We start from the raw sequence: 72,089 nt of genomic DNA on the forward strand, positions 1-72,089 counted from the left end.
CCTCTAGAACACTAGCCTGACGAGAGGAAGAAAGAGGGCAGAAGTCCACAAGGCCTTCTAGGGGCTGACCTTGGAACTACAATTCTTTCGCTTCCATTACTCTTATTGACTAAAGCAAGTCACTGACAGCCACTTTCAAGGACCCTGGAAAAAGACTTCATTTCTTAGAAGATGTGAACAGATTTATTGTAAAAGGCAACGTTACTATAAACCACTGATCTGTGCTAAAATTGCTCAAGTTGTTCTTTTGTGTTCTGGACACCTTTACAATTGTCTTTTATTTAGATATTGAAATTATTTTTCATTACTCAACTTGACTTTGATGGTGACTTTCAAGAAGGGAACTTACAAATCCCCAGAGCTCTGTTTGTTAGACCCCAGAGTGAGGCATCCTGATGCAAGATACAGATTATGCACAATCAATCAGACTGCTGGGGCCATGAGAGAGAGGACTTCTAAACCAAAGCGACAGCTTCTAGCCTTCAACTCCCGCATCTGAGCAAGAGTGCTCACAGTGATTGACATAAATGGGACAAGCTAACTTGGACCTTTCTCTGTTCTTGGTCTTCTCTTTCAATCTTCTATATGACATATATATTTATAATAAGTATGTTTTATATATATATATAAATCTGAAGGGTTGGCTATAGTATAAATGGGTATAGGGTGTTTGTGGGAGACTTCCTCCCATTTCTGATCTGGTTGAGACCAACTGTAGAAATATTGTTTGTGAGTTGTAAAATTTATAAAAACTATGGAAATGTTCATATTAGACATCTTATTTATAAATATACACATATATGTATGTTTACATGTGTGTTTATATTTATATTTGCATATGTATATATGTATGTGTGTATATAACATGTATTTGCATGTATCATAAATTCGTCTCTGCAAATTATGATGTCAAATATATTCGTAAGATTAAACAAGACAGCATGAATGTGTACTCCAAGGCCAGACAAGGTGATCAGGAAAGCCCCCTAGGTAAATAAGGCAAATCTGACCCTAACCTAAGTCTAACATGTGGTATAGGTATTCAGGTCTTATCACTAAGACTTAGGCTAATCACTTTATCATCGCACCCGTTCCCAATTGAGTGGGTTAAAAAATCAAATAAGCCGACAAGATGAATAACATGTATGTGTCCCTGCACCTTGAAATTCTGTAGGAACACCCTTATTCTCGACTCATCTATCAGCCTGAGGGCTGCTTGGACCTACCTCGTCCTGGCAGGACGAAGGGCCTCCATCTGAAAGCTGCAAGTGGAGGAGTTCACAGGAGGGTATGAATAACAACCACCTCTAAAGAAGCCCGTGCTCCTGTCTTTGTTCCCCACTGTCTCTAATAGCCCTGGGGCACAGTTGTCCAGTGAAAACAAAAAGTAAATTTGTAAACAGGCAGCTATACAAGGATATATTATATGTGTTTCTATACATTATGAAATGATTTATTATGAACATGCACTATATATAAGAAAGACCAAAATCTTATTTCCTGCTGACTTGTTTGTTGGTAAAGCTGAGCTTTTTGCAAATTTAAAGAGCAAAATAATTTGCAAAATAGAAAGCAAGGGCCTGCATGTGATTCTCAAGTTTAATTTTCAATTTACAAGTCTTTCATCTGTCCTTACTTTTCCTCCGCCTTCTTCCCTTCAACATTATTTGAACCACAGCATTTCCATTAACATGAAGATTCCGAAGATTGCTTGAAGCTTCCCTAAGGAGTACTGAACCATCTATTTAGATATTTTAAGGGACTCTTAATCATAGGACAGTGGTCTCTGGGTACCTGCCATATGTCATATGAATTAGTGAGATTCAATCAGCTCAGTATTACCCTCTGAGATGATAATAATGATAATAACAGCAGTAATAGTAACTATAATGCTAGTAGTAATACTAGTAGTAAGCATACTAGCTCCTGTGTTGGTTAATTTTTTTTAATCTTATTTTTATTAATTTTAATGCAGTGATATATGGCCAGCAGCCAAGGCCACTATCACAGCAGCCTGGCCCATGCAGGTTCACATTGGATTCGGACAGTCGGCAAAGAAACAGCAGAGCCAAAAGCTGATGGGCCAACATCTTTAATCCTAGCTTGCACCCAGCGGGCAAGTAAAAACACACACTAGGCTCCAAAACCCACTCACATTCAGTGCTCACAAAGCTACTGACTTATCTGAGTTTCCTAGAATCAAAGGTTTCTAGCTCACTAGACTTATTCACCTCTGTTCCCCATCTCCTTCCTTCTCCCTGCACAAACTGCACAAACTGGCCTCTCACTCAACAATCTGCCATCTTGGCAGCTTCTCCTGGCCTCCTCCACATGGCCTCCTTCTGCTCTCTGCTCTGCTCTCTCCTCTAATGATAATCTCAGGAACCAAGAGCAAGCTCCCATTCTGCCTCTATTTTATAGTGTAGATTCATAACCCTTAATCCAATATACAAAACAGGGAAGTCTCTAATACAAAGTCACTTCTCTGAGGCATGATGGGATTGTACCACCCCACATCAAAAAGGGTGGGAAAGGCTTAGTCTTAAAACCAAGCCCCAGGCTACAAGGATTCTGCCTGCCCACAGAGAGACACATTAATATCACCTGGGCAACGGCCTCCACGTGGGCAGTGCCATCTTTAACAAAGTGAGCATAATACATTTTATCTGCCCAACAAGTGACATTGATAAATCAGGGTACATATGTTCCGAGAAAACATCTCCAGATTATTTTGACCTTTGATTATGCTGCATACCCCTCACTCAAAGTCAAATCGTCCTCCATCACCTTCTATCTGGTTTTCTTTGTGCCCATACCCTCCCCCCACTCCCTCCCTCTCCATCCTCACCCCTTCCCCACCCCTCCACCCCACTCCCTGTTACCATCATATTCTTGTCCATGTCTCTGAGTCTCATTTTTATGTCCCATCTATGCATTGGTTCATATAGTTCTTAGTTTTTTTTTCTGATTTACTTATTTCACTCCATATAATATTATCAAGGTCCATCCATGTTATTGTAAATGATCCGATGTCATCATTTCTTATGGCTGAGTAGTATTCCATAGTATATATGTACCAAAGCTTTTTAATCCACTCATCCTCTGATGGACACTTGGGCTGTTTCCAGATCTTTGCTATTGTGAATAATGCTGCTATAAACATGGGGATGCATTTCTCCTTCTGGAACCATTCCATGGTGTCCTTGGGGTATATTCCTAAAAGTGGGATGGCTGGGTCAAAAGGCAGTTCGATTTTCAATTTTTTGAGGAATCTCCATACTGTTTTCCACAGTGGCTGCACCAGTCTGCATTCCCACCAGCAATGCAGGAGGGTTTCCTTTTCTCCACATCCTCGCCAGCACTTATTCTGTGTTTTGTTGATGAGCGCCATTCTAACCGGTGTGAGGTGATATCTCATTGTGGTTTTAATTTGCATTTCTCTAATGATTAATGATGTTGAGCATTTTTTCATATGCCTATTGGTCATCTGTATATCCTTTTTGGAGAAGTGTCTATTCATTTCTTTTGCCCATTTTTTGATTGGATTGTTTATCTTTCTGGTGTTGAGATTTACAAGTTCTTTATAAATTTTGGTTATTAACCCCTTATCAGACATACTGTCAAATATGTTCTCCCATTGTGTAGTTTGTCTTTTTATTCTGTTCTTATTGTATTTGGCCGTGCAAAAGCTGTTTAGTTTGATATAGTCCCATTTGTTTATCCTGTCTTTTATTTCTCTTGCCCGTGGAGATAAATCAGCATATATATCACTGCGAGAGAAGTCAGAGAGCTTACTGCCTATGTTTTCTTCTAAGATGTTTATGGTTTCACACCTTACATTTAAGTCTTTTATCCATTTTGAGTTTATTTTTGTAAATGGTGTAAGTTGGTGATCTAGTTGCATTTTTTTGCAGGTTGCTGTCCAATTTTCCCAACACCATTTATTGAAGAGGCTGTCTTTACTCCATTGTATTTCCTTACCTCCTTTGTCAAACATCAGTAGTCCATAGAGCTGTGGGTTTATTTCCGGGTTCTCTGTTCTGTTCCATTGATCTATGTGCCTGTTCTTATGCCAGTACCAGGTTGTTTTGAGTACAATGGCCTTGTAGTATAGCTTGATATCAGGTGTATGATTTTTCCCATATATTGTTGGATCTGGTTTGCTAATATTTTGTTGAGGATTTTTAGCATCTATATTCATCAGGGATATTGGCCTATAATTTTCTTTCTTTGTGTTGTCTTTGCCTGGTTTTGGAATCAGAATTATGCTCGCCTCATAAAAGGAGCTTGGAAGTCTTCCTTCTTCTTGAATTTTTTGAAATAGCTTGAGAAGGATAGGAGTTAGTTCTTCTTTGAATATTTGATAGAATTCACTTGTGAAGCCATCTGGCCCAGGACTTTTCTTTGTTGGGAGTTTTTTGATAACTGTTTCAATCTCATTTGTTGTAATTGGTCTGTTTAGGTTTTCTGATTCTTCCAGATTGATTTTTGGAAGATTGTATGTTTCAAGGAATTTGTCCATTTCATCTAGGTTGTCTAGTTTTTTGGCATACAGTTCTTCATAGTATTTTCTTACAATCCTTTGTATTTCTGTTGTGTCAGTTGTTATTTCTCCTCTCTCATTTCTGATTTTATTTATTTGAGTCCTCTCTTTTTCTTGGTGAGTCTAGTTAAAGGTTCATCAATCTTGTTTACCTTTTCAAAAAACCAGCTCCTAGTTTCATTGATCCTCTGTATTGTTTCTTTAGTTTCTATGTCATTTATTTCTGCTCTGAGCTTTATTATTTCCTTCCTTCTACTACATTTAGGCTTTACTTGCTGTTCTTTTTCTAGTTCTTTTAGATGCAGGGTTAAGTTGTTTATTTGAGCTTTTTCTAGCTTCTTAAAGTGTGCCTGTAGTGCTATGAACTTCCCTCTCAGTACTGCTTTTGCTGTGTCCCATAAATTTTGAGTTGTTATATGCTCATTGTCATTCGTTTCTAGGAATTTTTTTATTTCTTCTTTGATCTCATTCTTAATCCATTCATTATTTAACAACCTGCTATTTAGTTTCCATGTGTTTGAGAATTTTTTAGCTTTTCTGGTGTGGTTGATTTCTAGTTTCATGCCATTGTGATCAGAGAAAGTGTTTGATATGATTTCAATCTTCTTAAATTTGTTGAGACCACTTTTGTGCCCTAACATGTGGTCTATCCTAGAGAATGTACCATGAGCACTTGAAAAGAATGTATATTCTGCTGCTTTAGGGTGAAAGGTTCTGTAGATATCTATTAAATCGAGTTGATCTACTGTGTCCTTTAAGTCTGCTGTTTCTTTGTTAATTTTCTTTCTTGAGGATCTATCTAGTGATGTTAGTGGGGTATTAAAATTCCCTACTATTATAGTGTTGCTGTTGATCTCGCTCTTTATCTCCATCAAAGTCTGCTTTATATATTTAGGTGCTCCTATATTAGGTGCGTAGATATTTATAATAGTTATATCTTCCTGTTGGATTACTCCCTTTATCATTATGTAATGGCCTTCTTTATCTCTTACTATATTCTTTGTTTTAAAGTCCATTTTGTCTGATATAAGTATTGCTACCCCAGCTTTTTTTTTCATTTCCGTTTGCATGAAATGTTTTTTTCCATCCTTTTACCTTCAACCTATGTGCATCTTTTGTTTTAAGGTGTGTCTCTTGTAGACAGCATACGTACAGGTCCTGTTTTCTTATCCATGCAGCTACCCTATGCCTTTTGATTGGATCATTTAATCCATTTAGATTTAGGGTTATTATTGACATGTAGTTGTTTATCGCCATTTTATTCTTTAAAGCTGTATTCCTCTTTTGCTATATTCTTTTTCCACTTTGATCTGTTTACATCATACCCCTTAACATTTCCTGCAGCATTGGTTTGGTTGTAATGAATTCCTTGAGTTTCTTTTTGTCTGGGAAACTTTTTATTTCTCCTTCAATTTTAAATGATAGCCTTGCTGGATAAAGTAGTCTTGGTTGTAGGTTCTTGTTCTGCATTACTTTTAATATTTCTTGCCATTCCCTTCTGGCTTCAAGTGTTTCTGTTGAGAAGTCTGATGTCATCCTTATGGGGGCTTCTTTGTAGGTAATAGCCTTTTTTTCTCTCACAGCTTTTAATATTTTCTCTTTATCACTTAGCTTTGGTATTTTAATTATGATATGTCTTGGTGTAGGTTTCTTTGTTTTTTTTTTGTTTGTTTTTTAGTGGAGTTCTCTGTGCTTCTTGAATTTGTGAGAGTTTCTCCTGCATTAATTTAGGGAAGTTTTCAGCTATGATATGATTGAACAAAGCCTCTATCCCTTGTTCTTTCTCTTCTTCTTCAGAAACCCCTATGATGCAGATGTTATTTCTCTTTATGTTGTCACAGAGCTCTCTAAGAGTTTCCTCAGACTTTTTGAGTCTCTTTTCTTTTTTTTTCTGCTTTCATGCCTTCATTCCAGTTGTCCTCCAACTCGCTGATTAGATCCTCAGCTGTATCCATCCTGTTTTTAATTCCTTCCAATGTCGTCTTCATTTCTGATATTGTATTTGTCATCTCCGACTGATTCTTTTTTAATATTTCAATATCCTTTTTTATACTTGCTATTTCTTTATTTAGGTGTTTGTGATGACCATCCATTGTTGTTCTAAGATCCCTAAGCATCCTTACAATCATTATTTTAAACTCCGCATCCAGAAGTTTGATTATTTCCATATCACTCAGTTCATCTCCTGAAGGTCTCTCTTGTGGTTTCAATTGGATTGCACTTCTTTGTCTTCTCATTGTGCCTACCCAGGGTGTTTTCTTTGTAGAGCTGGTTGAGTCTAGGCTTGGTGTTGTCTGCCTCTAGTTTTTACTTGTGTTGTTTCTAAGTCTTCTTGGGTTGGCATCAGCTATTATTTGTAATCCACTTTAGGATTTGGGCCACTTTGAAGTCTTGATTTGTTTGTTTTCTTAACAGGTGATTGTCTTGTTTGCTGATCTCAGCAGGGTGCTTATTTGAAACTGTATCCAGGAATGCGGTGGATGTGACCTGAGGCTCTGAAGTCCTCTTCTGCCAGTTAATATCTGGGGCGGGTTGCTTTCTCAGTTTCAGCAGGGGGAGGTGTGTCTCAGATCTCCATGGAGACCTGAGTTACTACCCCTCCTCCCCACTTCTTGTTTTCAGCTGTGTCTTGTTGTGCTGATTGGAGCTGGAGAGATGTCTGTATCTCTGTGACCTGGAAGTACTTTTGTATTTTGCTTTGTGGAAAGATCAGCCCCTCCCCCAGTTATGGCCTCCTCCAGCATTGAATGAGTCAGCTTTTTATATCATCACCTATATTCCTCTCCCCCTCACATCTGTCTCTCTCTTTCTCTTTTTGGAAGACAAGCGGGCCCTTTCAACACACCTTGTTCCCTGGTCACCAGGTAAGTGGCTGTGAGCAGTATTTATTGCTCTTTTTCTTGGAATTGAGAGCCCAGCCTCACCACCCCACCCCCCGTTCCTGTAAGCAGGGGAGATTCAGGCGCTCTCTACCAGGTTTGCTGTGGCTTCTTCTTTGCTCCTTGATTTTTGAAAGCTGTTCTTGTAGTCCAGATTTGGTTTTTCACGCTGATTGTTCACAAATTAGTTTATAATCCAGTTCGGTGGTGTGAGCTGGGAGTCTGTGCGTCTGCCTACTCCGCTGCCATCTTCAGGTCTCCTATTGTTAAGTTTTTAACTTCACATATTTTGACTTCATTTCTCACTTGTCAACACCTGAATTCTTTTATTTGTCCAGTTATCAGTCATTTACTTGTCATCCACCAAGTCATTTGCAAGGCCCGCTCTGTGCTGGGTACTGTGTTAGGCACACAAAAACTAGTCATTCCACTCTGTAGGATAACTCCAGGTGTGATTTCAGAACCTCCAATGTGATCGGTGAGGGGATCATCTGATGACTTTCCTACCTCCAAGGCAGGACTGTACTTAAACTATCTCAGACAGATGGCTAACTGTCCTATTTTAAAAGATCTCCAGGGAGGACAATTCACTATTCCCTGTGGCTGTCTGTGCTAGTATTTAATCATCTTCATTTCCAGCAAACTCTTTATGCCGCGTCTAACCCTCTCTGCTTTGTGTGTTGGTTAATTTATATACATTGTTTTACTGCATCCCTTTGACAGCCTATAAGATAGTTCTTTAAAAAATATGAAGAAACGGCTCATATATATATATTTTAGATTTTATTTATTCATTTTGGATAGGAGAGAGAGAGAGGTGGGGGAGGAGCAAAAGCATCAACTCCCATTTGTGCCTTGACCAAGCAAGCCCAGGGTTTTGGACTGGTGACCTCGTGTTCCAGGTCAATGCTTTATCCACTGCGCCACCTCAGGTCAGGCCCTGCCTCATATTTTTCTAAACCATACAGCTAACATATGGCAGAGGCAGAATTGAACCAAGTCCATCTGACTCCAAAGTTCATGTTCCTAACTACTTCTCTATGTTGTTGCTAGAGAGACTAAAATCATGTTGTTTAGTTGCTAAGCTGAAACCACTGGCCCAAGATTATTGGTGGTTTTACCTACAGATGTTCAAGCCGTGGCTCTTAGGGAACCAACAGCACACTGGTCGCAGAGAACTTGAAGCAGCTTAGATCCCGCTTGGCAGAAAGACACCTTGAGTGGAGTCTGTGACAACTTGACACGGGCTGACTCAGAGCAGAAAGTACTGGACAACTACTAGGGCAAAGGAGCAGAACAAAGTAACAGGGAACAGTGGGTGTAGCTTGTTAGCAAGAATGTGGCAAAGAGAGGTCAGGTGCTACATTCATGTCATTATCAGCAAGCAGATAATTGTAGTAATAACACCCTGAAGTGTCATCTTCTGGTTGATTTCATACTTATTTTACATGCATTTGCCATAGTGCATATTTGCTGTTCACAGGACAGGTGGCTGTGTAGAACACAGAATAGCCATTCTTTTAAAATTATTTTAATTAAATAATTTCTGCATGTTTTATGTTAGATCCAAGCTGTTTTAGCCACTAGCTTCTGACTTTGGAGACTATAGAATTGAGTGGGGAGATAGGTACGTAAATAGTCATTGAAATCTACTTAAAAACATGTTTTTACTTCTTTAATTAGAATAATATTAGAAGTATTATATTGGACTTAAGAAACAATACTTTATTGGGTTTTGATGAACATACAAATAGCTGGCCAGCCATGTAACTAACCGTCACCAAAATCTAGCCAAAAACCTATTTGGAACCTTTAAAACTTTTCCAAAGACTTGTAATATCAGGCCCCTATTGATAGATTGAGAACTATAAACATCTTTATTATTTTGGAGCACAAGGTACCAACCACAGTCCATGGTAGACTTACATTTATTCATTTATTCAGCCAATGTTTCTCAATGCCTCTACTAAATGTCAGATACCCTGTCAATCACTGGCATATAGTTATGGTCAATATAAAGTGGTAGGAACAAACATTTTAAACTACAGAAATCTATGTTTAATTATAAATGTGGTTCGTGCTACAAAGAAGTTCAGAATGCTGTGGGAGTCCAATATAGGAGGCCTAAAGCAGGCCCCATTGTGTATCATTTAAATCAAGACTTGAATGAGAACGCGGACCTTATTCTATTAGAAAGAAGGTAGAAAGCTTCCAGGCAGAGGAATAGAATTTGCAAAATCTCTGAGGAAGAAAGCTGGGACTTCTGATGAACGGAAATGTGGTGGTAGGGAGAACGGAGGGAAAGAGAGCGGTGGCAGAGGAGGCTGGGGAGATATGTCACTTAAGACACTGTCAGGCAGAGTTTGTATTTCAGACTTTATTCTAAGGACATGGAGAAGTCGCATGAAAGATTTGAAGCTGGAGTGTGGCATAATGATGACCAGTCAGGAATTCTAAGCACTCAATCTATGTTAACTTGTCTGCCCTACCAGCTGCATAATTGAGGAAGCTCAGCCTTAGAAAATGTCAGTCACTGATGCCAGGCAACCAGAAGAAGGCTGAGCTGGCCCCAGAAGCCAGAGGTCACGTGGCCTCTCATGATGAGCTTTGTGACTCAGAGAAAAGGAGATGGGTGAATGTGTCCCATACACCAGTCACGTCCGTTCACGTTCTAACATATTGTTCGTGTGAGGGACTAAGGGTGGGCTAAGCTTTCAAGAAGAAATCACTGGTCATCTATCTTCCTTGGGCACATGCAGCTGGAGGGGGCCTTTTGACAAATGTGGACATTGCTGGCAGAAGTACTTTCTGTACCTCTAAGACATCGTGCTTTTAAGAGGCACTCCAAAAATGGGGGTGGTGGTCCATAGCCACTTCCATTAAGCAGTCATGCACCTTTCCTGTATCTCCTGCCTTACAGCAAGGCTTGAGTTAATCGTAAGATCTTGACTTAGAGTTTTCCCCTCTCACCTGCCCACCCATCCCGCATTCTGCCCCTGGTATCACAGTCTAATGATTTTCATGTGAGATGCATAAGGTCAGACCCAGACCTTGGGCCCTTGGGTGGTTGTGAATCATTTAGCAACTACAGCCAACCTTTAATGATAGCCAGAAAGTATGGAAAGAGTTCAGCTTTTCTTTCCCCCAAAGGGTCTGTGCAATAGAGCGGTGATAGTCATGCTCCAATGCAAATATGCCTTTTCTGAAATTCCAGATAAAACTCCATCCCACCCAGTTCCTGAAACAAGGGGAATGTGGTACAAAAGCTAATTATTAAATTTCACTTTATGTAGGCTTGTATATGGGAAATTCAGACTATAGATGTAGAACTCTATAGCTATGTAGGTGTATTTTAATTAAGCATTTTAAGCTGTTGAAAGTGATTGCTCTAGAAAGTTTACTTTTTAATTAATATAGTCACAATACAAACACAATTTTCTAGCCATTCCACTATAATTTTTATACATATTTATACACATACATATGTGTATAGACATATGTACATAAAATTCAAGTTCCCCATTATTTAAGTAGAATAAATTGAGGCATATTCAACGCTAACAAATTTCTCAGGACACTCAGTGTTTTCAGGACATAGCGTGTGTGGGTACATTTACAAGTCGAAAGCTAATGAACCTTGATAATATTTTGACTGTTATTTAACAGCTGGGAAAATTTTCTCTGATGCCCTGTTGCCATCATCCTCACCATTATTATCATTAGCTTTCCCACATGAGGCAAAATTCTCACTGCTCCTCAGGGTAGTGGGTTCAGGAGACAGATTGAAAAAGAACAGCATCAATTTACTTTCTTGGCTTCTAGGCTGCCCACTCCAGGCCCATTTCATCACTTCGTCTTCTGCAACAACTGAGCAACGTTGCCCCCTTGGTGCCAGATAAGGGACTGGAAGGCCCCCTCTTGACCCTCAAGCCATCTTTTATGTTATTCAAATAGCCATGATGAGAATTGAGCCAGGGGAGGCATAGAGAGTGTTAGAGCGTGTGCTTCAGAATGACTCCAACTCGGTTTTGCATCTTAGTGCTATCATACGTTAGCTTTGGGCAAGTCTGTTAAACTCTGAGCTGTTCCCCATCTGTAAGGTGGAGGTTATCATCCATACATCAAGAAGTTTCGCTGAGGGTTAAATAAGGAGAGGTATTTAATTTCTCATCCAGTACCTGCCACCGTGCCAGGCACTATCATCATTGATATTATATCAATAATACATCACTATTGTGATTATCATTTGTAATGAGGGAAAGGTTGGACCCTGTTCTTTCCCTCCAGCAGTCAGTTCAGTATCTCCTGTCTCCTGTCCAAGACTTTGGAAGGGAGATGCCAAGTTCAGGCTGTTATGGTGATTTTAATTATTTAATATTCACTGAGCGTGGGGACAGGGAAGGATTTGTGAGGCACAGAAGGAGGTGGGGGCAGCCTCTCCTGAGCTGGGAGCACGGAGCTGGCAGGGTATATGGCTGAGAACAGCCAACAAAGACCATCTGGACCAGTGCAATCCGGGCTCCCAGGAAACCTGTGGGCCTCCAACTCAACCAAGATATTTGGCTTCTAATCAACTGAACATTAAAATTCTCCAAGCACTCTGCCTAAGATGCTAATTCCTCCTAAAGAAGCTTGTGATGTATAAGAGACCACCTCTATCAGGCTGCTGACTTTTCTTCTGCCTTGTCTCATTCTTGTCAACTGGATCAATCCACTAGAAAACAGAGACTTGCCCCTATAATACAGCAAAACCCAAATTTGATTAAACATCACTGCCAAACCCTTAAGAGCCTCTGCCGCCGCAATAGTACTTCTGGACTAGATGCCAGGTTCTCTTTCTTGTCAAAAGAGTGGGCAAGTTTTTTTGAACCACTTGTATTTTCTAGAATACCCAGTCTTTAACTTTCAACCCTCCTAAAGTTGTCTGAAGGCCAAGCGTGTCCAGAATTCCAACTTAACATTAGTTCCGAAGCTGTCTCCTCCGACATGTCAGTGACAGGACGCTATACTAAGTCACAAAGTGTGTCCTGCTTTCTTGACTTCATTAGGCCTCAGTCAGGTGAGAGGTACTCAGGGAAGTCTAACTGTGTCCACATTTGCACAACAAGTTAAACAGCCCTTTCTATTAAAACCCTGTATTAGAAAGTTGGCTTACAGGGCTGGGGGAAACATGAGATCAGACCCTTTGCCTCCCTTTTTCATTGAATGACCTTGAGTTTCCCAGAAAGTGCCAGGCATATAAAAACTGCTCAGTCCATGTTTGCTAACCTAAACTTAACAGTTACTAGCAGAAGAATTCTTTCTCGGCTTCCATGGATTTGTATTTGCGGCGTCACGGTCAAGTAATCTTACAAGACTTCAATAAGTGATTCTCCACAAGTCAGATGAGCACAGTGTATATGAGTGTGTGTGTCTTAGATATGTTGGAGGTTGGAGAGGAGGGGAAGCTATTTTCCTATGGAAAGAAATAAATCTATATTGTACAATTTCTACAATATAGTGCCAAGCAGTAATATGTGCAGTTAGTAATAATAATACATAATGATGTTATAATCAAAATAATTATATAATGATTTATATAATGGCCAATTACATAATGGTTTACAGTTTCCAAAGCATTCTTTTTTTTTTTTTTTTTACTGGGACAGAGAGAGAGTCAGAGAGAGGGATAGATGGGGACAGACAGACAGGAACGGAGAGAGACGAGAAGCATCAATCATCGGTTTTTCATTGCAACACCTTAGTTGTTCATTGATTGCTTTCTTATATGTGCCTTGACCATGGGCCCTCAGCAGACTGAGTAACCCCTTGCTCGAGCCAGCAACCTTGGGTCCAAGCTGGTGAGCTTTGCTCAAACCAGATGAGCCCACGCTCAAGCTGGCGACATCGGGATCTCAAACCTAAGTCCTCCGCATCCCAGTTCGACGCTCTATCCACTGCACCACCGCCTGGTCAGGCCCAAAGCACTTTTGACTCTGCTGTCCCATTTCATCTTCATAACAATGCGATGGTGGAGGGTCAAGCTTCTTAGTCGCATCTTACTTGTGGGGAGACCGATCTGCAGCATCGGCTGGGACTCGTTTAGGATGATAGAATTGGTCCTGTTGCTGCCAGTCCTGCTACATTTCCTCCCAGCTAATCCCAGTGGCTCCGCTTCTTCAAGGGCTCAACCAGGGATCTATCACATCAATATCTTCAAAGTTGATGTATTCTATAATTATTCAGTCAACAAACCATCCCGTGATGACTTAGATGCTACATAAAAGGACGGGTTCCGAGAGAGGGTAAAAAGCTCAATAAGATAAAGACTACTGCTTTCTAAGGACTCAGAGTCAAACTGGAAAAATATAGATAACTTTTTGTGGAATGTGACAAGTACCTACAAGGCAAAGGAGATGGAGACACTACCTCTTCTGAGGGAGGAAAGCTAGAGAAGCTTAGAGAGTCATTGGAAGGGCCCTGGAGATGGCTAGGAGTTCGTGTTTGTTTCCTTTCAGTGTTCTTGAGATATAATTGTCATAGTGCCTAAGTTTATGGTATATAAATAGCATGGTCATTTGATAAGTTTAGTTAAGATCCGTCATCTTACATAATTACAAATTTCTTTTCTTGTGATGAAAACTTTTAAGAGATACTCTCTTGGCCTGCCCAGGTGGTGGCACAGTGAATAGAGTGTTGGCCTGGGATGCTGAGGACCCAGGTTCGAAATCCCAAGGTCACTGGCTTGAGCGTGGGTTCACCAGCTTGAGTGTGGATCACTGGCTTGAGCATGGGATCATAGACATGACACCATGGTCACTGGCTTGAGGTCCAAGATCACCAGCTTGAACCAAAGGTCACTGGCTTGAGCAAGGGGTCACTGGCTCAGCTGGAGCTTCCCAGTCAAGGCACATATGAGAAAGCAATCAATAAACAACTATGAGTTGCAGCAGCTATGAGTTGATGCTTCTCATTTCTCTTCCTTCCTTCCTGTCTGTTCCTGTCTGTCTCTCTCTCTCTCAGTCACTAAAAAAAATAAAAATAAAAATAAAAAAATAGATATACTATCTTGGCAGCTTTTAAAAATACAATACACTATTTTCAACTATAGTCACTATGCTGTATATTACATCCCTGGGACTAATCTTGTAATTGGAAGTTTGTAGAATGTGAGCTTTTAATGAGGAAGAGAGGGTATTTCATGTAGAAATCAGCTATGGACCAGTACGACCTACTTGTAAACAGATGAGACACTTGGTGTGTTATAAGTATAGGAGACTTAGGGAAGTGATAATAGATGAACCTGGAAAACAAAATCAAATCAGATGACCCAACTGAGAAGTCTAGTTTTTTTCCTGTGTGTTATACATATTTTCAGAATTTAATTTTTAAGAAGGCAACAAGTATTGCAAATAAGCATTGTAACTAAGCACTTGGTTAATAAACTAAAATTTCATCTCTAGGACAAGAATGTTCCAGATCAGGTGTGGACAGGATATGGGCCGTGAAGTCAGTGGTAGGGATTGTCTGGGTACCGTGGCTTTTCCTTGGGGTCCACATGAAAGAAAGGGGCAACCCCTGTAGACCCAGAGGAGGAAGCCATGCCTTAAATGGCAAAAGCAGAAAAGAGGAAGAAGAAGAATAAAAAGAAGAAGAAGGAGAAGAAGAAGAAGAAGAAGAAGAAGAAGAAGAAGAAGAAGAAGAAGAAGAAGAAGAAGAAGAAGAAGAAGAAGAAAGGAAGGAGGGAACGAAGGAAGAAAGGAAAGGAAGAAAGGAAGGCAAGGAGGAAAGGAGGGAAGGAGAAATGAAGGGAATGAGGGATGAAGGGAGGGAGGGAGGGAATAGAATGAGAACCAAGCATGGTTTATTATATTATTTTATTATAATCATATTTAAATGTTGGAGATGTGAGCTGAAAGGCTCCAGAGGAGATCTGCCTCTCAGGAGTGGGGAGATGGGATGACTAGTCCTTTCAATGTCCCACCCCCGCACTACGATTCTCCCGACACGGAAGAATGCTTATTTCTCCAGGTGTCATGCTTTGCTTTGTGTGTGTGTGTCCATGTGTGTGTGTGTATTGAAAAAATAAACATTTCTTTTCAAAGGATTTTGAGGTACTCGATAAACCTTTGATAAACTCATTTGAAAGTGTGTTTTGCCAAAATAATAAAGCCTACACAATTGCAGCTTGCTAAGCGTCTATCCAGCGGAGATCATGCATTTACTCAAAGCCCGCGTCCTTCCCATGGCTGACAGGGCTACACCCACTGCAGCCCAGCGTGTCCGTCTTCCTCAGCCTTGCTCACTAAGCTCAAGGACACCAACTTCTCTTCTTTCCCTTAAACGTGCCAAGTTCTTCTTACTTCGGGCCCAGGCACATGCCTGCCCCGTTTCCTCCACCACTTTGCACCGCTGGCTTCTTCCTGGCATTCGGGCTCAGTCCAAATGTCATCTGCTCATAACTGCCTCCCTGACTCCCACACCTGTCATTACTGTATCATCTGGTTTCATTTTTTTTTACCACTTGCCACTCTCTGAAGATGTCTTCTTTAGGTCTCTATGTGTTTACCTTCCAGGACCTTACTGTCACGAGAAGGTGAGTGTTGTCATCACTCCTGAATCCCCATGTCTACCACAAGACCTGGCACATGTTAGGGTACCAGTAAATGCTCATTTAATAAACAGGTAAATGAAAAAGCAAAGGCAGTTTCAGTATCACTTAAATTCTGACTGACATGTCCATCAGTATTTAAAATATCCCAATTTCTATTTGACTTTGCTAAGATGTCATCTGTTATTACACTTCTGTCATGGTACGTCACTATCCTTCATCCAGGGTATGTGACACATGTGAGTGTTTTACCCTCTTATCCCCAACCTCCTGGCCTTCTCTCTACCCTAGCTCATTCTCCATCCCATGCCATTACTTTCCCAGTTGATTCTATTTCTGTACACAATGGGAAAGGAACTTACACTTATCCCATTACCTGGGATAATGCCCTGTACACCAGACACTATGCTGAGCCTTTTAGATGCACTGTCTTGATGGAGTTTGCTACAAACACTCTCCAGATGTTGTCAGGCTCCACCAGTTTGCATCATAACTGCCCGCTCCATTTTTAAACTACTTTTTCCCTTCTATCTTTTCCACTTTCTATTTATTTCTATCAATTTCTTTAAATAGCTGTATAGTCAATAGAATGGATCTAATTTTTCTTGGCATATTTTGATCCTTTAAGTCTTCAAATAAGTTCATTCATCTTTCTTTCTAAATCAAATATTCGTGCCTTCTGTGGTACCGCCAGTGTGGTACACAAGTTCATGTTTTAAAAGCTGTTTCAGAGACAATGAAACCTTTTATCTTCTTAGTCCATGGTATATGCAAGCCACGGGGCTGAGAGTATCACATTAGTTATTTAATCATTATAATGTCCTTGTGATGTAGACATAATCACCCCCATTTTATTGTGAGAAACTTCAGTCTGCTTTGTAGTGCAGCTAGAAATATGTCTTGGATTAGAACCAGGGTCTGAGTAAATCTGAATTAGAATTAAAAAGAAGTATTGAGTGTTTACGATGAAACATACAGAAGACTTAAAATGCCTCACTATCTTACTAAGAGCTATTAAGGTCTGCTAGACAAGTATATATTACTCCAGATAAGTAATTTATTGAATATTATTCTGTGCTAGTCCATATGCTAGGTGTTGCCGGGCGTGGTGGCGCGCGCCTGTAGTCCCAGCTACTCGGGAGGCTGAGGCGGGAGGATCGCTTGAGCCCAGGAGTTCTGGGCTGTAGTGCGCTATGCCGATCGGGTGTCCGCACTAAGTTCTGCATCAATATGGTGACCTCCCAGGAGCGGGGGACCACCAGGTTGCCTAAAGAGGGGTGAACCGGCCCAGGTCGGAAACGGAGCAGGTCAAAACTCCCGTGCTGATCATATGCTAGGTGTTATTGTTCAAAGGTAAATAAGAAGGGGCATTTATTTTTCTCATGGTTGAATAATATTCCATTGTATATCTATACCACATTTTCTCTATCCATTTATTTGTTGGTGGACATTAAGTTTGCTGTCATGTCTTGGATACTGTGAGTAATGCATCTGTGAATATGGGAGTGCAGATGTCTCTTTGAGAACCTATTTTCATTTCCTTTGGACATATATTTAGAAGTGGGAAAGTTGGATGATATAGTGGTTCTATTTTTAATTCTTTTTTTTTTTTTGTATTTTTCTGAAGCTGGAAACGGGGAGAGACAGTCAGACAGACTCCCGCATGCGCCCGACCGGGATCCACCCGGCACGCCCACCAGGGGCGACGCTCTGCCCCTCCGGGGCGTTGCTCTGCCGCGACCAGAGCCACTCTAGCGCCTGGGGCAGAGGCCAAGGAGCCATCCCCAGCGCCCGGGCCATCTTTGCTCCAATGGAGCCTTGGCTGCGGGAGGGGAAGAGAGAGACAAAGAGGAAAGGGGGGCGGGGGTGGAGAAGCAAATGGGCGCTTCTCCTATGTGCCCTGGCCAGGAATCGAACCCGGGTCCCCCGCACGCCAGGCCGACGCTCTACCGCTGAGCCAACTGGCCAGGGCCCTATTTTTAGTTCTTTGAGGAACCTCCTTCATACTGTTTTTTTATAATGACTCTACCACTTTACATTTCCACCAATAGTATATAAGGATTCCCTTTTCTCCACATCTTTACCAACATTTGCCATCTTTTGTCTTTTGATAATAATCATTTTACAAGGTGTGAGGTGGTTCTCATTTGGTTTTGGTTTGTATTTCCTTGATGATTAGAGAAATTGAATATTCTTTCATATACCTATTGGATATTTGCATGTCTTCTTTTGAGAAATGTCTATTCAGCTCCTTTGCTCATTTTTTAATTGTTATTTGATTTTTTTTCCTTTTTCATTAGCATTAAGTATGATGTAACCGAAGACCCTAAAAAATCTTCTCCATGGTTTTATGTTTATAAATGATAGGAGACTGAAGGGAAAAAAAGATCTACTTTGGGTTTCTTAATTCAGAGCTTACTGAGCCAAGAAAATCTGAACTGTGCTTCCCCTGCCCAAATTCATACAAGGTGCTGAACTGAACAAAAAAGGGGAAACCAGAAAGAGAGGCTTCATCTTTCTGGGCCATTAATTATTCATAGAAAGTACTGCTCTAAGGGAATGTCAATACCGAGTACTCACACTTTTCTGATTGTGGACTTCTGCTATATCAGAAAAATTTTGAAGTGAAAAATGGGACAGTAACAGGAATTCTTGTTAATAAAACCCATATATATGCCACATAAAATGCCCTACTCATCTCTGAGAAACATAGCGGAGCAGATGGAAAACAAACAGGGAATTACTTTATGAAGTTCTACTGATTCTCATTTGGAGAATGCGGCTGGACTTTAAACAAGACTCCGAAGTCAGATCTGACTCTGATTCTATCGTACAAACTAACTCAGCGTGGCTACCAATGTCTTCAGGACAACTGGCGCTGTCTCCTCTTCTGTGACAGCCCAAAACACTTAAACCCTGCAGACCTGGGAAACAACATTTGACAGTAGCATTGGGTTCTGCACATGGTTTTCATGGCTGCAAATGGGACTCTTATGTGTTGTGCAAATGGGCACCGCTTTGAAGAAAGGAAATATAGGGCAATTGCATTGCTACATGGCTCCCAGGGCTTGGCGGACCCACCTGAAAGGGGTGCAGTTCAGTTTGACATTTCTCATCGCTGTTGGCCTTGATGGCTGTCTTTTACAACTGGCAAGGGCTTCCACTGTCTCTGACCACCACCTTCTGCCCCCAGTGGGGTTTCATACCTATAACCAGGATGACTTCAAAAGTGCCTCTGATCCTTCAATCACCTTTGATCTCTCTTGAACCAATCTGCTCCCCCAATGAGTTCTTCCCTCCAGGAAAACCTTGAGAGCAGATTAGAGTAGTCTCATTAAAGTCTTAATTGGTGTCATAAGAAACACTTTCTGTCATCATCTTAGTGGTAAAAAAAAGACAACTCAACCCAAAACCCTGTTTCCTGATTTCGTTTTCAACAACACACTTTAACATTTTAAAATAATTTCAAACAGGTGTCCAGTAACAGAATGACAAACGTTAAGTGTGAAATCTGAAAGTTGGGGAACGAACGACATATGGTTACCTATTTTTTTTTTTAACATCCGCCTGCACTGGACTGCAGAGTGGTTTGATCACTGACATGCCAAACAGGACTTGTAAAACCTGGGAGGTGGGCCTTCGAACGCCACATTTGCTCGCTGCCTTTCATGATCTTTGTAATTAGTCACTTAAACAGATTGCCCGTGATCCAAAACCGGGAATGCAGGGGGATGCGCCGAGAAAGTCATTTCCTGGGGATGCTTTAAAGCTAATTGCAGAAAACGAGGCCTGTGTCTTTGCAGCTTTTCCCGGGCTCTTCCTTCTATGGGTGGGAATAGGCTGAGCAGCACTCTCCGACCAGCTATCAAACGCATATACTCAGGGACCGTTTTACTTATTTATTTGTTTGACCCCCGAGAGCTAAAGGGCTTTGCTGGCTATGCAACATTGTTTAACAGATCAGTAAGTGATACAAATACGTGATGACAATTTAGACTCTGAAGGAGGGGGAACAAGGAAGTGATGTTTCACAGACACGGGGGCAGAATTCCGGAAGCTCGATGGCTCTGCCTTCATTGAACTGGACAGTCACCCTTGGTTAACGCACTTTGAGGAACTAATTCGGCTTTTATTTCAGAGGTAAAAGTAGAATTGGCCGGAGCGTGTCAGAGAGGGACCCGGCTATTTTAATGAAGCCGTGACTCCCTCGCTAGGGAATCCTCTCAGGGATGCCTGCCCCTATCTCAGCAAGCCTCAGCGGCTGCACGTGCCAGAAAGGGCTATTTAATGCTCACCGGTAATTTTCCCACTATTTTTCTGAGAGTTAGGTTGATGACTCAAAACCTTTTAGAAGTTTGGATGCTGTAAGTCTCTGTGTTTGTGCCCACAGACATGCACACTCACCTGGTTTATAATAATAACAAATAGTAGTTAACATTTACCAAGTGCTAACTACTTGTAGTGCGCAAGTCCAACCTCTCTAAGTATCCCTAAGGTATTGAATTCTCATGCCTCCAAAGAGAGAGGTTCCGCTGACAGAAGGACAGAGCATTTAAGGAACTAGCTCAAGGTTGCAGAGCTGAGATTCAAACTCAGGCGATGCAACCGCTGAACTGATGTGCAAAGTACAAGCCTTCTCTCCCTCACGTCCTTCAGTGTTGCCATTCCCATCTGTAACCAAACATATGGAACGCATCAATTTCTTTTATGGGCTCTCACATCACCGCTGAGCCCGAGATAAATGTTGATTGGGGGCTGGATGACAGAGAAGCGTACTGAGGAGGAGGGTGGCGGTGACGTTGGTTGATTTCAGTACTCTGAAGAATAAAGCGTGTTGCTTTGAAAGACATGAAAGAGCATTATATTTTGTTGGCCGGAGAGCATACAATGCCGTGAGGTAAAGAATCCTACTACACTCCTCCGGTGACTTCAGTGGCCTGCAGTTCTGACCCTGCCAAGGAAGGACAACCTTCAAAACTGAAGTCCGGCATCAAAAATCCCCTGAGGGCACCTGTTCTTCCATCTTATATCCGTTTTAACATCCCCATTGCCGATGGCCTCGTGTTCTCTCACAAAAACAACTACCGTCCGGCGTTTTCAGTCCAGCCAGCTACAGAAGTATATAAAATCTCAGGGAAATAGCAGGAACAGAGCTTGGACCAGTTCCTTTGGTTGACGTACAAATCCCCCTTCCTATGGGTACCTGGCATGCCGTGCCTTTCTGACATGAAATCAAAGATAGAGATGATTTCAAAAAGATAGCAGTGAAGAATTACACAAGAACAGGTGTGTTGGCAAGGTCATCTGGCCTTTAGGGCTCTCTGTCCTGCACAAAATATGAAAAAGCAAAACCACTCAGTGGCCCTTGAGACAGGAGAAATGTTTGGTGTGAATTGTCCTTTCGGTTTTGAGCGCCATCTGAAGCAGGAGACATTGGCAATGTGAGAGGCTCTAATTCTGGTCACCTAGTTCCCAGTGTTTACGGAGGTGGTGGATGAGTCTATTTGTCTCCACGGAACTGGGCGAGCTGTCAGCAGATGCCGAGCAGCGATTTCAGCGGCGCTGATTGATTCGCAGAGATGGCACAGATGTGACCTCCTCAGTCAAAGTCAATGTTTTCTTGGTCCTCAGAATTCCAGAAAAATACAAATGCAAATGAAAAATAATGACAAGGCCCACGTATCGTCCCAGAGTCACTGCCTCAACAATTACTAATGCCTGCTGGGCTTCCAGCATGCTGCGAGGTGCTGGCAATGACATGAAAACCATCGAAGACATGACTCTTCTTCTCTTCCATATTAATGACAATAAAGTAGCAAAAGTTATGTAGTTTTAAAGATCACAGAGCTTAAAATTTCTTTTGCCACTTATATTCTGCTTTTTAAATTAAAATCTAACAGACATAAGCGTGCCTTGCACATAATCTTTTTACCTAGCATGCCCTTTTCGTTATCCGCCTGGAGAACCTCTGTATACAGTACAGAGTCGAGCGAGGCTGTCACCTGATGACACGGAGCCTCTCAATGGCCATGCCCACACTGCAGTCCTGTGCAGTCCTGTGCTCCCTTTATGCCCCCATCCACACCGTTGCAACCTAAGATGTGATTGTAAGCACCTGGCTGTGTGTCTGAATCCTTTGTCTATGACCTCCTTTGTTTTATTTTTGTTTTTGTTTTTTTGTATTTCTCTGAAGCTGGAAACGGGGAAAGACAGTCAGACAGACTCCCACATGCGCCCGACCGGGATCCACCTGGCACGCCCACCAGGGGGCGATGCTCTGCCCCTCCGGGGCATAGCTCTGTCACGACCAGAGCCACTCTAGCACCTGGGGCAGAGGCCAAGGAGCCATCCCCAGCGCCCGGGCCATCTTTGCTCCAATGGAGCCTCGGCTGCGGGAGGGGAAGAGAGAGACAGAGAGGAAGGAGAGGGGGAGGGGTGGAGAAGCAGATGGGTGCTTCTCCTGTGTGCCCTGGCCGGGAATCAAACCCAGGACTTCTGCACACCAGGCCGATGCTCTACCACTGAGCCAACCGGCCAGGGCCATGACCTCCTTTGTTTAAGGTTCTTTTAGATTCTGGCTGTTTTTTAGAATCATCTCTCAGGATGTTTTTTTAAAAAAAAACAAAACAGAAGTTCACGTTCCAAACCAGACCCATTGGCTCAGGATTTCCAGGGTATAGACCTGCACATCTTTATTTTATTTTCCTCTCCACAGGTGACGTTGACTTACAGTCAGGACATAGAAGCACTCAGTGGGCCTGATTCCTTTTTATAGCTCCAACACCAGGGGCAGTGGCCAGCACACAGCAGGTGCTCACATCATGCATGTGGACTGAATGAATCACTCACATGTGCCTTATGTCTCTTTGGAGGGGAATATTTAAATTACAAGTGGCACCAGCTTGCCAGGTCAACTCAGATGCTTTTGCAGGCCTATCTTAAAGATCTCTGAAGATCTTGAAGATCTGAGATGGAAATGTGTTCTCTTGAACAGTAATTGTATGAAGTTTTGCAATAAACAAGGTAAGAAATTAAAGGTAGAAGGGATTCATTGCCAAAATGTCACCAGGAAATAAAGATTAGTCGGTTGTAAAAGGACTCTCTGTACATTCATACTCATGTCCAAATTCAGACTAGAAAAAAAAATCCCGAGAAGTTATCTATTCCAAGGTCTATGAGCAAATTTCCAATTGCCCCATGGACATTTACACAGTAGATAACATACTCAAAACGAAACTTATGATGTCCTAACAGCTGCTCCTCCTTATTGGAGGTAAGGACTGAAGTTTAGATGATGATAAGATAGTATGATATGATCAGGCATTCAGAATGAGAGAATCTGGCCTTGCTGCCTGCCCACAGAGAAGAGAAGTCACCATAAAAAGAAAAATATGTAGCAGAATACGAGCTGAAGTATCGCATCACTAATACCTGAGTCAAGATCCAGTGACCCAGGAAACGCTTGGTGGTTTAGACCATATTGCTTGGGCTAGAGGCTGAAGTGAGCCATCCATTTCTCTTCTACTATTTAAATCTAAATCTTATCGCTTCTTGGCCTTTTGGCTAAGATCAAGTGTAAATCTAAATCTTGAGAGCAGGACGTTCAGTCCTCCCTGTGCAGGAGGGAGTCAGAGGAAGAGATGGGGGATGAGTGGTCGGTCGGCTCTGTGGAGAAGGTGGTGGTCAACTGACCCACTCTGCTCTGTGCTCAGAGGAGCTGGAAGAGGAAAGAAGAGAGCGTGCTGGGCCCGGAGCAAGGAGACGCACTACACACTGGCCCACTTATCTCAGGGGCAAGAATGTACTGAGAGCACATGGCCCCGCTGTAAAGCACAGCAACACTGTCTCAGGGGAAAATACAACCCAAACAATGTCCTAGTTTCCGACAAGTCTTATTAATGCCCCTGCCCCCTTGGAAAGTGAGCAAAGGTGGACCTGCAATGAAGGGTGCAGTCTTAATTTCTTTCCCACCCCGCTGGCTTCTTATTGAGAGACGGCCAACTCAAGCCCCAAGTCTTCACACCCCAGCCCTCCACCACAAAGTGACCCGGAACAAAATATCAACAGTGCTGAGGCTGAGAGACCCTGGACTGAAATGAACATTAATTGAGCCCTCGTTTTTATCCCACACAGAAACTGTCCTTGTCCATGTATTATCTCATGCTAGTCTAACAAAGCCCTGGGGGGAAATATCATCCCCATTTTTCCATGGGGAATTTGAAGCTCGGAGAAATTGAGTACCAGCTCCAGGTCCCGGTTCTGGGAGGAAGCAGAAAGGGATAGAAACCATGGTTTCTCCTTCCCTCTCAATCACGTTCTCTCCTCTGACACGGAGTCGCCATTCCTACCATGTCACCCACGCCTGCCTTTCATATCCCCACTGGCACTGGCTCTCTGGGGGCCAGGTCTTCTGGCAGGCCCGCCCACAACCATCTCGGTGGGTCTAGGGCTCCTCTTGCCTTCGCCAGATCCGCGTAGAGATAGTGCATGTTTAGGACCCTAGGATGGGGTCCATTCAGAAGGCACAGTCATTGCTTCACTCAGCAAATTTCTCATTCCATTCTTTTTGAAGAACATGGAAGGGCATAGACTTGTCTTGTACATGCGATTCTGAAATAATTGCTCATTGTCGGTACAGATTACTGAAAAAGATCGTAATAACTCTGTATGGGGCCAGGTGGGTACTTAAAATATTGGGGGGGGACCACTCTGTAATGTACATGATTGTCTAACCACAATACTGTCCATCTGAAACTAAGACAGTGGAATAGTGAATATGTAGACTATAATTGAAAAAGGAAAAAAGAAACAGCCAAATAAATGAAAGTGTTCAAAGGTAAAGCACAGGTAAGATTTTGGATAAAACAGATCTGGGCATCAGCGACTTTCCAACTTGGCCTTGTTTATCTCTCCTGTTTCAGGCCCTTTAATTCACCCCCTCACTTAGTGCCCTCCAGCCACAAGGTCCTCCCTCAGCTGCACAGACTCACCAAGCTCCTTCTCCAGGGTTTCCGGTCATGACCTTGCTTCTTCAGGAGCTAGCTTCCTCCTACGGTTCACTTGTTCGTCGCCTGCTTTTCTGTTCAGCTCTCTGCTTAGAAGCTCTTTCCTCAGAGGGGCTCTCTACTGACCTCCCCAAACGAAAGCAGCCTCTCTTCTCCCGTTTCCTCTCCCTTGTCACTATTTGCATTACACTCCTGGTGGTGTTTATTAGTGTAATGCCTGTTTCCCCCACAAAAGGGAAAGAACTCAATGAAGGCAGAGGCCATATCAGCTGGGTTCACCAATGTTCAGTCCATCGTCTGCCTCAAAAAAAAGATTTTTGAATGAATGAATAAATGACACGCTTAAGTGACTTCACCTGCCTGAGCCTTAGGTCCTTATCTGTACAATGATGGTATGAACCACAACTTCTCAAAGTTATTATTAGAATGAAGTGACGTGATAAAATAGCTCACTACAGTAGCACTTGGACGGTAGTCAGTGCTCCAACAATATTATCAAAGACCTGGGAGTTTTTAACTTAGTTCTCTGACTAAATTCTTTTCCATGGGATTTGGGGTAAATACTCTGCCTCTCTCTGTCACCTCATCCTCTTTTATTGATAGGTCATACCATAAACACTCAGAAAGCAGTAATTTCATGATTTTTTAATTTGTCCAAGGTTTTTATACAGACAAGTAAAATATAATTCAATAGTTTCAGACAACTTACAACATAACTTGTAAGCAAGAAGGAGAGAGGACATTTTTATCCCATTCAGTGAATAGTGATGTTGATTGACAGAGATTCAAAAGAATTACCCTAAATCATATTACGACTTGGTGGGAAAGTCACGTTCTTCTGGGGTGTCTGGCCTCCAGACTCTCTTTTACCTCTGACTTGGCTCTTCTTAGTTTCGCTTCTCAGGTGTGGGGACATTTATGTGACTCTTTTCCTCGCCACAGATTCCTGACCAGACTTTTTTGAGGTTGTCTTTACCCACTCACCCCTGGGCTGTGCTACTGCAGGGCAACAAACTTTGTATTGCTTATAGTTCCAAACAGCTGTCATTTCAGCCCCTGTCAGGAATGACCTAAACATACATTCCTGAAATTGAACACAGCCACCGATGGGTTGATAATCCAATTGATCGGTGACTCTAACTGTGTCTTATTCACAGTGGATGGAGCTAAATAAAGAAGTGTAAATTGTGCAGTGTACTGTATCCTCAATTTCTCAAACTTCTTCCTCTGGTTCCTTTTTTCTTATGTTCCAGAAACTGCAGGGCCTCATGTAGTGACCTATCAAACTCGGTGTAACTAAACTAGTCCCGGGGGTCTTCACAGAAAAGGCAGTCGGGGTCCTGGTCGCCTGGAGATTCCATCTGAATGGTAAGTGAATGCACAGGAAAGCTGCTGCTGAGGGCTTCAGCGATCTGCCTCCGAACGCCCTGACTGTCTCGGCTGGCTGCTGTTAGAAGAAACCACAGTAAGACTGCCATTGATTGCACACACATAGGCAACTATTCAATCTTCAGCTTCAAGTGCTTTGTGAGGTAGGGCACAGGCCAAGCACACAGAAGGAGCCAGGTTGGCTCCAACAATCAGCTGCATCCACACAGACCAGGCAGGGGAGGAATCCTAGCACAGCAAAGTACTCCATCACTCTGGGAGCTCTCTGCCAGTTCTCTCTGGGGTCTAGCACTCCTAGGAGCTGAGTATAGAAGGGCAAATAAGCCAACACAGAACTGTTACTTCTCATACAGCCTTGCTCACCAGTCCCCAGGGACCTCTGGGTTGCAGCCCTTATATCTAATCAGAATCGACATCAAGGCTAGTGACAGGAGGCAGGAAGCATTTAGAGCTCCCCACAGACCTTTCTTAGAACAGCAGCCCTCACTCCATCTTTTCTCTTGTCCCCAAAGGTAACAGGAGGCTGTAAAGTTCCCTCCACAGTAACCTGATTACTAGAGTCTTCCATTTGCAATAAAATGTTGGTGTAGTGGATGCTGTAAATTCCCAGTAGCCATATCTGAGCCTCTCAGCAAAGATAAAGATGTCTGAGAAAGCAAAGTCCTCAAATGACTGTCACCGGTGTCCTTGTACCTTGCCTCTAAGTAACTTTTGAGTTATTTTTTAGCAGCCTAATGTATCATACTTGGCCTGAGCTGTCTCCCGAGGCAGTGAGACGCCTCCCACTGCCCAGTTTCTCAGCCCCAGGACATATCATGGACAAAATCAGCTTCTACTTGAGAAAGTAGTTTTTAGAATAAACCTAACATCCTAAGAATCATCTCACATGGTTACAGAGTTTCTAAAAATCCAGTAAAAAAAATCATTAACTTTTACTAGTGTGTTTTTTAGATTGTTAGAACCTTAAGGATGGAACCTACACAGGTTTTTCATGTTTCTATCTTCAGTGATAGGCAAAGCATCTTATGCTCAGGAAATACTCAATGAAGGTTTATTGTTGAAATAATTCCTATTGTTTAACTAACTGGGTATCAAGTCAAACAGGTGAAGTCTAATTTTCATAGTCTAAGGTCTTGAAGTTTGGATGGCATTTTACTCCTTTATTCTACTTTCTACCCTTCTTGGTCAGCATGAAGGGATGATGGCATCAGATCATTGTTGCCGTGACAACATTGACAAGGGAGATAGTTTTCAAAAGCCCTTGGTCATACAAACCACTTCACAGTTGTTTGACAGGCAACAGACACTAAGGGCAGCTCTACGAAGAGGAGGGAAATTACTGACTTTATAAAACAAGGATTGAGTTTTGTCCCGGGTGTCTATAAAACTTACTGACCTGAAGCCACGTGAGCGGAGAGAATCACCTGGTTCGTTGTTAGAGACCAGATGTGCAGGCTGTGCACAGACACCACCCCGTCCACCGCTAAGATGAGCTCTTTCACTCCGTTGTAGGTCAGGGTCTTTGGCACACCTGATGGAAGGAAAGTGGGGGGGGCTGTTGTTATTCACCTGATTATAGCTCATCGAGATGGCTAATTGGCACTGCGGAGTTCACACCTGAAGATCCACTTGTGCCCTCTCCATTTATGGTTTCTTATCTCAAATGCCTACAAACCAGATTCACCAACTGCAAGGGTTTACCATCACTCAAAGGTTCCCAAAATATATATTTGCAGATTTTACTGTGCAATAATCAACAGCAGTGATCATCATTCATTTGCAAGATGTCTTATTAAACCAATTGTGCTTTGGATACACTCTGGAAGCAAGATGAAATAATGTGGGATTTGGTATCGGATGACCCTGTGTTAGCATTCTGACTACAGCTATTTTGAATTTACCCAAATCTTGGAGCTTCTGTGATTTTTAGCATCAGTTGTAATAAAATAAGGGTGATAAGAACCATAGGTAGTTCACAGAGTTCTGTGAGGAGCATATCAGAAAATAACTGGCCTTTGTAAACTGTATTGCTATACAAATGTAGTTACCCAACAGGTCACTTTAGTGAGCTGTGTTAGTAGGTGATCTTAATGGTATAATAGCTTTTTATTATTCAGTTTGTAAAATTATAATAAACTAACAAACAAAATAGAAACAAACTCATAGAGACAGAGAACAGACTGACAGCTGTTGCGGGGGGTGTGGGGCTCTCAGTGAACAATAGCAAAGGAATTAAGGAATTCAGCAAAAAAGACACGAAACTCATAGACACAGACAAAAGAATGGTGGTTACCACAGGGAAAGGGGGTGGGGAAGGTAGGAGAGGATAAAGAGGGGGTAAACGGAGATGGAAGGAGACGACTTGGAGTGATAAACACAGAACACAATATACAGATAATGTATTATAGAACTGTCCACCTGAAGCCTATGTAATTTTATTAACAAATGGCACCCTAATAAATTCAATTAAAATAATTATAAAACATGATTAATTTTGGCACAATAGTTAGTGTTTAATGTTCAGGTCACAGAATGGAACAGCTTGACGGTCATCCTTGCCTCTAAAGGGACAGCGTGGAGCACACAGGCAGGTGGGGGTCTGGCAGGCAGTCCATCAGCTCCTCTCTGGGGCTGAAGGAAGTGGGTGTCCCTAGCTCAGAGAAGGGCAGGCTAACAGAAGGAGAATTGCTTTTCTGCAAACAATGCAAAGATTGTCACATAGAAGACTGGAGGGTGTGAAAGTGTGAGGTGGCTTGCTTGGGCTTGCTCCCAGGGGAGCCAATGGTTGGTTAGAATTGTAAAAGATGTTAGTTCAATATAAGAGTTTTTAAAAATAAATAAAATAAACAACCAGCACAACAATGGGAAAGGCCATTAGAGGCACTAGGTAAATGCCTGTTAACTGAAGATGATCCGAAGAGAATGCTGTAGAAAAGGTTTCTAAGGCTGACCACCTTGTAGCCTGTCCTTCCGTCATATACACACCACACTAAAACCTGGTGCGTGGGTTACCTGTGTTTTGGTTGCTTTCTTATCCTCTTTAAAGAAAAATTCTATGGATGAGGCTCTGAAATCTACACACTTCTAGAATGGCTCCCAAGCTTAGAGGCACATTCAGTATCACCAGCCGAGATTTAAAAAATCCTGATGACCGCGTTACACCCATCCAAGAACAGTGAAATCGGAGTCTCTGGGGTTAAGAACCAGCGTCAGTATTTTCATAGCTCGTTTGATGACTCTGACACACAGTCAAGGTTGAGAACTGTTGTATGAATATTTATAAGCCACAGGAAAGTGTTTCTACTTTGCAGTAGTTCTCAGTCTTGGCTACATGTTAGAAAACACCAAAGCCAGTCCCCACCCCAGCCATTTAGAGCAGAATCTCTGGGTGTGGGGCCTGGGCATAAGTATTCTTAAAAAGCTTCCCAGCCTGACCAGGTGGTGGCACAGTGGATAGAGTGTCAGACTGGGATGCAGAGGATCCAGGTTCAAAACCCTGAAGTCACCGGCTTGAGCGCAGGCTCACTGGCTTGAGCAAGGGGTCTGCTGTAGCTCCCTGGTCAAGGCACACATGAGAAAGCAATTAATGAATACCTAAGGTGCCACAACAAAGAATTGATGCTTCTCATCTCTCTCCCGTCCTGTCTGTCTGTCCCTATCTGTCCCTCTCTCTGTCTCTCTCTCTGTCTCTGTAACACAAAAAATAAGCTTCCCAGATGGTCATGAAATGTTAGTGAAGAAGCATTCACATTAAAAAAATATATAGGGCATCCTTAAACCCTTCTTTATCAGGATTTAAGAACCTTGCTTATGGGGATTTTCTCCTTAGAGCTATTTTAAAATTCTCTACAGTTTGGAGTTCAGTTTAGTCTACTTCATATGGTTTCTCAGAGGTAACAAAAAGCTGGTCATTATATACTTTTACTGAATGAGCTTCACAAAGCTCAGGATTCAAGAAACAAATTAAAGGAGCTTTTCACTCAGATTAGCCATCGAATGCGTATGGTGTCATAAGTGAAGTTGTTATATTGTAGTAATAACAATTTTAGCATACCTTTATTGAGAACCTACCATAGGTCAAGGTTTGTGTTAAGCACTTCATTTATAGTGATGATTTTATTTTAATATTTACGGGAACTTTGAGAGGTAGCTATCAGTGTTGCAATTCCTAGGTAACAGGAGGAGAGGAAATCGGGAGACAGAGAGGTCAAACACCATTGCTGAGGCCACAGAGATAAGTGGGATGTCAGAGTCTGACGTTAATGCTCCGAAAGTAAACTGTTATGCAAATGCTAGACTCTAGGTATGCCACCCAATGTTGACTATTATGCCTACCTAGTAAGTCATCTCTGGAGTTTCATTTGACTCTTGGAAGACCTGCTATCATTCATCTAGGACCCTTGTGATGAAGTCATGATCCCATTACCCTGTGTCTCTCTTGCCTCATTTATCTCATTGCATTCATAGAGAACACAAGTCCTCTGTGACCTATTTTACACTGTGAAATAATGTTGATGGGCACAAGGATGTGTTACATGCACCATAAATAATAAGCAAGTACATATTAATGACATGATAATAGAACATTATATTAATAATCATGCATAGACCATTCAGTCCAATAAGTCCTGGTGAACAGGTCTATCCCCACCCAATGGTGGTTTCTTTATCTACCTATCTCTGTGAAACCAACAACCCACCAAACAGTTCTACCCTTCTTGCCCTGACCTCAATGCACCATCACATTAAAGAAAACCTTCCTTTTTCCCTGAGGGAGAGCCTCTAAAAATGTTGATGCATCCGGGAAAACATTAAAATTGGTGTCTAAAAAATAATTTCCCAAATTAATAAATATATGCAGAAAAATCACTCAATTAAAGAATTGCATATCAAGTCAATAAGATAAAATATTTCACCTGTGAGATTAGAAAAGAATCAGTCGTTGGATAACACCCAATGATAGCAAATATGTGGGGGGAAAATGGGCACTATCCTATTCTATTGGCCAAAAAGAAGTGGATACAGTATCTCTGGTAGAAATGGCAGTATCTGTCAAGTTTTAAAATGCACAGAACTTTTGAAACACAAATAATATTTCTAGGAACCATGGCATAGATATACAAGTGCTAAAACTATATATGTACAAAGATTGGTAATTATACCATTGTAATGTCCATCAATAAGCAAGTACAGGCATACAGTGGACTACTTTGTAGCTATGTGAAAGAATATGGGGTGTTTCCAAGTATGCACCACTATGAAAAGATCTCCAAGTGAGAACAACAGTCAATCCAGAATCCTATTTGCTTAAAAAAATACATATGTGCACACACTATACATATATTACATATATGGTATATGTATGTGTGTGTATATATATATATATATATATATACACACACATGTTAACAAACCCTCCAAGTTTATATGCACATGAATGCATAGTTATAATTTGAAAGATATATGTCAGCTTAGTAGGCCTTACCCTTGGTGAATGGGACTGAGAATTCAAAGGTAGAACAATGAGAAAACTTTTAAAATTCATTTTCTACCTTTCTATATTATTTAAAAATTTTACCAAAGATAAGTATCCTTTTATGATCACCTAATTTGAAAACCTACTTTAAATATTAAGCATCTATCGGATAGGAGTTATCTGACATTTTCAATAATTAGCTGCCCTGTCTTTAAATAACATAAGAAAGATAATCACCAGAGACGATCTGAACTGAGAGGGAGGGAGAGCGGAATGCAGTCAGCTCAGATTGTGCACCAGTGTGTCCTTTATGCCCCTTTAAGTCAGTATGTTCCAGAAGGGCAACAACAGCTCAGCACTTGGCCCTCAGGAAAGGCACTGGACGCCCTCGGGGCTTGACAAACCAAATACTGTCGCCTCTAGGGAGAGGAAGTCTGCTTGTTACTTAGTGACTTTTGACTCCACTTTGTTTCACTATTGTCAACACTGTTATCTGCTTGACAAGTGTTGTGCCCACTGAGAACAGGACCCTTAAATGTGGCCTTAGCAGTGAACACTAAGAAGTGTGAGCTTTTTGAAGGCAACTGCCCTCAGAGACTTTGTCAATCGTATACCAAAATGCGCTGGACAAAAAAGAAGCCATCAGCCATTATCCGGGTATTTTCCATCATTCGAATATTTGATACAATGCAAACTTCTGGTTCCAGCTGAATTTTCCAAATGCTCTTCCCAGTAACCTCCTGTAGGAATCTCCTAAGTGGTATGTAAAGCCTGGTCCAGTGGTTTCCAAAGTGTGGTCCCCAGACCAGCAGCATGAGGATCAGGTTAGAAATTCAAATTCTTGGGCCCCGCCCCAGACCTACTGCCTCATGCACGGGGGAGCTGGGCCCAGCAGTCTGTGTTTTAACAAACTCTCCAAGTGATTCTGATGCCACTAAAGTTGGAGAACTGCCAGCCCCCTTTAACAGGGTTTTAGGCAAATTCTTCAGAACAGTTACCATGCTGCCTGCAGGACAGATTTTTGCAATCTTTCTAGGGTCTTTTCCGTACACTTAAGAATAAACTAATATCTTTGCAATAACTTCCCCCATGTCGACCTTTAGTGCTTGTATGTTATTTTTACACTGAGCCATATCATTTGACCATTGACAGAGGAAAAATAGAAGGCAATATTTTTTATTTCTTACCATATGAAAGAAAATCATATTTGGTTTCCCCGAAATCCCTTCTCAGTTTAAATGTTCTGTATGATGCGTATTAACAGTGGGCGTGCCTGGAGGCCATGACCCTTTGTGGTCACAGGGAAGAAGACACAAGGGTCCCAGAAATAATAATCAAATCACTCCTACCTTGCATGAGTAAGGTGGAGAAGTCCTTTAAGAGAGTGACGGTGCTGGCCAAAACCAGGACGGAAAAGGCGAACGTGCAGACTGGGTCGGCCACTTTATAGTCTGGCTAGAAAACACAGGGACTTGGGTTAACTGGATTTGTGCCTCCTTTGCAGAAAGTCCGAGTCTGGTTAGCAAAGTGAGGGAGCACCCTGCTTCCTTCTCTCTCCATCCCCCTTCACCACCACGACGCTTGACATCCAACTCAGAGGCGACACTTTCTGAACACTCAATCCTTCTTTTAAGCTTTAAACTCCGAGTGGCAGAAGAAGAGAGACTACAAGACATGCTCTCCCATATTTTAAGAAGCAAAGGGAAAGATGTCCTTGAGAGTTTTCTCAAGACACCTGATTTAACATCTCCGAAATTAACAGAGGTATAGAGTATGTGACAAACTGATTTGCACAATTCTCAATGACTATTCAGCCTTAATCACGATGAGAAGAAAGCATGTCATCTGCTCAGAGGTTGCATGTGACCAAAGGACAACTGGAGGTTGCTTGGCAGACTGGGGTTAGTCTGATTTTTTTCCCACACAAGTGTAACACATACATACTGGAAGCAGGCATCTTTGATGCGGTCCTCAGAGTACAGGCGGAGGCCTCGTTCTGGCCCCTCTCATCACCGGGGCCCTTAGCCTCAGGGTGAAGCACCTGCTGTTCTGCTTCTGATGCAGTTTCGTGTCACAGAAAAGTCTCTGCCTCATTATCTCTAAGAAACGTGGCAGAAACCTAACCTTTATAAGCATACTCTCAAATTCCACTAACCCAGTTTTGAACTATTTTGCCTTCAAGTTTTCAGTGAACATTTGTTCAACTGAATTCAGATATGTCTTAGTAATTTGTTTTCACTTTTTTTTTAGTAAAAACCATGTAGCATCCCTGCTAATTGGCCATCATGACATGAACAGAGATAAATGATCTTCTCCATTATCCCCTACCTCCATTCTAACTCACCCCTGTTAGTTCTCTGTATTACCAAATAGAGATCTGCAGTGCCTATTTCCTGAGGGTCTCAGGCCCACCCAGATCCATTCCCACTTCTCATTAACACCCTGACTTTTTGGACAGAAGTTCCCTCTCCCCCACCATGGGTGATATTGGTAGGACAGTCATTCAGGTGATCTATCCTCCCCCAGCCAAGCACCAGGTACAGAACCCAAGCTAGGTCAGTTAGACTCCCTTTTTCAGAAATAAGAATCTTCAGCAAAACGACAGGACATGAAAAAAAATTGGTTGAATCACATCCATTTCAGCGTCTGGGACAGAAGTTGGATAGTTTGAGAAATCTATAGACTGAAAGTTGCCCTTATTTGTATCTTGATTTCCATTTGAGAATACAGCTAATAAATTTCAGTCAATACTTTTTTTTTTTTTTGCTTAAGTGAGCAAGAGGTTTTTTCTGTTGCTTATAACCCAAGGTCCCTAAGGTATTTATAGTTCCATTATGATCCATAATAATGACCCAATGGAAAAAAAATAACTACTTTTTTGGAAGACTAGAAGCACTTCACTTAAAGAAATAGTTTTCAGGGGCCCTGGCCAGTTGGCCCAGCAGTAGAGTATTAGCCCAGCACGTGGAAGTCCTGGGTTCAATTCCCAGTCAGCGCACACAGGAGAAGTGACCATCTGCTTCTGCACCCCTCTTCTTTCTCTCTCTCTCTCCCCCCTCTCTTCTTCTCCCATAGCCATGGCTCAAAAGGTTAAGCAAGTTGGCCTTGAGTGCTGAGGATGGCTCCATGGCCTCACCTCAGGCACTAAAAATAGCCTGTTTGCTGAGCAATGGAGCAGTGGCACCCGATGGGCAGAGCATCACCCTGTAGGGGCTTGCTGGGTGGATCCCGGTCAAGGTGCATGTGAGAGTCTGTCTGTCTGCCTCCCTGCCTCTCAATTAGAAAAAAAAAAGAAAGAATTCTTAGGAATTTGGAAATCTAAGGTTTCAGGCTTTGAATGTTTGTTTGGTTAACACTTGCACAATAGTTTGTTTAGGCAAACATAGCCTGTTACCCTCACTTAAATTTATATTGGAGGATGCATTTTTATACTACTTGATCTATAAAATCACTATGGCAGTGAGAGAAATCAAACACACTCACCCTGAAGTAGATAATAAGTGCGCTGGTTAACACACTGAGGCTCTGAAACAGATCCCCGAGGGCGTGCACGAAAGCTGCTCTGACACTGGCATTAACTTGCACTGCTTTGTGATTGTGGCCAGGGTGTGTCTGGTGCAAAATCACACTTAGTCTGAAAGAGAGCACAGTGTTCTCAGCACACATGCAATTAACCCTTAAAAACCCATGCAGCACAGTGAAAGAATTGGCAGTAACATAATTATCCAAATTGGCAGCTAATTGAGATATTAGTTTTTAAGATATACGATTTTGGACTAATTTGGAACACAAGTGGATCATAGCATCCTAAGTTTTTTGCACAAGAACAATGAGGAGTTGCTTCAGTTTCCCTTCCATCTACCTAATGCTACTGCTTCACATTAAGACCAGAGAGCCTCACCTCTTAGATGAAAACCGAGTATCTGACCAGGAAGAGGGGAAATACCATTTATTGAGAGCCTACTGAATGTCTGGCACCCATCTGGGCTTAGAGTTAAGCTTCGGTGGGAGCCTAATTAAATGTACTGGTTTCAAATACAAAAAGGGAAAAAACAAAATAAGTAGTGGAATTCATCAGGGTTAGATTTTTAATATCTTTTATTTTACTGAATTTTCTTTACTTACATGAGAATTTGAAATTTGAATAATTTACCAATGGCCAATGATGAGCAAACTGTGCTTATGTATATGTAGCTATTAATCCAGAGACAGAATTATATTAAGACATTATAAATATATATATAATTATAAAACTTAACATTTCCTATCCAAATTAAAGAGTTAAGTAGTAGCTGTTATACATTATGTACCTGATTCTATTTATCTACAATTTCAAGAGGTATTAGACCAAAGGTAAAATAAGAACATTTTTACCAATGGCTAATAAGAAGTATTTTGCCAAGAAACGTTTTCTGTACGTTTTGTAACAAAGGTTTAAAAAATTATGGCTTAGTGTCATGTACCCCCATTTTCAGTAAAGTGTCTGTTAAATCTCAAGCCGTCATCATAAAGTGAACTGATAGCTCTCCACCAAGATCTGATTCTTACATAATGTATACTTTTTAGAATGTCAGCATTTGGGCAGAAATTCACCCTCAGGAGTTAACTTTTAAGGTTCTTCAGACAGCCTATGCTGGCAGTTAATAAACTCTCTTTCTAAGACTGCCCTGTGTGGTGATCACATTGTCATTCATTCTCTCCCTCATTTTATTACAAAGCAAACAAACAAACCTTATCTAAGGACCCATGGATGTCAGGTACTGTTAAATGTTGGAGCATAAAGGTGAGTGAACACAGACATGGTCCCTCCCCATTGGGGGATTCAGAGAATTTAAAAAGACACACACATATACATGGAAAATTCTAACTAAAAATCTACTAAGAACTGGTGCTTGTCAAACAAGGGAGCCTGGTTTAGTATGCAAGACAAAGCATTTGAGTTGGATTTGAAAGGTTAGCATTAAATAAGCTAGGAGGGAAGGAAATGTTTCAAGCAGAGAAAATTAAACATGCACTAGCCCTAAGGCTCTGTCAATAATTTTCATCCTGCAATCCCTTTGCAATCTCTATTACAACTTCCTGTCCTGATTTCGAGTCCCCAAGGAATAGACTTATTCTCAAATTATGGTTCTGATATCTCTATTCAGACAACACAGCCTCTAGCTGCACTTGAATCCTGTAAGCCCAGTTCTGGGAGAAAACATTATAGCCACTCAATATCCTTATCCACGAATAACTACCCGCTTGCACAAGGAAGTCAATGCTTTCCAATTCCCTTGTCTTTCTGAGCACCTTTAAATTAAGGTCTAAGTTCAGAAGCAATTGTAGTAAAAAAAAAAATGTGGATGGTATCTGTTTGGAAAGTCAACCTCAATCATCAAGTGTCCAGATTTATGGGGTAGTTAGCTAGGAGAATCCTTCTTTTTCATGTAGCATCGACACAACCTATGAGACATATGCCTGGAAATTATTAATATTTTTCTTCTTCCTGCTGCCTTGTGGACATATTGTTCTCCTCCGCAAAGATGATGCTATTGACCCACAGTTGGCAGGACATGTGCTCTGGCTTATTTGTCTCCCAGTGGCGACAGATTCACACTGATCTTCCCAGTCCCACGTGAAACAAATTTTCAATATAACTGGGTGGAAATAGGGATCTAGTCAGTGACAGCAAATGAAATACCACTCCTCTAATTGTTTAGCTCAGAGATTTTGAGCAATGGTTTGCAAACAAAGAGGTGAGGAAGAGAGGCAGGCACAACGGAAGGGTGTGAGAACGACCCGAAGGACCTTTTCCAGAGGGCGCATGCTAGGGTTTCCCTCTAATTCCAGTGATGCCACCGTGCCCTCTCTTTAAGAACACTGTGTATGATGCCACTCTGCAGTCACTGTCTTCTTCGCTTTCATGAATAAACCCACGGCCAAGTGTGTATCCCATGGCATTGCAAGATAGACAAATAGATGATGCATGGACAGTGTGTGAGTTTCCTGTTGCTGCTGTAACAAATGAGCACATACCTTTCTAGCTTAAACCAATACAAATTTGTTAAGGTATCTATAGTACTGGAGGTCAGAAACCTCAAGTGAGTGTGCAAGACTGCATTCCAAGAACACATTTTCTGACCTTTTCTAGCTTCTATCTGTCACTTACACCCCTTCACTCTAGGTCCCTTCCTCCATCTTCTCTCCTCTCTGACCTTACACTTCCCTTTTATAAGGACCTTTGTAGTTACTGGATAATCCAGGATAATCTCCCCATGTCATGATCCATCTTTAACTTAATCACATTTAAAAAATTCCTTTTACCATGTAAGTTAACACAGAAGTACCAAGCATTAAAATGTGAAAATTTTTGAGGAGCTATTATTCTCTCTACTATAGATGATAGGCAGACAGATAGATACTGTTTTAAATAGGGTTGGCCAGAATCAGATTGTCAAACAGGAAGGTGAACATGGGCCAGAAGGATCAAAGCCCTTGTCTCAAAACCCCCTTGTCATAAGCAACCAAGTCATTCATTGGAGGAAGAGCAGGCCAATGTGGCAATGATTGCACGTTCAGTAGGACATGATCACGTGTCCCCTGAGAATGATTTAAGACTACCTGGTTAAGAGAGTGGACCAGTAGAAAATAAAAAGAGAATTTAGCTAACACAGCTTAAGGAAGAATTTTTGTGTAGCCAAAATAAGGCAAAGATAAGACAGAGGGCTTATATAAAAAATAAATTCTGTTATTTTATTAAAATATATGAAACTAATGAATGGTTTATGAAGATGTTACAAAAGAGAATTCAAAAGTAGAGAGGGGACTGAAGTAGATAAAATGTAAGATTCCTTCCAACCCAGGTCTCTGGGAACCCACAATGTGTCCCTATAATGAAAGCTGACTAGGGGCAAGTGACACTTCACATGGAACCATCAGTACACAGGAGCACGCAGAACAGCCAGGACTCGATTCTGAGTGTGGTGGGTCTAGATTCAAATCCTGGCTCTACAACACCTCACTGGCAATTTACTTAACCTCGCTGAAATTCAGTTTTCTAATGTTGTGAACAGTAAGCTTGATAATGTAGATTAAAAGATCTTAGCACAGTTCTTGACACATTAAAAACATTCAAAATAGTAGTTATTAGAAGCCAATATGAAAACACTTAAACTAGTACAACTTAACCTTATTTTTGATCACAGAGCCTTTTGAACACACTGTCAGGTCTCTACCATCCTCACAAGTGGAGAAATGAAACAAAAACAAAAAATAACAACAAACAAACAAACAAACACACATCTATGTCCAGACAGGGTTAAGGACTGCCTTCATGGGCAGCCGTGGGGACTTACAGAATGTTGGCTATCACCGCGCAGCCCGAAACGATGATCATTATGGTTGCCTGGATCTGGTAATCCGGGTACAGCAGGCGCTCACATGCCAGGTACACCAACACACCAGTCACTGCCCAGACGCAGAGGACGGACAGCAAGCCACCGAGGATCTCTGAGGATGTAAGCACACAGACATCCATACAGAAAGAATTGATAAGACATGAATGTTCCTTCCTCCCCCCCCCCAAGAAAAAGAGGCTTCAAACGAGTTCACTATGATTCACAAAGCAAAAAGTTTGCAAGCATTTTAGCACTGAGACAAGGTGTGTTTATGTCACATTGATAAAACACCAGCATCTGAGTTCATTATGCTCCATGTTACTTAGTAATTTTCAGCAAATTTTGAAAGCATATTAATTGCCGCCTACCCTTGCTCTTTTCCTTGGGGATTTTAATTTAAGCAGGTGCTAAAATGATTGAAACTTACTAGGAGATGAAATAATGAGACGCAAAAGGTAAACGGTATTTAGAAACTCTTAATTTTGCCATAAAACATTTATAACGTGTCAGTGCCAGTATCTTCTATGGGAAGGCTTCAGGGGGTAGTTGAAAAATGAGTTTCATTTGCCAACCCAAACATACCATAAACACAAAGGTAAGCTCAGAGGTACAGCAACACTTGAACTGCATTTTAAAAGCGACAGTAAGGAAAAGAAACATCAGCATGCAGACATTTACATTAATATTTAAAGACAAATAGTGTTCAATCTGCCCACTGAGTCAAGTACGTTTTCTCCCGTAAGAGTTCCTGAACACCTCACCCTGACCTGTAACTCAACATTGTAGATGGATCCTAAAAGCTGACAAGGGTCTAGAACATTCTATGAGCACATTCCATAACTTGGGCCTCTCCCGTTTAAAGCAGAGCACTGTGTCTGTTTCCCATTGTGGGACTAGTATTTCCGCAACTCGAGTCCCTTGCATGCAATTGCCATGAGTTTTTGGCAAACCCACAAGCCACCTGCCTAATCAGACACTTAACATTCACTTTAAGTAAATTCACTTTTTATACTGAGCTTCTTCCTAAACAAGTTACCCATGAAATTCCACGTTTGACGTTGCGGTTGATTTCCACCCCATGTCTGTAATGGTACTGCCTGAAACAGGAGCCATCAATCAGCTGCGTCTGTTTACACTGAAATTAAGTAGAATTAAAAATCTGGCTCTTCGTCGGCCTGGGATGCAGGAGTCCCGGGTTCGATGCCCGGCTAGGGCACACAGGAGAAGCACCCATCTGCTTCTCTACCCCTCCCCCTCACCTTCCTCTCTATCTCTCTCTTCCCCTCCCGCAGCTGAGGCTCCATTGGAGCAAAGCTGGCCCGGGCAGTGAGGGTGGCTCCATGACCTCTGCCTCAGGCACTAGAATGGCTCTGGTCACAAAAGAGCAACACCCTAGATGGGCAGAGCATCGCCCCCTGCTGGGCATGCCAGGTGGCTCCCTGTCAGGCATATATGGGAGTCTGTCTGACTGCCTCCCCGTTTCCAACTTCAGAAAAATACAAAAAATAAAATAAAAAAGAAAAATCTGGCTCTTCAGTAGCACCAGTCTCAGGTTAAAGTGTTCTATGGCCACATGGTATTCTATGTTAAAGACATCTCCTTACATCAGAGTTCTGTTGAACAGCACTGGTCTTCCAGCACGTCAGTGCTCGTGGACTTCCATGGCCAGGGCGAGGCAGTACAAGCTATTGATATATTTGGAATTCTGAGTCCTCCCTCTGTTTATAAAACTAGCTATGTTTACAAAACATTTCTGGCCAATGGTATCAGAAAGGGTTAAAGTACAAGCAATGATTTATGCAGACAAATGACAGGTATTATCCGAGCAGAGTTCTGTTAGGGAATGAGGAAGCGTCTTCAGATCACATTGTCACAAACTCTCTCTCTCTCTTTTTTTTTTTTTTTTTTACAAATTCTTTTTATCAATGTTTATTTCTTTATTGCTCTCACTAAGTGTTAAAGGCAATTCAAAACACCTGTGATGATAAAGCGTTTCGTATAAAACTAGAACTTCCTTGCATTCTAACCTTGCAAAACCGCCGTCCACAGCTGCCAGGCTATGAGCTGCGGTCTGCGTGTGGCGGCACCTCTCGGCAAGCCCGGCTGTGTTGGCATGTTGGCCACCCCCGCTCTGCCCTGCGTCCTCCTTCACCTTCTGTTCCCGACACCCCTGTGAGGAGTTTTGCCACCTCTGACACTTTTTTTGTGCTGTCTGTGTTTTACTTTGCAAAATGGTAGGAGCTTGACCCCATCCTCTCTCCCAGATGCAGAGTAATTTAATGAATGATATCATGGCTGCCACCACACACTAAGATCCTGGGGCTGGGGTGGGTGCCGAAGTGGTAGAGGTGTTCCTGTTGTCCCATTGGAACAGAGGTAGCATGGCTAAACTGGCTTTCGGCCGAGTTCACCTGGAGAACACACAGTGCCATGTACGTGTCTGTTGAATCCTGTGCACCTCAGGTGTGCCTCTGAGGAGTTTCCAACAAGGCTTTGCTTTGTCCCTTTTGTTTTTATCCGTGGTCTGACTCTGAGTCACTGCTGTGCCGTGAACTGTACCTGCTCGGTGCCATCCAAATGTCAGCCGCTTGGAGGGAGGCTTCGAGGACAACCACAAGGAGAAGAGGCTGAGCAGGAAACTGGTCAGGTCGATGAAGAGGTGGGCAGCGTCTGTGACGACGGCAAGACTCCCAGCCATGTGGCCACCTAGGGGGCGCAGAACAGCATGCGGGCTTAGGGCCCCAGAGTATACCTGGATTCACATGCATACTACCCAGAGTTGGTGGAAATGCCACAGAATCACAGAGCTTTAGAAGAGAATTTAACATTGATTCAATCCACCTCTTCCACCCAATTGGACAAGTAAAGAGACTGAGACCCAGAGAGTGGGTAGGATTTGCACACATAGAAGTGAATTTCAAGGACAAGGCCATTTTGAGGGGAGTAAAGGTACACAGATTGGAAAGAGTGGGCATTCTTGGATGGAGACCACCCCTCTTAGACTGGGGGATAAGGATTCAGAAAGAGCAATACAAAACGATGACGCCCGAGAGCTATCGGGTGGATTCCGAGGGTCTCACACTCCACACTGACGGCCTGAACTTCTGCCTGCAAACCAGAGGACACAATGACTCCCTGATGTGCTTTTATTTTATTTTTTTAATTTGTAATTTTACTATAGCCTTTACACTTTGTTCTTTTCTACTAATCTGTGTTATCCACCTGAGTTCAAGACCCCTGCTATAAACAGGGGGAGAGCAAGGAGGGAGGGCGGGCGCCTTCCAGTGGGGTTCCTCAGTGCAACAGTCCGGCCCCACGTAGGAAGAGGACCCAAGGCGTGGAGTCCTGCCTGGCTTTTCTCTCCATTTCCTAGGCTCTCTCTGCTTCCACCACACCCCCCTCCTTTCTCTTTTGAGAAAAGACCTCCAGCCTTCCTTGCAGAACAAGGCTTGTTGTTTGAGAGCAATAACCTTCATTGTTCTCACTGTCTCTTCCAAGCCAGGAGCTTTTGCTGCCGGATGGTCCTCCCAGCAGCTGTTTATTGCCTTCGGTACTAAACTAAAAAGTGACGGAGACCGTCAGTCATCAGCCCCTCCATCAACAGACTCACCTTGTCGGCTAATGATTTTTTAAAAATTACGTATGTGGCTTCTAATTGCAGTAATTCCCACAGACCGCTGGCTCTAGCTTCAGTTAATAACTGGTTTGTCAAAGTTTAATGGTCTGAAGCAAAGGAGTCTTCAAGCTTGTTACCGAGCTGTCAGTGCAAAAATCGCAATGATTCATTAGCCAAAAAGTAACATTTTGCTAACAAATCAGCTGTCCTTCCAATTATCCTCTAATGTTGCTCTATCTGCCAGGCTGGAGCCTGATAATAAAGCTGTGTTAATAATGTATTATTTCTTGCCCGGGAAATGACTACACGCAGATAAGCAGCGTGCCACCATCTCGGCGATGAATGATGGTGGCACTTCTGTGTGCTGAGCTGAAGTCGTAGGAAATGAAGTCTTCTGGGGTTTCTTCAGTGGGCTCCGCTGAGTCAGGAGGTGACCGAGAAAGGAAAAGGGCCAGGGTTTGGAAGAAGTGTGTTAACATGGAGGTCCAAGAACCAAACACCCTTTTGCAACCATCAGAACTACTTTTAAGAACCATCCAGGAAATTGTGGGCAATCACGCTGAGTGACTATGGAGCAAAATGTTTGCAAGAGGTGGTTTGCAACTGAACTTGCATTTGCGTCTGAATGCATGGAGTCCTACTGACAATTAACTCAATCATCCAGCCAGTATTTATCGAGCACTTACTGTGCACAGTACAGGGATGGGATACAAAAAAAAAAAGGTAAAAATGTCACCATCCCTCCCTTCAATGATTGCACTAACACTCACTGTGCCGAAGACATGCACAAAGGGCTAGAAGGCTAGAAAACCACTCTCACTTTTCACATGATGCTTTCTGTAGACATTTAAGAAACGTCAAAACATGCCTATGCAGGCCCTGGCAGGTTGGCTCAGCAGTAGAGCGTCGGCCTGGCGTGCTGGGGACCTGGGTTCGATTCCCGGCCAGGGCACATAGGAGAAGCGCCCATTTGCTTCTCCACCCCCCCCCTCCTTCCTCTCTGTCTCTCTCTTCCCCTCCCGCAGCCAAGGCTCCACTGGAGCAAAGATGGCCCGGGCGCTGGAGCATTGCCCCCTGGTGGACAGAGCGTCGCCCCCTGGTGGGCGTGCCGAGTGGATCCCGGTCGGGCGCATGCGGGAGTCTGTCTGACTGTCTCTCCCCGTTTCCAGCTTCAGAAAAATACAAAAAACAAAAAACAAAAAAAAAAACATGCCTATGCCAACTTTGGTCTGTTGTAAAAACTTGTAACATAACAGCTCCGTGAATTTTTGACGTATCAAGCTCCATAGTATAATACCGCTATTCATAAAACAAACCCTTTTATTTCAAAGATATGGATTAATAGAATACAGTGGTGTATGTAGTCCAGTAATGGGAAACAAGGTTAATGTTGTCAGCGACACATTTACTTCCTTCGGTCCTGTCAGCATGTCTCTGTTCGCCACAGAACACATCATGTGTACTGAACACCAGCTCCCTGAATCTGGGGTGACTGTGGGACCTTGGCCCAGTGGCTCCCCTGATTTTCTACTGTCATCTTCACCCCACAGACCCTGAGTAGGGTCTGTTTCGAGAATGTCGCCCTCAGTGCCTCTCTTGCCTTGCTGTACACGCACTGCTCTGTACGCCTTCCCACGTAATCCAGAAATGCGAAAGCTGCCGCCTCACTCCCTGCCTTTGTCACCGTTTCTTTTGGCTAAGACTGTGTGTGTTAACTGCTAGCTTCCTCTCCCTCCATGTCAGTGGCACTGAATGTGGCTACATATTAGACCTGCTTGAATTGCTGCCTAAGAATCCATAGCCGGCCCTGGCCGGTTTGCTCAGCGGTAGAGTGTCGACCTGGTGTGTAGAAGTCCCAAGTTCGATTCCCAGTCAGGGTACACAGGAGAGGCGAACATTTGCTTCTCCCCTCTTCACCTTCCCCCTTCTCTCTCACATGCCTTCTCTCTCTTTCTCTCTCTTTCTCTCTCTCTCTCTTTCTTCCCCTCCCACAGGGGAGGGGATTGGTTTGAGCTCATTGGCCCTAGGCACTGAGCATGGCTCTGTAGAGCCTCCACCTTAGGCACTAAAAATAGCTCATTTGTGACCGGCCCCAGACCAGCAGAGCATAGGCTCAAGATGGGGTTGCCGGGTAAATCCCAATCAGGGGGGCATGAGGAGTCTGTCTCTGTATCTCCCCTCTGTATCTCCTCTCACAAAAAAAAAAAAAAAAAAGAATCCATAGTTCCTGTCCTGTTGCAGACCTATCCACTCCAGGTGTCCCCAGGCAAGGCTAGTATTTACTACCTCCTGGACCCCAGCAGTAACCAGGGCTGCTCATTCAGGCCCTCTGTCTGAAAGGCCCTTCTTATCTGCCTCTTAGCCACTCCTCAATTTCTGCCCATCCCGCGAGGCTTTGCTCAAATCCTATATCCAGCAGGAGTGATCTGAGAATAATAATTGCTTTCTTTGATGTAGTCAAGATAAGGTGAGGAAGAAAGGAAGCTGTGGGTTGGGCTCTTGAATCATAGCCAGCGTTTCGATCAGTGTGGGGAATGAGGAGAGGGGTTTTTCATGCAAATAAAAAGGCATAAGCCAAAGCTACAGAGATGCTAAGGTACAAGGATTCTTTTGCATCCAATGAACAAATGGCTGAAACAGAGGAGTCATCTAGGGAAGCAGTAAAAGGAAGAGACTGGTCGTGAGTTGGGCAGCCAGATGGTGGAATGAGTTGAAAGTCAAAGTAAGAAATTTTCATTTTGTCCATGGTGCCAGAGCTTTCCAGGATAGTGATCTGTCCCACTTGGGGCCGCCAGGGGGACCTCGCCCAGAGGGGGCCCCTGAGCCAGCCTCTTCGCGCCACAAGCAGCCTTGCCAGGTTACCCCAGCGCTCAGTAAAATCTCCTACATCTCCAAGAGGGGACAGACTGAACCAGGCAGAGGGGAGCCACAGGAGAGTGTGAAGATAGAATTAACATGCTGAGAGCAATGTTTTGGGGAAAACCCACTCAAAATAAATACAGCTCAAATTCTAAACTTATCCACTTAACTCCTTTTCTTTCTTTCACTGACATCACTTTGCTCTGACTCTAAAATAAAGTCAGATTCGAACTCACAGACTAATTATTAGGAAAGAAAAGAAACGGAGGAGATTGATTTGCTCACTCCAAGTGAATAGCTTCCCAATTTGCCCCCTAAAAATACGAGTCATTTAAAAAGCAAAGCAGCAGAGCATAAGAAAAGGTACAAGGGGAAAAGTGAGTTTCGTGAATGGAAGGTATCTCATTTCAGACTATTGATTGGACATCAGCAGGGGAGAAGAGGCCGTCGATTCTCAGCCTCTGCACGGATTCAGGGAAGAGCAGAGGAAGAAAATAGTGGAGCAAACAAGCCAGCATCTACCTCTTCCTGGGCTGTGTTCATAGGGGGCAGCGCCACCACGTGATCTGGAAGGCTGAGAATTTCCAGAACATTGCCTTTTCACATCACATTTCAAATGGGTTCTGTTTTTCAGATTTTCCATCTTGTCAGTCTCTTTCATGAGTCATTCCATAGTGTCCACAATCTTAACATATTTCAGTAATAAAAAAAGAATACCCCTCTGCCGACGGGATCAGTGGGCTTCCAAAGGGTGTTTTCCAGATTGGAACTGCTAGAAGGAAATTATTTGCCACTCCGCCATGCTATTAACTCAGCTCCTTCAAAAGACTTACCCTGGCTCTAGAAATTGTGTGTTGTCAATTATCGTTGTAGACCAACTGAAAGAAGGTTATTAGGGGATTTTTCTTGGGCTGGATAGGTCTAAGTTCTTTTCCAGTTTTGAAAAGCTGTGAAAGTCTAGTATATAGGTCATAACACTCGATTAATTCTAATTTCTAGCTATTATGGTGCAAAAAAAAAAATAGCCTAGCAGATTCCATTTCCTTCCATTATCAGGTTATTTATTCATTTATGCCAACTTTTGGGTAATACAGGAAAAAATAAAGCAAAAATATTGGTAACAGAGTGTAACAGGTAACAGTGGTAACAAACTGATAGTAGCTTATGACATTATATGCCAGGGAGTTTACAGTGCATTTGTTAAGAAACTTTTAGGGGGAAAAGTAATAAATAAGATAACATTGCATATCAAAACCTTCAGACTAAGTTCATAGTTGCACATAATGTTATTAAAAAAAAGAAAGGGTAGGCCCTGGTTGGCTGGCTCAGTGGTAGAGCATTGGCCCACTGGTGGGTTCGATTCCTAGCCAGGGCACACAGGAGAAACACCCATCTGCTTCTCCACTCTTCCCACTCTCCTTTCTCTCTATCTCTCTCTTCCCCTCCTGCAGCCAAGGCTCCATTGGAGCAAAGTTGGCCCAGGTGCTGAGGCTAGCTCCATGGCCTCTGCCTCAGGTGCTAGACTGGCTCCGTTTGCAATGGAGCAATGACCCAGATAGGCAGAGCATCAACCCCTGGTGGGCATGCCGGGTGGATCAATCAGGCACATGCAGGAGTCTGTCTCTATTCCTCCCCCCTTCTCACTTCAGAAAAATACAAATAAAAAATAAAAAGAAAGGGTAAAAATAAATAATATAATGTAAGATATTAAAATAGCCTGACCAGGCTGTAGTGCAGTGGATAGAGCGTGGGACTGGGATGCGGAGGACCCAGGTTCGAGACCCCAAGGTCACCAGCTTGAGTGCAGGCTCATCTGGTTTGAGCAAAGTTCACCAGCTTGGACCCAAGGTCGCTGGCTTGAGCAAGGGGTTACTTGGTCTGCTGTAGCCCCAAAGTCAAAGCACAAATGAGAAAGCAGTCAATGAACAACTAAGGTGTCGCAACAAAAAACTAATGATTGCTGCTTCTCATCTCTCTCCATTCCTGTCTGTCTGTCCCAATCTATCCCTCTCTCTGACTCTCTCTGTCTCTGTAAAAAAAAAAAAAAAAAAGATATTAAAATATACATGAGAATACAACCCTGACAAAAGATGGAAAAAGTAAAAAAGGTTTTAATTTTATGAATTAAAAAACAGAAGAAAAATTAAAATAATAATATAGTCAAGAAAATATATACAAATAATATAACACTAAAATAGACATCTAAATCAAGAAAAAGAAGAGAAACTATATAAACAACATTAAAATGGGAAGCAGCTAGAATAAATAATAGCAATATGAGGCTATTATATTCCATCACATGATAATGAATTTGAAAATTTCAATGAGGTGAATGAAAAAACATAAGTTGGAAAAATATAAATGACCAAAATTTACCCAAGTGGAAATTTTGAGTATGTCACTGAATGAGGAAGCTAAAAATATATATATAAGAATTAGACAATTTATCAGGGAATTCTTAAAAGAAAGAGATGATTATAATGTTATATATATTGTTTAATCTTTGTTTTTAAAAAAAGGTATTATTAAAACTAAATGTTTGGCCTTGGCCTGTTGGCTCAGTGGTAGAGCATCGGCCTGGCGTGTGGAAGTCCTGGGTCCAATTCCCGGTCAGGGCACACAGGAGAAACACCTATCAGCTTCTCCACCTTTCCCCCCTCCTTTCTTTCTCTCTTCCCCTCCCGCAGCCAAGGCTCCATTTGAGCAAAGTTGGCCCAGGAGCTGAGGATGGCTCCATGGCCTCCGCTTCAGGAGCTAGAATGGCTCCAGTTGCAACAAAGCAACGGCCCAGATGGGCAGAGCATCACCCCCTGGTGAGCATGCCAGGTGGATCCCCATCGGGCACATGCGGGAATCTGTCTGACTGCCTTCTTGCTTCTAAGTTTTGTACTTTGGAAAAGTACAAAAAAAACAACAACTAAGGTTTCATTTTTCTATGCGTAATTGATTCAAAAACTTAGAAAAGGCCCTGACCGGTTGGCTCAGTGGTAGAGCATCGGCCTGGCATGCAGGAGTCCTGGGTTTGATTCCTGGCCAGGGCACACAGGAGAAGTGCCCATCTGCTTCTCCACCCCTCCCCCTCTCCTTCCTCTCTGTCTCTCTCTTCCCCTCCTGCAGCCAAGGCTCCACTGGAGCAAAGTTGGCCCGGGTGCTGAGGATGGCTCCATGGCCTCTGCCTCAGGCACTAGAATGGCCCTGGTTGCAACAGGGTAATGCCCCAGAGGGGCAGAGCATCGCCCCCTGGTGGGCATGCCAGGTGGATCTTGGTCGGGCGCATGTGGGAGTCTGTCTGACTGCCTCCTCATTTCCAACTTCAGAAAAATACAAAAAGAAAACAAAAAAAACAACACCCCCCAAAAAACTTAGAAAAATAGCTTCAAAAGAGAAAACTAAAATTAAGTTTCCATTATCAAAAATGTATAAAAATCCTAATAAAAATATGAGAGGCTTAGATTGGAGCAATGCATTGAAAGAAGGGTTCACCACAGTCCATTTGAGAAGCACCCTAGTGAGAGCCTAAGATCCCAAGTCCTGAAATTCAGACTGCCTGCCCCCTGCAGGTGTGTTACTGAAGTACAGCACTTGACTCTTTGTGCTTCAGATATCTCGTCTGTGAAGTGCAGTTAACAATAGGACTACCTCTCAGGGATTTCAACAGGGTTAAGTGAGGTAATACAATGGGAAGCACTCATCATCACAGCTCCTGGCACATAGTAAGCATTAAATAAATATTCGTTATTAATATCATAATGCCAGAATTACAAAGATCATTTTATAATAGGAAATCTCCAAATATAACACACATCAATAATGGGTAAAATTGTTTTTAACAAAATAAATTTAAAATAAATCATATTTGTTACATGTCAACACTCATCCTTGACTTTTGGTTAATCATTAAACAATTAGGACAAGGAGAATACTTCATTAGGATAATAAAAATACTTAACCCCTCAGAAAACATTTTATTTCACAGTTAAATAGTTTAACATAAAATTTAATTTAGCATCAGATATTATTTAACATGATACAAATAATGAAAAACACAACGAGGTATAACTATTGAAAATGAGGAGAAATACGATTTTTGCACAAGATAGAGTTCTCTCCAGAGATGGGGGTGGGTGAGAGAGGAACAGAGGTACATTTAAAATGATAATATTTCACTGATTAAATTTCATCATTTAAATATTATCATTTAAATATTATCTGGTTAAATATTATCATTTAAAATGATAATATTTCACTGAATAAAATGATAATATGTGCACTGTTGAGTACAAAATGAGTATACAAAATGGCAACTTTCCAGAATAAAAACCTAATTATCTAGAAAAGAGGAAAGGAAGACCCTACTCACCTCTCGAAAGAGTAAACCATGCCCACAAAATAGCTATAAATAAGTCTAGCAAGAAATAGGCTGTTCCTGTGTTAAAACAAATAAGTAAACAAAAACCACAAAACTTTGAAAAGAGATGTAGAGTATTGAGGTGAATGGAGAAACATATCATATTCCTGGAGAAAAACTTGAGTATTTTAAAGAGATTTTGTGCTCCCAAATAAATTTATATACCAATAAAATTATAATTAGATTCTGGAGGGAACCAAACAAAATGATTTTCATGTTTAATTAAAACAATAAGCTGAAATAAGTCACCTTTACCTTTCTTTGTTTTTTTGTTAAACATGGGATAATAAGGAAAGAACAAGAGATATTATAAGATATAAATTGGCATTAATTAAATGTTACCACTGACAGAGACCAGTAACAGGGATCATGAAATACCTTAGAACCAAGTCCTATTGCTTATAAAAATTTGATAAATGGTAAAAGGAAACATCAAAAATCAATGGAAAAGCCTGACCAGGCAGTGGTGCAGTAGATAAAGCATCAGCTTGGGATACAGAGGACCCAGGTTCAAAACCCTGAGGTTGCTGGCTTGAGTACAAGCTCACCAGCTTGAGCACAGGGTTGCCAGCTTGAGCATGAGATCACAAACATGACCCCATGGTCCCTGGCTTGAGCCCAAAAGTGGCTAGCTTGAAGCCCAAGGTATCTAGCTTGAGCCCAAGGTAGCTGGCTTGAGCAAGGGGTCACTGGCTCAGCTGTAGCCCCCTGGTCAAGGCACTATGAGAAAGCAATCAATGGACAACTAAGGTGCCACAACAAAGAACTGATGCTTCTCATCTCTCTCCCTTCCTGTCTGTCTTTCCCTAACTGTCCCTCTTTCTGTCTCTCTCACACAAAAAAAGAAAATTTAATGAAGAAAATAATTATTTCATAAACAATACTGAAAATTGTGTTAGCTCTTTAGAAAAAGAATTTTCAATCCTTGAAACATATCTAAATTTACATTGATTTAAAACTAAATGCAAAAACCTGAACAACAAAATGGGATTTATCTTCTCGGTAGCTGGGAAAGGCTTAGTAAGCACTAAAATAGTGAAAGAGTAGTAACAAAATCAGCTAAAAATGAAATGTTTGTTACAATTATTTATATGACACTTAAAACTTCTCTGAGTCAAAGCAAAGTTTAAACAAAAATTGAAAAGTAAACCACAAACTGAAAAAGTACTTCTAACAAATATAACAAAAGTTTAATATCCTAATATGTAAAGAGCTCCCAGAGATCTATATAGAGAATTACAAATTACTGTATTTAAGAAAGAAACACTAAGAGGCAAGAAGGCCCTGGCTGGGTAAGCTCAATTGATTAGAGCATTGTCCCAATACACCAAGGTCGTAGGTTCGAGCCCTGGTCTGGACACATACAGGAATCAACAAATGAGTGCATGAATAAATGGAACAATAAATCTCTCTCTCTCTCTCTCTACTTTCCTCTCTAAAACTCAATAAATAAAATTTTAAAAATTATTTTAAAGAGGAAATCAGGAAATGAATTTGCAGGAAAATACAGATCACTAATAAGCATGCAAAAAGTATTCTAGCCGTCACGAATGTTCAGGCACACTCATTTATACATTAACAAAGATTTTTAAAATATTAAAATAAGTTCTGGTAAAGTTTTGAGCTAAATTCTCATGTAGACCTGGCAGACATGTGGCTTGTTTTAAGCTTTCTTGATAGTAGGTTAGCAATATGCATCAAGAAGTAATCAAAATAATCATGCCCTTCAACCGTTTCTAGGACTCTCTTTGAAGTCATTAACCAGAAAGGTAGGCAGAGTGTTATTTTTCATTGCAGCATTGTCCATATCAGGGGGAAAAAATCCCTAAATTTCTAACAATAGTGAGATGGTTATTTAAATCACAGTGTAGTGTATATTGTTTAGGCATAAAATGTTTTTAAAGAGTATGTGATGGCACGGTCAAAAGCATTCAGAATACTTTCAGGTGTTTTAAAAAACTTAGCTATGAACAGAAAATATATCATACAAAGATACTTTCTAATTTTACTGGAGGTTATCACTCAAATGTAGGATAGTGATGAATTTAATTTTGTTTCCTTCTATTTTCCAACTTATCTACAATGGGCCAATGGTTCGCTCATACTTACAGACAATATTAACTCTTACTTTAAAAGAAGAACCTCGGTGACCCTCCCGTAATGATGTAGGGCTAATGCTTGCTTGTTGAGTCAGAGAAGTCTTCCTGAGAAATACTCACCCACCACCTCTCCAATCATGAACACGAAGCATACCCCCGAAGCAGTGCAGAGTTTCCACTTGGCGGCAACTTGCTCGTCTGCCCTGTTCTCTGTGGCCTTGGCATTGCCATGACAGTGATAGATGGCTCCTGACTCCAGCTCCGCTGCCTTCTCTCCAGCACATTGATCCTTAGTCACGGGTCTCTGCTGGGAGGCCACACTAGGGATGAGTTTGACAGAAGCAAGAAATGAACATGGTTGCAAACTCCACTGACAGCCTTACCCATTCTTTGAGCCACCAGCAGGACATTTGCTACCTAACTAGGAAGTTATAATTCATAGCTCCTTCTGCAAGAAATATCAAGTGTAAGGAACAAGCAAGGAATTTCTATCTGAAGTCTCAAGCACTAAAAGTTTTTATTTTATTCAATCAAACTCTTATTCAGTCTCTACCATCAGTGATGAAGAGATGTCGAAAGACTAGGAGAAAGGCAGCAGAGGCACTTTGAGGCAGTTTCTTCCCAGTTACTTTACTTTGAAAAGAATTGGACACTGTGCCACAGAGCAGAAAAGGGAGTGGTAACAGTGTTAGGTATGTGCAGATGAGCCAGCCTGGTGGTGCGCACTCCCACCATTACATGCCCTCACTCTCACTTTCTTCTGCAACATTGTTAATAGGCCACAGCACTTTTTCCTGATGCATCCATATAGACTCACAGAAGCTTTCTTTTTTAATTATTACCTGAATTTATTGGGATGGCATTGGTTTGCAAAACCACACAGGTTTTGAGTGTATAACTCAATAAAACGTTATTCTCCATGCTGTATTGTGCACCCTCCACCCCAAGCAAAGTCTCCTTCCATCCCCATCCCCCCTCTTTGCCCACCTCCACCTAGCACCCACCCCCCTTTCCCTCTGGCTGTCGTCACACCACACTGGTGTGTGTGTGTGTGTGTGTGTGTGTGTGTGTGTGTGTGTGTGTGTGTGTGTGTTGGCTACTCCCTTCCCCTTCTTTCATCTAGCCGCCTCCCCCCACGCCCCTCGGACATCTGTCAGTCTGTTTCATGCATCCATGCCTCTGTTTCTATTTTGTTCATCAGTTGATTTTGTCCATTAGATCCCACATATAAGTGAAAGCATAACCTTCTTAACACAGCATTGCAGACAATCTTTACAATCCGTGGAAGTTGTCATGGAAGTTGGAACTTACTACTTATTCTTCCTATAGGAAGCCGCACATATCAGTTCTGCTTACATAAAATTATTATTTAGAGCCATTTGTAGAATTATAGAATTTCATAGATGGAAAGATTGTAGATAACATTTAGTGCAACCTCATGATTTCTCAGCTGAATAATTAAGGTTCAGAGAGGTTAAGTTACTGCCTGAGGTCAAATAGTTAGGAAACAGCCAAGACTACTGTTTTTCCCTCTTTGCTTCCCTACATGAACTTTGGTGCCTCTAAAACCAACCTTTACTGATGCAAATGTTGATGTTCACAGATCTTGAGTTAATCAGATTTAATTTGTCTTAAAACAAACTTATTACAAGGCATTAATAAGATTCTTAGAATTGAGAACTTTGTATTCATGGCTTTAAAAGGTATAAAAACAGAAATAAATTAGCTTCCAGTTGAAGAGCTATTTAATTTGTCTTATCGCCATCTGGAATTAAAGGTCTGCAGGCTTTGGCTTCGATGATGATTTTGATTATGACTCTAATTATCATTACATTTGTTTTTTTCCTGAATAAAATAATATATTCATTATAGAAAACCTGCAATTACAGAAAAGAACAAGGCAGAGGGTAAAATCACTGATAATCTTACCTGCAAGAAACAATGATTATGGGCTTATTGTTTAGATTTTTAATCTACAGACATACTCTTTAATGCATAATTAGCAACCATATTAATTAGAATATTTTTATTGCAAGTACAGAAAACAAAGCTCATGCTAGGTCAATTAATAAGTGGGGATTATTGGTTCTGCAGCTAACAATGTCTGGAGGTATCAGGCTTCTGGCTGATGTAGCAGGGCTCCCAATCCACTGCTTTGCAGTTCTCACTATGCTTCAACCTCAGGCTGTTTTTCCTCATGGTAGTGGAATGTTTGCCCAGGGTAATCAGGGCTACATGCTTGCTTTTTCTTAAACAGGGTGCTAGAGTGTCCCCATTTCCAACTGCTACAAGAATCCTGAGTTGCATGCTGATTGGGCTGAATGAGGACCAAACATTCTAGTCAGAGGAACATGGATGGGCTGATTGGCTCAGACTTTGTTTCAGTCAGAACATCGGCTAAACCCAGCCATGCTGATGCCTAGAGCTGAGAACAGGGTAAATGCTACCTAAGACACATGGCTGCACATCTGTGGGGATGGATCGGAATGGACTGTGGATGAAATGACAGTGTCACCATAGGTTTCTATCAAAGATACAGCTTTAGAACATAAATCTTAGCTGTATATACTGTTTACATTTTTTTAATTTATTAAATATTCTACATCATTATTTTTAACATATAGAGATTATATTTAATATAGATATACCACAAAATAATGAACTTATTTCATATTATTGGATAATTCATTTTTTCCAATTATTTGTTCAGATAGATAAGCACCACTGTGAGTTATATTCTTATAGTTAATTTTTGCTCAAGTTATTATTATCTCCTTAAAATGTAAACCTAGACAGGAAACCACTTGGTCAAGGAGCATCCATTGACATTGGATGCACAATGTTCGTGTGTGTGTGTGTGTATGTGTTTTATGGGGGGTGGTTAAGAGTCCACAATCCTCACAGGGCCCCCAAAAGAATCTATGATTCTAAAAGAAGTTAAAAACCCAAGTTAAAATACATTTCCCATCATCTCATTAGAACAAAGTGATCCGAGTGTCTCTAGATACAGTACAGGCTCTTGAGCTGAAAGATAATATTAATTCCATGAGTTTTAAAAAGAAAGTTCTAAAAAGCAAATGCTATGCTGCATAGAAAAATTAAATGTAAGTATGCTGCCAAAGAATAAATCACCCCAGATCCCCACACAGTCCCATATGGTTGAGGCTCTGAAGAGCAGGCACCACAGACCAGGGAGAAGAGGTTTACTATAGCATCAAAGGGAACAAAAGGGGAGAAACAGCTAACTGGTAAAATGTGGGACCAGGATGAATAGTCTCTTCTAGGTTTAACTGTTTTTATTTGAAAAGAAAATAAAGCAAGTTAGGCAGTGTTTTCATCAGCGTGTCCTGCAAGCTATACCCACTTATGGGGCAAATGAGACCCTATAACTATATATAAATGGCCAGCTTTATGTGCATAACAGAGCGCTAGAGGTCTGTTTTAATGAGAAGGGGAATGCTGTTATTTCAATAATGTAGAGATGCTCTAGTAATAGTGTCCATAGTGTTAATAATTTGTTGTACAAAAGTTCTGCCTGACCTAACATGAGGCTTTATTGTTTATGATCTCAATAAATCACATCTAATATTACTTTCTGAGAAAAATAATTCTAATAAGGTGAGATAATAGATGTGCTCGATTCTTTGTCATATGTCTTCAAAGAAAAGTTATAAATATCCAAAGGGAGAAAGTTTTTCTTTGCAGTTACTCAGATATTTGATTCTAACAAACATAATGTTGCCCTTCTTTGGAATATTAATTTGGTTCCACGAAAGAAAAAAAAAAACATTACACATATTATTAATGGATAAGTATTTTCCTAAATTCTGCTCCTAAAATGAATTTATTTTGGATTTTCATTCATTCATCTCTATGTATTGAGTGTGTTTCTCTTTGCTCTCCACTTGGATTGAATTCTATGACGCACACAACTCTTGTTCTTACATGTCTGTCTTTCCCGGGCAATTGTCTCATCTAAAAAGCGTTTACTAATCCAACTTCCTGTGTAAGGTTTCTCTAACCTTGCTGTAATTCCCCTTTATTTTTCAGTTCTCCATTTATCGCTCCTGAAAAGCTTTCTCTGACTGCCATAGTCCAGCTAAGATCTAGGTTTCTTTTGAGATATTCTCATTGAAGGACCCCAGAATGACACATATGCTATTTTGTAATTGATTTTTTTCTTATATGTATTCTGCATTAGACTCAAAGTGCCTAGACAACAATCTGAGACAAGGAATCTTTTCTTCTCCATTATATATCCAGATGTGTTCAATCAATAATGCTTAAATAAAGGAAAATGAATATATATATATATATATATATATATATATAGCACTATGGGAGATAGTCAAAAACTAGAACTATGTAGAATATTAAACTCAGATATTTTCATTATAAGTATGTATATCTGATAATGGTATTATATGAGTAAGAAAATAGCAAATAATTTTAAGATCAATGTAACCACAATTTTGTCACATAGTTAAAAGGCCTTATTCTTTCTAACCATAATTTAATAAAATTTACTATCTATTTTAAAAGTAGAAATAATTGAGAGAAAGAAAGGTAGACACATTAGATTGTATATGTCTATTTTCTGGAAGGAAATCTATAGATGAAAATACATTCATTAAGTGTGTTCTTCATTCTCTTAGGATATTTAGAAATCAAATCCACTATGTAGAATATTGCATATGAATTATCCAAGTCAGACAACAGTTTATAAAATTTTACAAAATGCCCCAAGTTGCACGGCCCAAGTTTCCAATTTTGAAGCTGTGGGATCTAGGGATTTATTGAGTATTGAAGACAGAAAACTGTGAAGCAGAAACAGATGTCTGTTACCTGTCTAGCGTGAAGGCATACATCTTGGTGGCTTTGTCATTCACAAGATAAGTTCTTTCAAGAAACTCCATGGTGGCCAAGACGAGGGCTTCTGCTGATGCTGTAGTTAGTCTTGTTATTATTGTTGCTGCTGCTGTTTAATTCACTGTCCGGTTTTGGAAGCAAAGCAGCATTACAGTTATTCACACACTTTCCAAAGACTTCTGGGACTTAATATTACAAGCCTCCTACATCAGTGTTCTTAGTAGATCTGCTAAAATGACAGCCTCCTTGAAATATCACCTGGCCTCATTCTCTCACCCATACAAGCTCCTGTACTAGAAAGAGAACTCCAGGCAGAATCATATGAAGTGTGTGTGTGTGTGTGTGTGTGTGTGTGAGTGTGTGTGTGTGCATGCACCTGTGCTCCCTGATTCCATCGTGCTTTCTAAGAGGTAGGGGAGCTCGGGCTTTCCTTCTAAGTGCTGATATAGAGGATTGGTCTTCAGAGCACACCTGAGTGATATGCAAACAGCTAACCTTCTGTACAATAATCACATTGTTTTTTCTTTTCCTTTCCTTTGTTTCAGGGGCAATGGGGAGGTCTCTTTCTCTCTCTCTCTCTCTCCCTCTCTCTTTCTCTCTTTCAATCTAAAAGCATTTCTCTTGACATTTAGTTCTAAGATGACCTCTAAGCAGCTGTCAGAATTTACTACCCTTCTTCTAAGACCATTTTGGGATTTCACTACTGAACAGAGGACATGGGTCATCAGTCACTGAAGTCTGTAGTCTGAAACAGTTCCTGGTACAGCAGCTTTGAAATCCGTTTGACGGGCAGGAGGAGGGCAAACTCAGCTTCTAAATAAATGACAGCCCTTATCCTTATAGCAGCCAGAACAATCTGTGCCCTCCCTGGCCAGGGCACCATTTGCTGAGGATGAAAGACTCTCCCAAGGAAGCCCTATCAGCAAATGAATCACAACTCTTAACAATGGGGTTTTCCGAGCTGATCCCAGAGACCTTCAACCACAAACTCCCAGGGATTTTTTTTTTTTTTGTATTTTTCTGAATCTGGAAACGGGGAGAGACAGTCAGACAGACTCCCACATGCGCCCGACCGGGATCCACCCGGCACGCCCACCAGGGGCGACGCTCTGCCTCCCCCCCCCCGTCCCCCCCGTCCCCCCCCCCGTCTCCCCCCCCCGTCCCCCCCCCTCGGGGCGTCGCTCTGTCGAGACCAGAGCCACTCTAGCACCTGGGGCAGAGGCCGAGGAGCCATCCCCAGCGCTCGGGCCATCCAATGGAGCCCCGGCTGCGGGAGGGGAAGAGAGAGACAGAGAGGAAGGAGGGGGTGGGGTGGAGAAGCAAATGAGCGCTTCTCCTATGTGCCCTGGCCAGGAATCGAACCCGGGTCCCCCGCACGCCAGGCCGACGCTCTACCGCTGAGCAACTGGCCAGGGCCGGGATTTACCTTTGATTTCATTACAAAGCACTTTCCTTTCCAAACAGGAAAAGATGGGATAGTCCAAGGGCAAACGCCTGGTCAACCAGCAGGCATTTGTGCATGGGCAAAGACCGTCCAAGGCCTGTACAGATGCCTGCAGGGTGGACAGTGCCAAGTGGTAAAGAGGGTGTAAACCTGAGTCCTTTTTTCTTCAACACTCACTTCCTAGTGAGGAAACTCTGGGTGCTGTACTTCCAGAATAGCCCAGTGGCCCAGCATCCTGACGATTTTCCCGTCTTGATGAGTAGAGATTTCAACCTAATAAAATAAACATAAACTAATACAATAGACATAAACTAATTCTTTATACTACAAAAGTAGAAAACCAGAAAAGAATGACTAATCCAGCCATGCGACACATTGCCACATTTTACAGTTTGAGTCATTTCTGAGTAATTTCTAGCACATCTGAGAGAAAATGAATTCAAGTGAACAAATGTCAAAAAGTGAGGAGACGACTTAAAATTGGGTTGAAATCCATAAAGGATAAGTACAAAGAAGAGAAGATAAACAAGCTTCAGATGGAGGAAAGAGACTATTTGGCTATAAATATCAACAGGAAATAAATAATCTGGAAGTTTGAGATTCCATACAAAGAGTTGTATCACTAGTGTGTATGTGGATGCACAGAAATATTTCTATCTGCTTGTGATTCTATGAGTACATGGAGATACGTACAATGTTGTGAAAGTGAGTTGCCTATTGAAGCAAGAATAGAGGGACCATAGATTGGAAAGGTCAGGGAAGACTGACATGGGGTCGGGTAAGACAAAGATGGGAGGAGGGAACGGGATCCCTACTAAAAAGACAAAAAAATACAGCACCAATAAGATGTACTCTATCACATCTCTTATTTATTTGTGAGTTGAACTATATAAAATTGCCATTTTTAGGGCCCAGTAAGGCCTACCATAAGCAATCTCATATGATTGGACTTAAATATATATGCATACATGTCTACACACCTATAAATATATACGTGTGTGTGTACATATATGATACGTTTAAAAAGGAAAAATGTGCATATTTTTAAAGTATTGGGGAATTAGGTACTATTTTCATCAAAGGTTTGTAAATTTTCAAGTGCAACCCTTCAAGATAACTGCTTTACCATAAACCAGAGCTTCTGACGTGAGTCGTATAAGAGCAGGGCATAGGGGGGCTGGTAAATGAAACTTTTATGTTAAAAAAAGGAGGTTTTGCTGCAGTAAATGCAGATGTAGATCATTTATGAACAAGAATTGCCTGTGTGTTCCATTATGTAAAATATTCATCTGTTAATCATCTTCTCCTCCTACAAACTCATTCTAACTGCACCATCATCCACCTCTCTGCAGTGCACTGTCAGCACAAGGTTGATGAAAAATCTATCCTCCTCCCTGACTCACCTCTGGCCACTTTTGGCACGCACTGCCAATCAAGGGCCATTGGCCCTAATCAGACTCCACAAGAGTGACACAATTTGTATTTGGAAAGCAACACAGATCACAAAAGCACATCCATCCCCTCTCTTGTTGCCAGTCTGTTTGGGTGGGCATTATACTGCTCATCCCAGTTTCCTAGGCAACCAGCTTCAAAACCATCCTGAATTACAGGTTGTCCTCTCCGCCCACTCTCCATCAGAAGCTTGTAACAACTGAAGGGGCAAAATGCAATTTATAACAGTTACCTCTGAGAATAAATATTCTGTCAGCCACAAGAACAGCTCATCACTGACACAACCAAGAACTAGCTGGGCTCTCCAGTGCTACCCGTTGTCGGCAATGCTGCCTTACTAGGATTTTACAAACAGGAGCTCAGACTTGTGCAACAATCATTTACACAGGTGTCTTACACCTTGTTTGATATTTCACTTGCAGAAAGGATATGTGTGTTTATGCAAAATCATTCGATCCTCCCTAGACATTAAAGTACTGAGTTCTCATGATTTGCTTTCACAAAATTTAAACTCATATTTCAGAAATACTTCCTGTTGCCATTGTTTGCATCTAACTATTCTTTAAAAAGGACAAACAAATGTGCTTGTTTGTAAATAATGTGGATTTTTCATCCAGTTTGGCTCTTTCCTATTTGTGTGGAAAGGCAAGCGGTACAGTTAGGTGGCTTAATGCATGGGCTTTCCAATTAGACTTAGTCTGAGTTTCTGGTTTGACCACTTTCTTACACTTGTGACCTTGATCAAGGTTTCCTGACCTCTGTGGCTTTCAGTTTCTCATCTATAAAATGGGAGCATTAACAGACTCCATCTTAGAGAGTTCTTTGAAGAGTAAGAAAGATAATATGTATAAAAGTTCTTAGCACAGTTACCCGGCATATTATCCCTTTTATGTTCAAGTGAGCTGCTACGAATTTAGCGTTGTCTAGGTAAGATGTCTTGGCTGTCCCGGAGAAACTGGCCCCAGTCTTAGCAGAAGACTAAGAATTACCCGTGGATGGGCCCTGGCCGGTTGGCTCAGTGGTAGAGCGTCGGCCTGGCGTGCAGAGGTCCCGGGTTTGATTCCCGGCCAGGGCACACAGGAGAAGGGCCATCTGCTTCTCCACCCCTCCCCCTCTCCTTCCTCTCTGTCTCTCTCTTCCCTCCCGCAGCGGAGGCTCCATTGGAGCAAAGATGGCCCGGGCGCTGGGGATGGCTCCTTGGCCTCTGCCCCAGGCGATAGAGTGGCTCTGGTCGCAGCAAAGCGACACCCTGGAGGGGCAGAGCGTCGCCCCCTGGTGGGCGTGCCAGGTGGATCCTGGTCGGGCGCATGCGGGAGTCTGTCTGACTGTCTCTCCCCATTTCCAGCTTCAGAAAAATACAAAAAAAAAAAAAAAAGAATTACCCGTGGATGGAAGAATTCAACAAGAAAGGAGAGGTTATTAGAAAGAAGAATTGAGATGTTAACCTGCCATCGGCCGTAGGACATAGGCAGATCCCTCAAACTCTTTGCGCTCAACTTTCTGAAAGAGTAGATTTGTGTCTGTTTCATGCTAACTGCTTAGCAGTAGCGTGCCATTTAAAATGTGCCCTCGTCATTGACACAACAGGAGAGGACATGCAAACTCAAACAGTATAATCACCTGCTGAATATTCTGGATTTATGTATTCCCACACAGGCTACAGAGATATTACTTCTAAATTGGGTAGCATTTCCTTAGGAAGGTGTTTTTATGGTTATCCCTACAGTGTGAGGTTTTTCCAAAGTTCCATCCAGGAACTTGAAAACAAAACATTGAAATTTAATTGGATTGTATTTTAGAAAGTGTTAGGAAATTTCATTTTAATCTGAAGTCAACATGTATAAAACATAAAGCATTCCCTGATAGTTCACACGTTACTTGAAAATGGAATGAAAGTCATCTGCATTTTATTTTCTTTTTGATAAATTGGTACTCTATAACTCTTTGTTTTGCCATTTTGATTTTTAAAAAGATTAAACAGTAAAAATGTCCCAGTGCAAATAGTTTGTATTTGTTAAAAAAAAATACTTGATAAAATATTGATACTAAAACAATAGAAGAAATATTTTAGTAAGCCTGATAGATGCAAATAAATAATACAAAACTAAACTAGCAGTTTTCCCGTAGGGGGAAGTATTAGGGCTAGGTGGTTAAAATGTTTATGAAGTGTATATTTGACTGATTCGTCCCCACATCCCACACTTTTCCACACACTCTGCAAACCTAAACTAAGTAACCCTTAAATGCACCCTCTGAGCTAGATAGGTTTGCCTACGTCTGGCAAACTCCAAAGTAGTGTTCTGATGGCTTCCCATTTTCACAACTGTGTGTCTCTCTTCTTTATTTTACTTACATTGGCAAGCAAGAGAAGGTTCTAAGAACCTAAACCTGATTTTAAGGCACTGGAATAAAAGAGACAAAAAACCTACTTTCAAATATTCCATTTTCTTTATCTTCAAATGTACAGAACATCACCAAAAACTACAGCACTGAGTTCCTGGATCTAGAAAAAGAACCTTCCTGTCATTGTCTGCAATGCCACCACCATTATCTGCAATGCCACCATTTAATTTTCCTCCATGCAGTTTACTTTCCTTTAGTGAAAGACCTCGAGGGACCCATAATTCCTCTTAGGAGATGGATTTTCACAGCAGGTCCCCAGATGAATGCCAAGGGAGCCGAGGCATACTCATCTTCTCCCCTAAATCCCGAAGCCTGGATTTATTTGATTCGAGACTGACAAGACTGTGCCTCTCAGGAGACAGTCCAGGAGACAAGACAAAAGCCGCCCACAAGCTTTCCCCTGCAAGACGGAGCCATCGCTTTTCATGTCAAACCCAAAATGCATCAAGGGACGGCAGCTGGGTTTTCTGCTTGGAAGCACAGCCACAAGGCATTGCAGCTAATTCATCCCTTCTCTTGGTATTAATGAATTTGATTCCAGTGAGTCTGCGTTTTTAAATGCTGCTAATCCAATTGTAGCAAATCTCACCCCCTCCAACAGAGGATGAATTAGTTCTTTGATTTGTATCCAACACAAATAAGGGGGATATGGTCTTAGCTTCTGATTCCCTAACCTTTCTACTCTTACCACCCAGATATGGGTCAGTGATGTGGTGGAAGCATCCATGTCCCTCCCAGTCAACTCAGTCCAAAAGAGAAGAAAAAATACTTATTTAATTATAATGATGAATGCATAACACACTATTGAAAATAAGGATAATTTCCCCTTGACCCTTCAGTGCCTTTACCAGAAGGGTGATACTTTATGATTCATAGAATAAAAGTTTTATTTTAAACATTATAAATGTTCAGATTAAATTGCTACAAAAATAATATCCGAGACACAGACAACGATGATGTCCTCCTATTTTAAGTGTTGTGTATGCAAAAAAAGAAAAAGAAAGAAAAGAAAAGAAAAAAGAAAAGAAAAGAAATCCATAAGACAAAACTGTATGAACAGCTGTGGGTAGAATTTGGTAACAATAGGATTTGGCATAACCTGCACTTCCTAGTCACACGTTAGTTTTAAAGAAGGTTGATAAATTGTAACCTCAGATGCCCCTTAGCCATTTTCTATTGATGGAAACAAAAGGGGAAATTGATTCTGTGATTATTATAATGACCCAATAAATACGGTCTCCATCACTTCTTAGAATTCTCATTATTAAAGATGCTACTGTCGGCAACTAAGAAATAGTTCTTTTTAATCTAGGTAGTCATCTCTTCTTAACTTTTAAATAAAGATCAGGCCCCGGCTAAAGTGAGGTTTACTGATTATCCCTCAGGTTTAAATACATTGGATTCATTGTCAGCTCAAATAGATCCTTCCCACTGTTGACTGGACAGATTACAGGCCTGTGGGTATTCCTTTCTAATCCACACGGTCATTTACTACTAATTCTAACCCTTTGCTGGGTAGATGTGATTATTTAATTTTACCCAATGGCTTAGACAATATGCTATTCTTCTATATTAAACTCACCTCTCAGGGTATTTCGCCTCAAGGCTAGCTTATTTGACATTTGAATCCAACCCAACCATCATTTTAACTGATTTGACTGCTTCAGTGGTCATGCTGTCATGCTAAATGTAGCCGCTTGGTAAATTGGGGGGTGGGGACTGCAAGTTCTGATTCTGTCCCTTTTTCTGAATTCCAATGCATCGATGAGTAAGTCTGCTTCTTTCTGCCCTGATTTCCTAACCAGAAAATTTGAATGACAGTATTCAGCCACTTCATAAGACTCATAAGTCAAAGTAATACCCTTCATCCTTCAAAGGTAACAGCACACTTCTCAAGGTTTAATATTGTTAAGTACATTAGATATTGAGAGGTCATGTAGGGATAAAATAAATAAAATGTACTACAAGATAAATACCACCTAAATAAATATTTTCAATATATTTTTAATTTAAAAAGTAGCATATGTACACAGCATAAAATCTTTAAAATTCAAGGAGGTAGATAATAAATCCTCCTATCTCACTTAAGATTCAGGGAATAAATCAATTTTAAGACTGTCTTGGCCCTGGCTGGTTGGCTCAGCAATAGAACATTGGCCCAACATGTGGAAGCCATGGGTTCAATTCACAGGTTTGATTCCTGGTCAAGGCACACAAAAGAGCGACCATCTGCTTCTCCACCCCTTCCTCTTCTCTCTCTCTCTTTCTCCTTTCCCCTCCTGCAGCCATGGCTCAAATGGTTTGAGCAGGTTGGCCCTGGGCGCTGAGGATGGCTCCATGGCCTTGCCTCAGGTGCAAAAATAGCTCAGTTGCCAAGGAACAGAGCAGCATCCTCAGATGGACAGAGCATCGCCCGGTAGAGGGCTTGCCAGGTAGATCCTGGTCAGGGCGCATGAGGGAGCCTGTCGGTCTGCTTCCCTGCCTCTCACTTAATAAATTAATAATAATAATAATATCCTGAATAACTTCACAAAATTCTTTGTGTATTTCTGGGTGTACACACACACACACACACACACACACACACACACACAAATACTTTTTTTTAACAGTCCAATTTAATGTAATTTGGATTTTTAGTAATGACTTACGAGCCTATCAAGAGTTAATTACTTACATGTCATTTCTTAATTATTAATAGACTTCATTGTCTACAACAGTTTAGGTTCATAGAAACTGAGTGGATACAGAGATACCCCTGCCCCACACATACCTAGCCTCCCCCATTAAAGCATCACAACCAAAGTAATACATTCACTATCATTGATGAACCTGCATTGATACAATCTCTTACACACAGTTTTTTAAACCAAATTTTGCTTAGTTGTTATGAGATTGGCGTCTGGTGAATTCTAAGGTAGCATTAATAATGAAGTTATTTTCTTTCCTTATGCTCTTGCTGAGAAAATTCCGGTCCTCTACATATTGGACCAAGGAGATTTGATGACAGTGGCTCATATAGAGAATTCCACATCCCACCTCATGTCTTGTTTACTAGCAATTGAACAGGCTCAAGTTCACAGAAGTTGCTTTAATTGGGAGAAAAGTATGAAGCAAGATGCTTTCAGAGACATTGCTCAACCCAACAATAAACACTTCAACCCCATCCTCCTCTTCATCCCAAGCCTTGATGAAATTCCCACTGCTAGAAGTTAAGCTCGAAGCTCGCGCTAAATTCTAGTGATTTAGACAGACACAATTCCTGCTCTCTGAGAATTTATCATCTAAGAGAGAATTGCTTTGAAAACCAATTCATTTAGTACTGGGTGACATACCATAGCAATCACAAACTAGCAAACAAGCCACAGCACTGCCAACATATTTATACTGGAAGTATATAACATTCATTCACAAAACCTGAACAGAGTGTATATCAAAGTGAATATCATCAGCCCCAGTTATCTTTAATGCCAGCACTAGAAATTAGAAACTCCTACCTTAGCCCCTTGGATTATTAGATCTAACTCTGTCAATCAAAATCGTATCACATATCACACATTATCTCATATTTTCTCATGGCTTTAAAAAGAAGATCTCACTCTCTAGAGCCTGAAATTACAGACACCAGAGCATGTAACATCTTGTTCTGAATAGTTAGGCAACTTAAAATGAAACATTTACTTTGTCATATGAATCCAAATATTTTCCTGTCTCTCAGAGAAATGTCACAAGAAGGTGAATTTCTGGCTTAGTCTAATAGTTGAAGTAATGACAGTGCATAAGAAATAATATCTCTTCCAACACCCTAAGGGAAAAATTATCCTTGTCACTCTATATTGAAGATCTCTTTAACAGAGAGTTTCAGTTATTACTCCTCAGCATAGTGTTTATAAACACTCAACAACTTATTATTCAGTAGATGAGAGGAAATGGGAAGACTACCAAAAAAAAAAAAAGGCAATTTAACTAAGACACTCAATAATATGAAAAAGCTAATTAGAAGTGTGACTTGCGCATAATTTTCCCCTAAGAATTTCTACCCGAGACTTCTTTCTTTTAGGTTTCAAAAATAAATGTGGTACATATAATAAATAGACTTCAGAGTTTGTTTGTTTTTTAATCTAAAATGAACACCTGGGAATAAATAATAGTTCTAATGTAATCATCAAAGAACCAGAGGACACATCCATTGGCTTCTCTTCTAGAAAGCAGCATGGTGTATAATTGCTGTAGATAGTTTCCATTGAACTAGTTTTTTAAATAGGCACTCAAAAATGTAAGCTTCCATGACCTTCAAATGGCCTTCTTAGACACCTCCCCAGTATGGCCTTCTTTTTTTAGAACACTTCTGCTTCCGGTCATGCAATGACATGGATGTCACCTTCTCATCGGGCAGGACTCAGGTGAGATATTACCTCCTCAGTTAGCCCTTCAGATTTCCCTATGAAAAGCAGTGTGATTGAGCTCAATCATCCATGTCCAGTGTCTCTCCTGCACGTTGCATTCTTCATTCTTTTCAGAGCCCTTATCTCATTCTGTGTTACTCTATTTTTTAGTTTCTTCCTTCATCTACTCCTACAAGAATGTAAGCTCTTAGTGGGGAGGGTCATTGCTCTTTTTACACTGTTGTATCTTCAGTTCTTGGTATAGAGTATCTAGTACATTATGGATGAATCATACAATTTTTAGACATCAATCAGTGGCATTGGCCGGTTGGCTCGGTGGTACAACATCGATCCAGTGTATGGATGTCCTGGGTTTGATTCCCGGTCAGGGCACACAGGCGAAGCACTCATCTGCTTCTCCACCCTTCCCCTCTTTTTTTTTTTTTGTATTTTTTTTCTTCTTTTTTTTTTTTTTTTTTTGTATTTTTCTGAAGCTGGAAATGGGGAGAGACAGTCAGACAGACTCTCGCACGCGCCCAACCACGCCCACCAGGGGCGATGCTCTGCCCACCAGGGGGCGATGCTCTGCCCCTCTGGGGCGTCGCTCTGCCGAGACCAGAGCCACTCCAGCACCTGGGGCAGAGGCCAAGGAGCCATCCCCAGCACCTGGGCCATCTTTGCTCCAATGGAGCCTTGGATGCGGGAGGGGAAGAGAGAGACAGAGAGGGAGGGGGGCGGGGTGGAGAAGCAAATGGGCGCTTCTCCTATGTGCCCTGGCCGGGAATCGAACCCGGGTCCCCCGCACGCCAGGCCGACGCTCTACCGCTGAGCCAACCGGCCAGGGCCTCCACCCTTCCCCTCTTGCTTCTCTCTATTTCTCTCTCTCTTCCCCTTTTGTAGCCATGGCTCGATTAGAGAAAGTTAGCCCCAGGTGCTGAGGATGGCTCCATGGCCTCTGCCTCAGGCGTTAAGAGCTCAATTGCTCAGCAACCCGAGATGGACAAAGCATCATCCCCTAGTGGGTTTGCTGGGTGGATCCCAGTCTGGGCACATGAGGAAGTCTATCTTTCTGCCTCCCCTCCTCTCACTGAATTAAAAAAAAAGAAAAAAGAAAAATTAATGAGTAAAAGAATGAATGATTGGATGGATGGATGGATGGATGGATGGATGGATGGATGGATGGATAAATTATTACATAGTGATTCAGAATAAACATGTGAAGCTTTGGGAATGACTCAACTCACTAGCTGGGTTGTCATAACCTTTCTTAAACTGTTTTCTTATCTGTAAAATTTGATAATTTGATGTTTCTGATATGCAATAATTTATATAAATTGAATGTCACATATGAAGGTAATGATTACACAATAAATAAATTGTATAGGAATACTTCCTATAGAAAACCAGCCTGTGATCAGATAGGCAATTCTGCCTGTTCAAATATGAGACGAAGTCACTTTCAGAGCTAGTTGTCAAGTCAACTAAGATGGAGAATAAGCTATAAAGGATGGACTTTTCTGCCTTAAAAAAACAACAACAACAAAAAACCACATTTGGAGCTGGCAAGCATATTAAGCTTGATATTGCACTACTACTGGCTTTTTTTTTTTTTAGCTCTATCTGTGCTTCCTTGAAAGGGCTGGGGATGGCAGGAGGGAGGAGAAGACCACCCAAGCTGTTGTGTTGTGGAAGCAGGTAAGACTATCAGACTAAGCCAGAAAAAGTTCACCTTCTTGTGACATTTCTCTGAGAGACAGGAAAATATTTGGATTCATATGACAAAGTAAATGTTTCATTATGAGTTGCTTACCTGTTCAGAACAATGTTATAAGCTCTGGCGTCTGTAATTTCAGGCTCTAGAGAGTGAGATTTTCTTTTTAAAGGCATGAGAAAATATGAGATAATGTGTGATATGTGATATGGTTTTGATTGACAGAGTTAGATCTAATAATCCAAGGGGCTAAGATAGGAGTTTCTAATTTCTAGTGCTGGCATTAAGGATAACTGGGGCTGATGATACTCACTTTGTGAATGAATGTTATATATGTACTTCCAGTATAAATATGTTGGCAGTACTGTGACTTGTTTGCTAGTTTGTGATTGCTAAGGTATGTCACCCAGTACTAAATGAATTGGTTTTCAAAGCAATTCTCTCTTAGATGATAAATTCTCAGAGAGCAGGAATTGTGTCTGTCTAAATCACTAGAGTTTAGCATGAGCTTTGAGCTTAGCCGCTAGCAGTGGGAATTTCATCAAGGCTTGGGACAAAGAGAAGAATGGGTTGATCTGTCAATTGTTGGGCTGAGCAATGTCTCCAAGGGCATCTTGCTTCCTACTTTCACTTTTCTCCCAATGGAAAGCAACTTCTGTGAACTTGAGCCTGTTCAATTGCTGGTAAACAAGACATGAGATGGGACATGGAATTATATGTGCTGACTCATGGGGGAATTATAGAATAGTGGCCACAACCATCAAATCTTCTTGGTTCGGTAGGTAGAGGCCTGGGAGTCTCCCAGCAAGAACACAAGGGAAGAGAATTGCTTCGTTACTGATGCTTCATTAACTCTGGCATTCACTTTAAATTATCACCGACCTAGATCCTATTTCATTTTTATCTAGTCAAAATTACAGAAACTTATTGCTCACTCCTTTTACAAAACTTGCAGAATATACTTTATTCTAGTGCTATTAAATTTATAAGTACATTTGGACAGTGTATATGTGCATTTTAAAATATATGTAGAAAGAGCCAATTTATTATAAGACATGCGGACTTCTGCATTATTTCTCATCGGTGCAAAACTAATTGGCTTTTCCCAGTCATTGCACAAATGTTTATTTTTTCCATTTTATCATTCTTATAATAGCAGCTGAAATTAGAAGCGAGCACAACCACCTGGCAAAATCTGGAGCAGGAAGCCTTGCATTCAAGCATCCTCCGCACATTGATTTTCCAAGCCTAAAGCATCCCTGCTGATAAAGGTCCCCCCCCCCCATTTATGGCACCAGTTACCTATGCATATCTCCACTCACAAGCACATTTACTAATTCTTTTTCTTTTTCTTTTGTGCTGAAAGAAATTTCTACACTATATAGCTTAGCTGAGGCTCCCAAAGTAGGGATGAAAACTAGTAGGAAGAACCCCTGGCTCGTCTGCTGACCACATTAGAGTTGTCCAGTTCTGAAGCTGGTGTGTCTTCACGTGAAATGAGAAGGGGTGATGCAAAACATAAGAGAATGGAATAATGAAAAAGAAAGGAACTACCAACCCGAAGACCAAGTTAGCTTTCCCAGTTTGAGGACTAGACTAAAGAATTTCAATAAATGCAACAAAGAATTTTCTTAAACACCCACATGTTTTATCCTGATGAAAATCCTGGGTATGTGCTGATATAACAGCTGAAAATTTCCTAGTTCCTTGAGATGTTTTTGCTTTCATGCAGGATTCCATGTTCTGTGGGAATCTGAAGTCTGCCCTGTATTTTGGCAACTTTCTTGGGGAACAGAAGGGTCCAAGGAGCGGAGGGTGTTTGCCTACAGGCTCAGCTTCTATGTAGCAATGTACTAAATGGGGAAAAGACTCTCCTTCATTTTTCCACAGAAGAAATCTATACACATAGTGTATTGATAAATGTCGCTGACTTACTGGAGATTGAGGGCAAAGATAAAGGAGGAAGTTAAATTGCAATCATGTGAAAAATTGAACTGGACCCAGAGTCATCATTGCTCTGAAATGATACTTCAGTGTTCTTACCAATAGGCTTAAGCTTTGCCCTGGCCAGTCACTCACCTGCTTCAATCTTTCCACCGTGCTGACTTCTATCTCTTTATTCTTTTTTTATTCTTTTCTTTTCTTCTTGGAATCATAACCAGTTTTCAAACTTACCACACTCAGCGTAATTCAGGGGTAATCTTCAATTGCCTGGTTAGTTAGCTTTCAACCCTCACACGAAGATGTTCATCAAGATAATTTACCAAATGAAAAGGGTTCTTTCCCTGAAAAGAATTGTGACACTAGAATTTTGGTATTTTGACCTTTATCCCCCTCCTTTCATTAAACAGTGCTATCTATGTGGCAGTACTATGGCCATTCACAGCTTTTTAAACCTCCTCTTTCCTTCTGGCACAGGGGAGGACTTCTCTGCTCCCTTGAGATTGGATGTGGTCATGTATGTTTATTATTCTGCCCAATGGGTGAGGGTAAAGTCACATTAATAACTCTTTGGTTGAGGTATTTAAATGACAATGAGAGATCCCAGGTACTAATTTTTTCTTGCTATGGCTAGAAATTGCATCTGCTTCAGCCTGGGTACCTAAATGACAACAATGAATGAGCAAATCCTCCTTACTGACCTGCACTAAACAGGGGAAGCCATCTTTGTTGCTGTAAGCATCTGAGATCTCTGGCTTATTTGTTTTTGCCACATAATCAAGCCTCTGCTGACTAATACTGCATCCGAGCACAAAGGCATGGCATGGCGTTCTTCTTCCTGTGGCAAAAGATTGCATCCCTTGGACCAGGTTTTACACTCAGGGGAATGAGCTCTTAAAACAAGTTCTACCCTTTGACAATGTTCTCTCTGAATCTCAGGCCTGAAAAGGCACAGTTTTTAGAGAATTTGTGCATGGGGATCAGTTGGTCCTTCTGCTCATTCATTCATTTTCCCATCTTTGCCTCTGATTTGAACATTGCCTGTCAAGAGCCTATCAAGCTCCTGGCCAGTTAGCTCAGTTGGTTAGAGCATCATCCCAAGATGACAGGTTCAGTCCCCAGTCAGGGCATCTATGGGCAGCAAGCACGAATGAACAACTAAGTGGAATATGAAATGAACACTTCTCTCTCTCTCTCTCTCTCTCTCTCTCTCTCTCTCTCCCCTCCCCTCCTCCCCCCTTTCTGTCTCTAAAAATAAATCAATAAAAAAGAACCTATCAAGCCCTGGCTGGTTAGCTCAGTGGTAGAGCATCGGCCTGGTGTGCAAGGGGTCCCGGGTTCGATTCCCAGCCAGGGCACACAGGAGAAGCGCCCATCTGCTTCTCCACCCCTCCCCCTCTCCTTCCTTTCTGTCTCTCTCTTCCCCTCCCGCAGCGAGGCTCCATTGGAGCAAAGATGGCCTGGGCGCTGGGGATGGCTCCTCGGCCTCTGCCCCAGGCGCTGGAGTGGCTCTGGTCACAACAGAGCGATGCCCTGGAGGGGCAGAGCATCGCCCCCTGGTGGGCAGAGCGTCGCCCCCTGGTGGGCGTGCCGGGTGGATCCCGGTCGGGCGCATGCGGGAGTCTGTCTGTCTCTCCCCGT

General features: G+C 41.7%; 1 protein-coding gene across 1 annotated transcript; it reads right to left on the bottom strand.

The window, feature by feature from the left end:
- Nucleotides 1–25,682: 25,682 nt before the first annotated feature.
- SLC30A8 (solute carrier family 30 member 8) lies at nt 25,683–57,310 on the bottom strand. The gene is made up of 8 exons (XM_066264624.1): nt 57,089–57,310; nt 52,364–52,563; nt 41,821–41,967; nt 39,220–39,373; nt 35,366–35,516; nt 33,232–33,337; nt 27,803–27,937; nt 25,683–26,464 (listed from the first exon to the last, which is right to left on the bottom strand). Exons 1-8 carry the CDS (start codon nt 57,157–57,159, stop codon nt 26,319–26,321), a joined length of 1,110 nt encoding a protein of 369 aa, XP_066120721.1. The 5' UTR covers nt 57,160–57,310; the 3' UTR covers nt 25,683–26,318.
- Nucleotides 57,311–72,089: the final 14,779 nt, after the last annotated feature.

The sequence above is a fragment of the Saccopteryx bilineata genome, chromosome 3, assembly GCF_036850765.1.
Source record: "Saccopteryx bilineata isolate mSacBil1 chromosome 3, mSacBil1_pri_phased_curated, whole genome shotgun sequence".
In the NCBI taxonomy this organism is placed as follows: domain Eukaryota; kingdom Metazoa; phylum Chordata; class Mammalia; order Chiroptera; family Emballonuridae; genus Saccopteryx; species Saccopteryx bilineata.

Coding starts and splice junctions, on each gene's coding strand:
- SLC30A8 (XM_066264624.1), bottom strand. CDS start 57,159: ATGGAGTTTCTTGAAAGAACTTATCTTGTGAATGACAAAGCCACCAAG. Junction 27,938..33,231: donor CTCCACCTTACTCATGCAAG/GTAGGAGTGATT, acceptor TCCTTCCATCAG/GTGTGCCAAAGACCCTGACC. Junction 26,465..27,802: donor CTCCGCTCACGTGGCTTCAG/GTCAGTAAGTTT, acceptor TTCTTCTAACAG/CAGCCAGCCGAGACAGTCAG.